Source organism: Cetorhinus maximus, chromosome 6 (assembly GCF_964194155.1).
Source record: "Cetorhinus maximus chromosome 6, sCetMax3.hap1.1, whole genome shotgun sequence".
NCBI lineage: Eukaryota > Metazoa > Chordata > Chondrichthyes > Lamniformes > Cetorhinidae > Cetorhinus > Cetorhinus maximus.
This window is the reverse complement of record NC_135884.1, coordinates 110,831,373-110,903,461: the sequence shown is the minus strand read 5'-3', so window position 1 is coordinate 110,903,461 and position 72,089 is coordinate 110,831,373.

The following is a 72,089-nucleotide window of genomic DNA, read 5'->3' as shown; positions in this document are numbered from 1 at the left end:
AAACATAATACTGACAGAGCTGTTTGGGGCATTTGTTCAGCAGATCTTCTCATTCCCCAGGTGTTCTGACTTAGATTTCAAATTGTGTATTAAAATATACACATAGTTTGCATAAGGGTGCATCCCTAATCTTTGAGCTCTTGCCCGCAGCAGGTCAAACTTCAGTGCCAAGCTGGCGTAAAGCCATGCATCTGCCTGTTTCTAGACACATGAATATCTATCCCTCTCTTTCTCTCTCTCAATCATCCTCCTGGTTTTAATCCATGTTACAAAGAAAGCAGATTCCCTGGGGAAATAGTGAGCAGGCTAATCTCACAAATAAACTTAACATCTTTGTTCTTGTGATCCAGCAGGAATGAAGACCCCAGCAGTGACTCTGCCCAATTGTTTGGCTCACTCAATGGTCCTAGATTTAAAGATGGGATGAGGTTGGTGATCTAGTGCAGCAAATAGGCAAAGAAGCAATCAGGTTAGTAAGATTTTTAAAACACACCCTGACCTTCCCAAAAATCAAATTGTTTAATTATTATTGCCCAATGTAAACAAATCATTCCTTTCACTCATTTTTATTGCCTTGTAAACCACTGAAGTTGCATTATTTCCTTGCATTCCAATTGGTCAGTTGCAATGTGTGTGCTTTTAATCATTTTCAACAGAACAGCATTAAGTCAGTCTTACAGGGCTAACCGATTACTTTTAGTCTTCGTGTACAGTTAACAGCAGATACCTTCACCGCAAGTTACAGACCATTTAGACAGGTTACGTACATATGAATGAACTGCTGATGGACCCTTGAAATCCATAAATCACGCAGCTGCAAGGTCACCGGTGCCATTATTTTTGAGTCTAAGTGGCAGTAGCATGAAAACTGACATTAATCCTGGAAAATGGTGATCAGCATTGATTTTAAAATGGGTGGGAGAAACTTCTTATTGTTTTTAGTGAGGAGCGCAAGAGTCCCAGGACAATATGAAGTGGCATAATTAATGGCGTAAGTCACTTACTCTACAATTTCCTCTTTCTGTTCAATACCATAGGTGTGTGATTATAATGGTCTCCAGAACATTTGATCCCCATTTATGTTGCTACACTATTTACTTTATCAGCACCTGAAATGAGTTGGGTCAATTTCTGTCTAGTTCCCAGTGGAGAGGTCACCATAATACAAAACTAGCACAAAGGTACAATGGGGGCAATTTTACCTGTCAGTCGGGAAACTGAGGAGATTCTGTACAATGTTGGTTTTAATCCCCACCTATCTTGCTTGCCACTGAATTCAACGAGTAATAGTGGACAGAATGTAAAACCAGTTTTCCACCTGATCCCATAGGTTTCCCACCTGGCAAGTTCACAGAACCATGGAAATTTAGAGCACAGGAGGAGGTCGTTCAGCTCACCTTGTCCACACCCACCTAAAAGGAGTTAACCAGCCTAATGTCACTTTCCAGCTTTTGGGCTATAACCTCATAAGTTAAAGCATTCAAGTGTATACCAAGTACCTTTTAAATGTGATGAAGTTGCTGCTTCTATCACCTTTCCGGCAGTGAACTCCAGACCACCAACACCCTCTGGGTGAAAACAACTCTTCTCGATTCCCCTCTAATCCTTCTCTCAATTACTTTAAATCTATGATCCCCGGTTGTTGACCTCCCTGCTAAGGGAATAGGTTCTTTCCAACTACTCTATTTTAGGCCACTCATAATTTTATATACCTCAATTAAACCTTCCGTTCCAAAAAAAAAACAATCATTGCCTGACTGATCTTTCCTTATAGCTAAAATTCTTTGTTCCTGGCAACATGCACGTAAATCTCATTTGTACCCTCTCATGTGCAACCACATCCTTCAGGGACCTGCGAATGCGCACTCCCAGGTTCCTCTGTTCCTCTAAATTTCTCAGTATCTTAACATTTATTGTGCATTTCTTTGCCTTTTTGCACCTCTCCAAATGCATTACCTCACCCTTCTCCAGATCACCATTTTTTCATGCCCTCTCTTTGCTTTCTTAGTTTTCTTTGCTAATTTCACTCTTGAATTTTCTATACACCTCTAGGCTTTCTGCTCTTGGTATCTGTCATCAGCTTCCCTTTTTTGCCTTGTCCTAAACGGTATGCTCCTCAACATCCAAGGAGCTCTAGGGGCTGATTTTCCTGGTCCAATACAGCCAGGCTTGGAGGTGGGGTTCTGGCCAACTAGGGAAGAGCCATGTTGGGATGATTCCCTGATGCATTCCCACTCTCTGAGTACTTTCCCAGGGTTGGGCTGGGATGTGGGTCGGCAGTCTGCTCCACAGAGGAGAGCAGCTAATTAACATTCTAAAGCCACAATTTGAGGCAATTTCATGGCCTTGCTGGTGGCAGAGTAGCCCCCTGCTGCATGTGGAGACCACCTCTCAATGGACGTGGCCAAAGCTCCAGACTCCAATGACGGATCTATGGACAGGAAAGGCTGCACCTACGACCCAAACAATTCTACCGGAGGGGTTTCCCCTCCACTTGGAGGAGTCTACTGGCGTTGGGCCTCATAAGGTTTCATTTCCATCCGCCCTCACGGTCACAACCTGCTCCAGCAGCGCCTACCTCTCCCAGTGGGGCATCCGAAGCTCCAGAGCTGTTGACGCACATATTGGGCCTGTATCCAGGAACCTGCCTACCATCCTTAATAGGACACTGAGCACAGAGGCAGCCAATTAGGAGGTTACTTCCTAAAAGGTTCCAGTGCAGATCTCATTACTGTCAAGTGTGGGCTCGGGAAGCCCTTTTGGTCCTGTTGTTGGGTCCTGAAGCTCTTGGGAAAGTCCAGAATAATTTTGGGAGTGCCAGCCTTTTTCTTGGTGGGAAAGTATTTGTTCTGAACCTTTATTACTTTCTCCTTAAATGCCCTCCACTGTTCCAACACAGATTAACCTTCAAGTAGCTACTTCCAGTCCACATTAGCCAAATCACATCTCACTTGGCAATTGGCCTTTTCCCAAATGAGAGCTTTTACTCATCAGCTAACTTTGTCCATAACTACTCTAAATCTAACCAAACAATGATCCGTTCCACCAAAGTGCTCTCCCACTGATAACCCTCCCACTTACCTAGCTTCATTCCCTAAAAATAAATCCAGAACTGTCCCTTCTCTTGTTGAATTTGTTACAGGCTGGCTAAAAAAAACTTTCTCCTGAATTAATGTTAAGAATTCAGCACCCTCTATACCTTTTATCCCAGTTAATATCGGAGTATCTGAAATCTCCAATTACTGCCCTTTTAGTACTTCTCAGAAATTTGCCTACATATTTGCTCTTCTACCTCCCTCTGACTGTTTGAGGGCCTACATTCCCAGGAGTGTGACTGTCCTGTTTTGTTCTCCACTTCATCCCATGTGACCTCATGAGATGATTCTGCTAGAATACCATCCCTCCTCGCAGATGAATCATTAACCAATACTGTGACCCCCGCACCCCCTTTCCTTTTCCCCCCCCCTCTATCAGCATGAATTGGAATTTGGGGCTGCCATTCCTGCCCTTCTTTAAGCCAAGTTTCAGTAATAGCTTTAACATGACACTTCCAAGCGTCTATCTGTGCCCTCAGCTCATCTGCCTTCTTAACTTGATCCTTGCATACCATTATGCACTGGCAAACTCCTTTTTATCAATTTTCTAGCCTTTGTTTCCTCTGCTTTCCACATTCACTTGCTAATTTTCTGCCTTCCATTTCCATCTTTGCTTCTCTCTCATCGAAACCTATGCTCAAGTTTCCATCCCGTAGCAAGCTAGTTTAAATCATCCCTAATAGCACAGTAACAAACCTCCCAGACATGACTCCCAGCCCTATTGAGGTGCCACACATGCAGTTTATAGAGGTCCCACCACCTCCAGGACCGGTCCCAAGGCACCAGGAATCTAAAGTCCTCCCACCTGTACCATCTCTCCAGCTAGGCATTCATCTGCACTTGACTAATTGATGATGCTGAGTGTCAGAATGGATACAGCTTCCATTCTACAGCACTAACATCTTCACTTTGACAAGCATAAAAATGAAAAATCTTCCAATTTATAAAGAAGTTCCGTGATGCCACCTAAAGAGACAAAAGGAAAAACCGTACATTTTATATGTTACGTTTTGATAGGGGATATGTCACTTTTCAAACATGATGGGTATTTCCACAAGGAGAAAAATGTAGAATGAAAGATGTATTTGGAAAAAAAATGGCAGGGATTTTCCGTGCCCACTGGCATTGGGCATGTTTGGTGGCATGAGCGGACAATATGGCCAAAAACTGGTTTCACGACATCGTGAAACCAGTTTGCAATTGTCTGCCCTGCCTGCCGATGGCGGGAAATGTGGCCCACCATCGGATGTTGGGAATCTCATTGTAATATATCAGCATATCATTATAAGGCCAGCCCGCTGGAATCATCCCCCGCCGCTGGATTGTTCACAACAGCACATAAAAGGCGTGCTTGGAGGCGGCATTTTGAGGTAACTCGGAGGTGAGTACATAGTAACACTGCATAGTCCTCACCCGGGTTGCCAGTTGGATGTAAAGTTTGAGGCACATTGGTGGGGGGGCTGCCCTGCGGTTGAGGTGACTTGTGGGGCGGGGGGGGGGGGCAGGTGGCAAGGGGGGCACTGCAGTTGAGGCGCGTTGTTGGGGGGGTGCGTTGCAAAGGCTGCCCTGTGGTTGAGGTGACCTGGGGGGCTGGGGCTGGGGGGCGGGTAGCAAGGGCTGTCCTGCGGTTGAAGGTAGTGCACAAGTAAGTGGGAGGTGGTGGGCAAGGGAAGTGGCCACGCATTAGGGAAACCTTGTATAAAGTGACCATTCCTCTACAGCTAAGACAGTCGAGACGCAGCCATATTGACATGATTAGAGTTGGGCCTCTAGCTTCTCTGCAAGCAACACAGATGCATCAAAGTGCCACCAAGTGCTCCAGAGCTTTCTACCCCTAAGGCACAGACTGCAAAGTAATGAATGTTTTAGTGGACTGCAGAACAGTTGGACGACTGGGCACGTTGTACAATCTCCTTGCTAAAGCTGGCCATGGAGCAGTTACTGGTGGAGGCGCTCACAGCCCCTAGCAATGTCATCATCCCGGTTTGGACCAGTCTCCCCCATGGTTCAAGCTAACAGTGCAGCCTTGTAGCATGGGTTAGGAGAATGTCTACGCCTGATCTGAGAGCACAGCATGTAGCCCAGTGGGCAAACCTGCCACCAACTGGTCGGGTGGAGTGGGGCGGAGGTAGGTGGGTTTCGGGCAGCCATGCAGCACACTAATCTCTGGCCATCCAAGTGGTAGTAAGCACTCTCGGGGATGCGTTGAAGGGTCTTCAGACTTAACGAAGGCAGGTTCTTAATACACTCATGCTAACCCACATATCTCTCTCTTTCATCCTGCAGGACGAGTACATCAGGATCATGGAGCCTGGTGAACTAGCTGTATGCCTCATGGCTTACATGACGACTGAGAAGAGAATGACCGAAGCGCCTGACTGCGCAGAGGGAGGAGCAGCACCCACTGGAAGAAGGGGCGGCTGGGGCTCCTGCACACACCGCCGAAGAGCAACAGCGAGCAGTCGCTGGTCGGCGCCTAGCTAGACTCAGGATCTATAGACGCCACCTTTCATTCCTGCAATTGACCGACAACCAGGGTAGCCAAAGACTGTGCACAACTAGGGAACTGGTCAGTCACATATGCCTTCTACTGCAGGATTTGACGCCACGGATCCATAGAGGGCATCCATTGCCAGTGGCCGTGAAAGTGACCGTGGCACTCAATTTCTATGTTAGTGGCTCCTTTCAGGGCTCCACAGGTGAGCTCTGTGGGATATCACAAGCCTCCACCCACAAACGCATCCATGAGCTCAAGGGCACCATCTTCGCGAGGGCACACAACTTTGTGCATTTCGCTCAGGACCAGGACAGCCAGGATGCAAGATTGATTGGATTTGCCCAGATCACAGGTTTCCCACAGGCGCAGGGTGCCATCGACTGCACTCATGTGGTGCTCAGATCTCCATCGCAACACACGGCTGACTATGTCAACTGCAAGGGATTCCATTCACTGAATGTGCAGCTGGTGTGCGACCTCCACAAATGCATTTCAGGGAGTATGCACGACGCCTACATCCTCAGTCAGTCACAGATCCCTGGAGTCTTCCAAGGTCCACAGAAGCTGCAGGGGTGGCTCTTAGGGGATATGGTCTACCCACAGAAGACACTTGTGCAGCAGCCTCAGACAGCAGCAGAATGAAGGTATAATGAGGCTCAGGCTACAACTTGCAACTTGGTGCAGCAGACCATCAGGATGCTCAAAATGAGGTTCCAGTGCCTGCAACTATCTGGTGGAGCCCTGCAATATAGTCCACAAAGGGTGTCATGCATCGTCATCATCTGCTGCGCCCTTTACAACCTGCTGCTGCAAGTGGTAGAGGAGCTGGCTGAGGAAATGGAGGACTCCTACGATGAGGAGGACGCCGATGGGGATAGGGCGAGGAGGTCCTCGAAGGCAACAATGATGGGGATGAGGTCCTCGCACTGGCACTGGCCAGTCGAGGCAGGTGCGTTCAGGAGGCCCTCATAGCTGCTAGATTTGAGGAGGATGGTGACGACATGCAATGACGAGACACCATAGATTCTCACAATGCATCTCTGAACATTTGACTCCAGTCTGGCTTATGGCAGTGCGCATACCCTCTGTGATAATGTTCCTGTCATGGAAGATGCAGTGGAGGCCCTAATTGTCACTCGATTGCAGGAGGATGATGACGACATGCAGTGAGGACACTCCATAGATCTTCACATAACCTCTGAGAATCTCTGACTCCTGTCTGGCCAATGGCAGCTTGCTTGCACTCTATTATCAGGGTCATATCACAGAGATGTAGCCATGAAACTTTAGAAGCACCCGATCCTTTGCCTGCCTTCAGCACTTGGGCCCCTTCAGGAGCACAGCATCACTGGTCACTGGCGCTACAGAGATGGAGGCCAGTCCCACCTTGAAGGTGCTGAGAGCACACAGAGAGAATGACGGAACTCTGTGACACCTACCCACTGCATTCTGGCAGCAATGACAAGCACCGTTGAGGTGCAGGCATCAGTAATGTGTCCAGGGAGTGTGTGGCTGGACTATCACTTTGGTCTGAAGGCTGCACAGAACACAGGGAAGAGGCCCTGGACTGAGACACCTGCCTTTATCCTGTGCAGAAAGGTTTCACGTCTGAGTGACAAGAACACTGCTCATCAGAACAAGGAGCAATAGGTAGGGAGTCATTCTTGGGGGTTTATTGACAACAATATGTACAGTATATGAACAGTATGTGCAAGTGATTGGCACCCGTGCTCAGGCTGTGCAACCAATCCTTCTTAACTTTCCTAACCCTGCCGTTATGTCTTGGTGCTCCCCGGCCATCCACAGCAGAGGTGGATGCAGCCTGCTGACTGTGACGCCCTACCTGTGATGACCTTGGTGGGTGTCCTCTGGAGAGCCAAGACCTGGAGAGTCCTGACCTGCTTTCAGGGTCCTGCTGTATGGCAGGGGCAGGGGCACCCTCCCCAGCCTGCGGAGCTGGAGCTGCTGAGGTCACAGGAAGAGGGGATTTGGATGTGCCAGGCACTCCTGGAGTCACTTGGATGGATGGCCTGCTGATCCTCCTCTCTATGGGTGCCCAAGGGCCCCTGGTTGACTTCTTGAGGACAAGGGTAGCTGGAGTGAGATCGAGGTGCCCCACACCCCTCTCGCATACACACTGCTGGAGTCCAACTATGGCATCAGTGATGGAGTTGAGCCATACACATGCACATATGAATTAGGAGCAGGAGTAGGCCACTCGGCCCCTCAAGCCTGCTCCTCTACTCATTAAAATCATGGCTGATCTGAATGTAACCTCATCCCTATATTCCTGCCTACCCCCGATAACCTTTCACCCCCTCGTTAATCAAGAATCTATCTAGACTCTGCTTCCACCGCCTTTTGAGGAAGAGTTCCAATGCTCCAAGAGAAAAAAATTCCTCCTCATCTCTGTCTTAAATGAGCGACCCCTTATTTTTAAACAGTGATCCCTGGTTCTAGATTCTCCCATAAGAGGAAACATCCTCTCCACATCTACCCTGTCAAGACCCCTCAGGATCTCAAAGGGTTTAATTAAGTTGCCTCTTACTCTTCTAAATTCCAGTGAATACAAGCCTAACCTGTCCAACCTTTCCTCATTAACAACCCGCCCATTCCTGGTATTAGTCTAGTAAACTTTTGGGGGTCCTGCTGTGAGGCAGTGGCACCCTCCTCAGCCTGTGGAGCTGGAGTTGCTGAGGTCACAGGAAGAGGGGATTCGGATGGGCCGGACACACCTGGAGTCACCTGGATGGATGGCCCCGGGGAGTACACCTGCTGATCCTCCTCTTTATGGGTGCCCAAGGGCCCCTGGTTGACTTCTTGAGGACAAAGGTAGCTGGAGTGAGATCGAGGTGCACCACACCCCCTTCACGTACACACTGTTGGAGGCCAACTACGGCGTCAGCGATGCAGTTCAGCCCACGCAGCAGTACAGGGCTGATGTCTTTAACCAAGGTCTCCATAGCAGCCACCATCCTATCAGTGTTAACCCTGGTGCGTTGACATGCCGGCACTATTACCTCAACCTGAAGGTGCACGGACCCCTCCATCGTGCCTTGCAATCTGCATGGCAGTGTCCTGTGAAACAAGACACATCAGTCACAGTATGGCTGTCTGATGGATGTTGCATTGCTGGATCCTCACTTGGTAGAGCATCGCCGACTTCACCATCAGCACAGGAATGGTCCAAATCCTCACCAGCCAGTTGGGCAGCTCTACTTTTGAAGTCCGTAAGGACCTTGAATTCAGGCATTCTTCCACCATCTGCGACCTCTCCCTCTTGTGTACCAGCTTGTCCTGCATGAATAGAGATGGGGATAGTGTAAGCAGGACACCTGTCAGGCCAGATAATAAGAATGTCTGGCATGTGTGGGTGGTGAGTGGTTCCATGGATGGGATGAGGACAATTAAGGTGTGCATGTGAGAGTGAATGGTCATGTTCCTTGAACCAGCAGTGAGTGAGGGCCCTGTGGATGTGTGATGGGTCTATGAGTGTGTGAGTTGAGAGTGACGAGAAGAGTGACCTACACTGGCGGAACGGAGGAGGTCATTTATCATCTTGCTGCATTGGCTGGTTATCCTCTTTTGAAGGGCGTTAGCACTGACCACCTCTGCCACCACCTCCCAAGCCAGATTAGTGAGGTTGCTGCCCATCCTGCGGCCAGAGCCGGGGTAGAGGACTGCATGGCGAACGTCCACTGCGTTCAAAAGGCGCTCGAGGGATGCGTCATTGAACTTGGGGGCTGTAGTCTTTTTGCCCTTCAGGGCCATGTCTTCTTTGCAGCAGTCGTGGGCTGGAGGCACTGAGATGTGCGCGCACGGCTGGACTTTAAATATGGCACCCGGTGTGCTGAAGTGGCGAGGTGATGGTGTGGCAGGTGAGTGAAAGCCCAGCTGCCATGGAAACGGTGTGTTTCCTGGGAAATCATAATTAATGCAGCGGGTTTGGGACGATACAGGGTGAAAAGCCACTATTGTGGCTGGCCAGTAAAAAGTCGTTTCACCCGTCCGCTACTGCACAGTGCAAATCTGGGACGATTCCCCCCAACCTTTACAATGCTCCTGATGTACCAATCTGGAGCATCAAGAACTGGCAGTAAGATTCCAATGCTGAGATCTTTCATTTGACACATTTGAACAAGTCAGAGCAATAAAAAATCATTAAGGGTGTGCAGAACAAATTTCAGCTCATGCAGCCAGCATTTCATTTGTTATTGACCGCACCTACAAAGTCATCGGCAGAATGTAATACACCTACAGTCCATTAATCATATGAATCTGCTCTGAGGTGAGCAATATTTTCCTATATCAATTGCACCAGTCAATGTGTAGTACACTGCTGAAAGTAGTTTCATATCTCTTGACACTGTCTGCAGCCAAACTACCAACCTGAATAAAAGAGTTACACTACTAAGGCAGAATTTTGTGTTATGTCAGGGTCCTCACAACCTTCAGTATAAATTTCAGGGGTGAACCTGTCTCTGCGCTGGTGGGTTGGCTTGTAGCCTTTAACTCTTGGCGGGGCATTAATTGGCTAAGGGCAAAACTTCTGCCTCTATCTTTGGAGGAAATTCCTTCTCCAAAAACTGCTGGTCAATCCAATGGCTGGCAGCTCTGTGATCCCAACAACGTCACCAGGAGTTTGTAGCCACTCTGTTGGGACTCTACCCAGAACAGTAAGTGGTGGGGTGTTTTGATGGGCCAGGCTAGCTGGCCCTGCTGAGGGCGTTGGGAGGAGGAAGGGTTCCTGTTATGGAAAGGCCAGGAGGGAGGGGGAACCTGGGTGGGGAAGACAACAGTTGGTGGGGGGGGCGGTCTTTCCGATGGGCCCAGGGGACCCAGCAGGGAGTTTCCCTCCCCCTCTCACCACTTGCCCCTCACCAGACCGAGCAGTGGAAACTGCCAGGCTTTCCGCATGCCACTGGCCTCTGTCTACACAGGAAACACAGCGGAGGGGGCGGGAAGATGCCCTTAAGTGACCATTAATTAGTCACTTAAGGGCCTTAATTAGCCATTAGGCAGATGGGCTGCCTATCACCTCCCCCACCACTGGTAAAATTGCAGCGAGGATTGGGGGGAAGGTGCCAGAAATGGCACCCATGGATTGACACCCGATTGACTGTCATCCTCCTGCCTTCCAACCCAGCCCTGGTGCCCCTAGCTGTGTATTCTTGTGAAGGTGAAACCACTTCCACAGATGTAAATTTGGTCATATAACTTTTTATAGAGCTGGTTAAAACATCATCCACATTCCTGGATTCAATGTCAGAACTGCTGTCGTGAAAATAATATAGCTTGACATGGACTGTGAGGAACTCTATTTAGCTCAAAAAAAAACATTTTCTGATAGTTATGCTCAAAACTTTTTGACAGGCAAAGAATTGTTAGAGTAGTGAATTGTTATATTAGAATTAGATTAACTGCAGTACTTAGCACAAGGCAACTGAATTGTCTGTGTTACCTACAATTTATATTGTAAGCTGGTGGGAGACGTGTGCATCATCAGCAAGAGACATCTATGGGCCTTTGGTGCAAGATTGGTGGAGAGAGGCTAATTTTTATTGCTGAGGGCAAGGCATTTCATTGACCCTCAGTGATACATGGCAAAGATATAGAGACAGTCTTTACATCTGACTATATAACTTTATCTTCGACCATATTATTGCTGTATAACATGCTAACCCTGCATCGAGGATCTTAATTATGATAAACCTTTAGACAAAGGGCATCTGATAATTGCATTATCTTGGCCAACAAAAGATTTATAAGCTGGTATTCAAAGAGTAATTTGTGGCATCCATGGCTTTTGGTGGTGGTGATGCTTCCAATGGAGCCACTTTAACATCCATTCAGTTCTTCAACAAAGCAATATCTGTCAACTGATTGTAGATCATGAGCACATTTGCACTGCTGTATCTTAGGCTTATGAACAAAATCTGTGCTGGATAGTAATAGCTGTACATTTTTGCCCTAACATAATGCTATGAATATTGTACTCAGGTCCAACTGTCAGTTGCAAATTTTCATAATAGGAAATATATGTCAGTAATTGTAAATTTGTATCAATCATTAAACTGTACCACTATTACAGGTTACTTAAATAAAAATCAAAGCTTAAATTTATATAATGCATAAGACTGTCATAATTAGCCATATTCCATCAATATAGCCCAAAATAGTTAATATTTTTATTATTTATTACTTGTAAATCATAACTTCATATTACGCAATTCTGCTTTGCATAAACAAATAAAATGGATGCTTATTTTCACAGAATCCTGTTTTTTTTGTGTGGGCTGGCTGTACCCTCTCTGCTGCCATGCAGGAGCTGGCTGTACCCTCTCTGCTGCCAATGCAAATTAACTGCAGTTAGCCCAGTACCCATGTCCAATTTGGTGGATTCAGCTAATTTAAATAATTTAGTGTGCTTCTTGAGAAGACTGAGCCTTAAGGGCTGTGAGTATTCTGCTGGACAGGCCACTGGAGAATTGGCTGATCTTCTAAGTTAAAGCTAAGTGGTAATTTTTTGGGTAGGGAGGAGAAAACAAATTATTTTAGTCTTTGGAAAGGTTGAAACATAATTGAAGATAATTCTGTTCTTGCCAACCACTGGTAATCGCATTCTTACATTGCAAGCTAGCTGTAGGTGATAAAGCCCCATCATGGAGTAAACTGAGAAAATTGTCTAGTATGATTGACAAGTTTCTGTGCTAAGGGATACAGGAAAGTCTGACGACTCCTGATCTTGCTGTCATGCTCTCTCTTTCACCCTTCATGAAATTCAGACACTTTAAAAGTGAACTTCTCTCACATGATTAGCAAAATTCACTGTCATTTTTCCTCCAAAATTAATGTCTTCATTATAATTTCAAAAAATATAGAAAGCGTGTCCATAATAACACTGCACTGAAATCCTACTGTGAACACTGCCAACAAAATAACCCTTCCCAAGGCTACATAAGCTCCCTGGAGCCATGGAGCTTCCTTTCTGCCCAATCAGAATGGGTAAAGAGAAAGAGAAAACTCAGCACAAATTGTGTGCGGTCTTTATTTAAATATTTTTCTATTAAATTTTGGATCTTAATGAAGTTCATGTATGAAATTGGGCCAAGCACGCCAACTCACTAAAACAAGATTGAGGAATTGCAGCCCTGAAAAATAGAAATAAACTAGCACAAGTTCTCCACTTCAAATTTACCACTCCCACTATACAGACAAAATCTGGGGTTATAAAATCTGGGATTACAAAGGAATAGTGGTTGGCCAATCAGACCCTCGAGCCTGTTCCACCATTCAATTAATTATGGCTGGCCTGTACTGCATAATTAATTTTCATTTAAAATTCCAGGTTGTGGATGAGTGATTTATGATTGGATTAGGATAGAAGTCAAAATAAACATAAAAGCAAAATACTGTGGATGCTGGAAATCTGAAACAAAAACAGAAAATGCTGGAAAAACTCAGCAAGTCTAGCAGCATCTGTGGAGAGAGAAACAGAGTTAACATTTCAAGTCCGTATGATCCTTCTTCAGGGGTGAGAAGTGGAAATGTGATTAAATTTATACTGTTTAAGGCCCGGTTTGGGGGGGGGGGGGGGGGGGGTGGTGTGGAGCAGGTGCAGCTGGATAGATAAAGATAAACTTTTTTTAAATTAAAAATATGTGGGCCTTTTTCTCAATCATATGGAGAAATTTGGCTTTCCACAAATTATAAGATTAGCTTTTCAAGGTCACGGAAGATGTTTAGCAGTTACACTTCATTCCACAAGGTGTAACCTTTTCAACAGTTTTTACAGCAAAACTAACAGCATAAGAGTGGTACTTGTCAATTCATAAATTTTCCATTGTTTGTTCTCTGGTGGACTTCAACAGTGCATCCTCTGGAGAATCACAGACACCAACGTCTATATTTCCATTCATTCTGTTATTCTGTGCATATGCAGGCTCCCAAACTTAGTTTTAATGGAGTAATGATGGTGAACACTGACAGTTTGGCTGCCATTACCACTGTAACATTTAGGCCAAAGAGTTTTGTGACTTTAAAAATCACTAGTGGGATATGGGCGTTAACTCTGTTTCTCTCAACAGATGCTGTCATTACCTGCTGAGTATTTCTATCATTTTCTGTTTTTATTTCAGATTTCCAGCATCCACAGTATTCTGCTTTTCAGTCAACATTCATTTCCCACTCTTTAGCTTCCCTAGAGAAGATGGTGATGATGGCCTTCTTCTTGAACTGTTGTAGTCCGTTAGTGAGGGTGCACCAACAACACTGTTAGGTAAGGAGTTCCAGGATTTTGACCCAGCAATGTTGAAGAAATGGTGATATATGTTCAAAGTGTGATGGTATGTGTCCTCGAGGGGAAGTTGGAGCTGATGGCGTTCCCATGTACCTGCTGCCTTGGTGTATCCTGTAGACAGTACACTCTACAGCCATGGTAAGCCTGTGGTGGAGTTAGTGAATGTTTAAGCCTTTGGATGGGGTGCCAAACAAGCAGACTGCTTTGTCTTGGATGATGTTGAACCTCATGAGTGTTGCAGCTACACAATTCCAGGCTAGTGGAGAGACTTTCCATCACACTCTTGTCTTGTGCCTCGAGGTAGTTAGTTAAGTGGCTATTTGAAACGGCTCTCTAATTGCAATTACTATTCAATATTCAAAGAATAATTTGAAATGTTAGCAATCTAAAACAGAAAAATGCTGAAAAGGATTGTTCATGAATATTTCGTACAACTTAAAATGCAACAGAAGGAGATTACAGAGTCAATTTTTGAGGCTGTTTCTAATGGGGCTTCACTGTTTTAGGATTAGGGTGTGGTGGTACAACTTGCTTTAATTCAATGTTCCTGTAGTAATGCACTTGATGTTTTGGATCATTAATGTATGTGTTCTAGTATACAACATCATTATTAATAATAGAAATCAATGGTAATAAAAGAAAGTGTTGCAAAAGCTATACAATAAATCAGCTGTGGTATTAATAAAAACATATTTAAAATTATAACATCACATCACAACAGTAAAGTATACCCTTCATGGAGAGTCAGCAAGCTTTACAATACAGCTTACTGCTTTGTAATGACTCCTCAAAGTGCAGAAAAACTACAGACTGTTTTTATATTTGTCTAACTCACATTGTTAACATTGGGCAGCTCGAGCATGAAATAACGCACATTGACGTCGGCTGAGCATCCAGAGGTCAACGTGCACTCTCATGATATTTTACTCGGAGAGCGCACAAGGGAGGTGCGCCCGCCATTAATTAAGAATCCAGTTAAGGCCCTTGACATACCAACTGTCTCTGAGCTTACGAAGCCCGTGCAATTTTTCGGCCGTTGCACAGGCACAGAAGACGGCACTATCCCGCTGCCAAGGTTTACAGGCGGTGATGCAGCTACCTCAATATGTCCAAGGTGCAATGCTAAAGGGGGCTCCATCTCTCAAAGGAGACAGTGATCTCCATTTATCAGATGATTGGGCCTGAGATCAGCTTCGACCGTGTGGTTAGACACCCTATGCCAGTGGCTCTGAAGGTTACAGTGGCCCTCAACTTCTATGCCTCCAGCTCTTTCCAGGGGTCAGTGGGGGATCTGTGTAGAGTCTCCCAATCAGCTGTCCACAGTTGCGTCAAACTGGTGACAGAAGCTCTGTTCAGGTGGGTATTGACTTGCATTCATTTCTGCACGGACGATGCCAGTCAGGTTGAGTGAGCCAGAGGCTTTGCAGTGATTGCTGCGTTCCCCCGTGTCCAGGGTGCCATCAATTGCGCACATGTGGCCATCAAGCCGCCAGCAGGTGAGCAGGGTCCCTTCATCAACAGGAAGGGATTAACTCCATGAACGTGCAGATAGTGTGTGACCATAGGATGCAGATTCTTCAAGTCTGTGCAAGGTACCCTGGCAGCTGCCATGACGCTTACATCCTGAGGCACTCCCAGGTGCCGAGGCTGTTCAGTGCTCCAGCCCAACAAAAGGGCTATCCCCTCAAAAGGTGGCTCATGACACCTCTCCACCACTCAAGAACAGAGGCGGAGCAGCGGTACAACAGGAGCCATGCCTCCACAAGGGCAATGATCGACAGGACCATTGGTCTTCTGAAGATGCGCTTCCGACGCTTGCACCGTTCAGTAAGCGCGCTGCAACACCCCCCAAAGTGGATGTCACTGATAGTGGCGGCATGCTGTGCTCTCCACAATCTGGCACTGGCAAGGGGGGACCCAGTGGAGGAAGAGGATGTTGACGCAGCTGCACAGGCAATAGATGATGAGTCCAGTAGTGAGTCCGAGGATGAGCACAGTGAGGAGAATGCTGAGGGCATGGACGCTGACCTGGGTAACCTCCAGGGAGGCAGGGACACCCAGGATGCTTTAATCCAATGCACCTTCAGCTTGCCTACCAAGTAAGAACCACCACCACATGCCAGGGCTGCAGGCTCCATACTTGATCCCAGAGAGGACCATTTCCCAGACCAACAACATACACTCTATGCCTGTGCAATAAAGTTTCAGGAGACACACGTCCATCATAACATCATGGCCTGCCCTACACCTACAGAACAAATGAAGCATACTGAGGCCAATAGCAGCAAATAAAATCTCATTTAATTTTCCATGTGACACATTGCTGAACTAAACATTAACCGGTGTTGTTTATCACACCATTAAAAAATTAAAGCAAAATGGGGGAACAAAACATCACTCGTGATAAGCCTGTCTTGTGCTTAAGGTGCTTTACATTTGTGTTTGCGAGTGCTACGTCTAGGTGCTCCCCTTGCTGGCACCAGCATTGGAGACAGCCTACTGACTCTGCTGTCTTGCTGGCTTTGATGACCTTAGTGGTCGTCCTCTGGCCCGTGGAGCCTGTGATGGCCCCGCCTGGGAGGAAGCAGCCAGTGTCACGGCTAGCGTCACAGCCTCATCAGATGCCACGGTCACTGGCAGAGGAGTGGAGGAGCTGCTGCCATCATCCAGAGAGCCCTGAGAGGAGCCCAAAGAGACGACAGGCAGTTCGTGCGCCAGTGTGAGGTCGCTATGGACCTCCCTGTTTAACATTGATGGACGGGCACCTAGCTGGGATGCTGGGTGCCCAATTCATCTCCCACACTGGCGACTGACCAGCTGAGGTCATTGCTGGTGTGTGGGCTTGCAGGTCTGAGTGCATCCCCAGGGACCCTAGATTCTGCCCCTGGAGCAGCCTCTCCATGAAAGTCACCACTCTCTCCATGGAGGAGGTATTGCGCTCAGCCATGAGAGTCAACACAGTGGTCATATGATGCATGGACCCCTCCCAAACAGAGACTATGGCATGCATTCCCTCATGTAACTCTGCCAGATCCTCCCACACACTTCACTGGACATCCAGCATCTGCTGCCTAATGGATGACTCCAGAGGCCCATCATCAACCATCGACTGAGCGTTGTCCTGGTCTCCAGCAGTCCTCCGACTGCTGGCGCTCTAGGCACTCTCTGCCTCCACCTGCACCTCAAGTGAGTGTGAAGTGCCCTCACCAATGTGCATCGATATAGGTGGCGAGCTTATCAGGTGCTGGTATCTGTGCTGGTGCCTGCTTGACAGAGCGAATGTGATGCAAGTGCGTGGGGAGCATGGTGGTCCTCCGGGGTTAGGGGTGGCCCTTCAGGATCCTCGGTGCAAACGGCTGCTGGTGAACTTAAAAGGGGGTAGCAGAACATGTCATTAGTTTAAGTCATGACACTGTCACTCTGCATGCCAGGCCCCCCGGTGAGACAATGGAGATCTGCATCATGGTGCCCTCGTGTTTCGATTATCAGTGGGGACTCCAGGTTCAAGGCTCACATCAATATACTAGAATGGTTGCAATATCTGACATTCTCACCTCTGTGCACTGCACTCTTATCTTCATCTAACACCCCAACCTCATTGTGGCTGGTTAATCGAGGTGCATGCCGCCTCTCGAGGTCCAGGGCCTCCTGCTCATAGCAGGTGAGGATGAGGAGGTGTGGGGGTCCTCCACCAGTCCGCAACCTCTCAGTACTGTTATGGGATGTATCTTCCTGAAAGGACAGAGAAGCATTGATTAGTCCACTCTGTACCTGCAGCGCCATTGCAGACTGGCCAACTCCAGCTGAGGAACACTTCGCAGGGCACATCCAAGTCGTGGCCCTCGAGCCGCAGGGCACTCAGTCCAAGCAGCCAGGGCTCACCCCCTTGGCCAACTCTGGTGTCATTGACAGTTGCCACTCACATTCTAACACCCCTAAGGTCCATGGGGAGATGGTCAGCCCTTAACCGCTCTCCACACTGACCCATGCCAACACAGTACTCACCTTTCCCGATCGCAGCAAATCACTGAAACACTTCCGGCACTGCACCCATGTGCGCATCACCACGTTGTGAGTGCTCACCCTGGATGCCACCTCCTCCCAGGCCTTCTTGGTGAGGTGTGGTGGCTTTCTCCTCCCATCTCTGGGGACAACGGTGTCCATTCTGGCAGCCGCTTCCTCCAGGAGGGCTGCGAGGCACTCGTCGGAGAAACACGGGGCCAACTGCCCCGCCGACCTGCCCTCCCGCCTGCCATATCCAACCACACTGGAATCCATAGTGAGAGTACAGGAGATGTCCTTCCATGGTAGCCTTCCAGGGGCTGCCTGGACTGCTTTTGAATCGGCCGCCGGGTTGCCATTGGACCCGGCAGACATCATGCCTCAACCCCCGTCCAGCCCTTCTTGGAGCTTCCCCAGCTGCCTTTCACGCTGGGCTGGCCTCAATTTGCCCACCAGCATGAAATTGCCTTCTGGATCCGATCGTGGGTGGCTGTCAGCTTCCCAACCACCCTCACCCGCCCCTGCCGAGCTCACCCGCCAAGGGCAAATTTGTGCCCATTGTTTCTGTTTTACCAGACATGAGCTCTGAATTTTGTGAAGAGTTAGAGGAGCATCACATCTTCCCAAATTAAGTGATTTCTGTTTATTCAAGGCAACAGCAACATATAAAAATTATATACCACAGCATGTTCAAATAGTCATAAAGAGAGAGGAAGTACTCGAAGGGTTGAAATCCTTGAAAGTTGATAAGTCACCAGGGCCAGGTGGATTGTTTCTGAGACTGCTGAAGTAAGTCAGGGAGGAGAAAGCAGATGCTCTGAGGATGATTTTCCAATCTTCACTAGATACAGAGGAGATGCCAGAGGACTGGAGAAATGCAAACGTAGTTCCATTGTTTAAAAAGGGATCAAAGGAAATGCCAAACAATTATAGGCCAGTTAGTCTTCCATCGGTGGTGAGCAAATTAGTAGAATCAATCCTGAGAGAGAGGATTAACTGTCACGTGGAAAGGCATGGACTAGTCAGGGATGGTCAGCATGGATTTGTTAAAGGAAGGTTTTCCCTCACAAATTTGATTGAATTCTTTGAGGAAGTGACAAGAAGGGTTGATGAAGGTAGTGCAGTGGATGTTGTGTACATGGATTTTAGCAAGGCATTTGACAAGGTCCCACATGGCAGATTGGTCAGGAAAGTAAAAGCCCATGGGATTCAGTGTAATGTGGCAAACTGGATAAAAGGTTGGCTTTGTAACAGGATACAAAGGGTAATGGTCGATGGATGCCCTTGCGAATGGAAAGTTGTCTCAGGTGGTGTTCCACAGGGCTCGGTGTTGGGACCCTTGCTGTTTGTGTTATATATTAACGATTTGGACTTGAACGTGGGGGGCACGATTGGGAAATTTGCAGATGACACAAAGATTGGCCGAGTAGTGGATAGTGTAGAGGATAGCCATAATCTCCAAAATGATATAGATGGGTTGGTGGAGTGGGCAGTAAAGTGGCAGATGGATTTTAACATAGAGAAGTGTGAGGTCATACATTTAGGAAGGTCAAACAGTTACAGGGATTACAAAATAAATGGGAATATACTAAGAGGGGTAGATGAAGTGAGAGATCTTGGCGTACAAGTACACACGTCCCAGCAGTTCAAGTAGACAAGGTTGTAAAGAAGGCATATGGAATGCTCTCCTTCATTGGCAGAGGTATAGAATATAAAAGTAAGGATATAATGTTGGAATGTATAAAACACTGGTGAGGCCACAACTGGAGTATTGTGTGTAGATCTAGTCACCACATTACAGGAAGGACGTAATAGCTCTGGAGAGAGTGCAGAGGAGGTTTACAAGAATATTGCCAGGGTTAGAAAAGTATAGCTACGAGGAGAGATTGGATAGGTTGGGGTTATTTTCCTTAGAACAAAGAAGGCTGAGAGGTGACTTGATTGAGGTGTACAAAATTATGAGGGGAATAGATAGAGTGGACAGGATAAAATTGTTTCCCTTGATGGAGAATTCTAGAACCAGGGGGCATAGATTCAAGATAAGTGGCAGAAGGTGTAGGGGGGACATGAGGAAGAACGTTTTTACGCAGAGGGTAGTGGGTGCCTGGAATTCGCTGCCCAAGTTGGTGGTAGAGGCAGAAACTTTAAACTCTTTTAAAAAGTACCTGGATCTGCACCTAAAGTGCTGTAAACTGTAGGGGTATGGGCCGGGTACAGGAAGGTGGGATTAGAAAGGGCACCTAGGTGTCCTTGGGCTGGCATGGATAAGATGGGCTGAATGGCCTCTTTCTGTGCTGTAACTTTTCTATGGTTCTACGGTTCTAAATCTCCACTGAATCCACTACAGCTATCAGACTTGAGCATTATATTGGCCTCAGTATTTACAGACAGGCAGGTAGGGTGCAAGGACAAATTTGGCAGCTGAGAAAGCAGCAAATGTGGGGAAGGTGAAGGTCTTGCTAAATTTAATGGAAGGACCTAATTTGATTTTTTTTCTCTGTTTCCAGCTGAGTTGGCCAGATTAAGCTGCTGGCCAGCTGTCAGGTTGAAGGGTTGCTGTAAAAGTTCACAGCTGGGGACTGGAAAGGTCAGGAGATGAGGGGTTATGGGGTGGCAGGGCAGAGTTCATGCTGGGCTGAGATCATGGTGGCTGTGGGGTTGCAGAGTTCACTGAGGAGATCATGGGCTGGCATCAGATTGTGAGGGATTTGAATAGTAAATCGTGGGGGAATGAGGGACGGATCACTGGCAAGTAAGGGTTAGCTCGCCAGGGCAACTGAGCTTTAGATCGCTGGTTGGAGTGAGGGTTATATCACTGAGCCGAGTAAGGGTTAGATCGCAAAGGCGTTGGGGGAATGAGAGTTAGATCGCCGAGGCATGAAGGTTAGATCACGGGGAGGAGTGAGAGTTAGATTGCCAGGCAAGGTGAGGATTAGACTGCTGAGGGGAGGGATTTACTGTTAGATTGCTCAGTGAATGAGGGTTAGATTGCCAAGGCATTGGGGGAGTGAGTCTTAGGTCATCGGCGTAAGTGTGGGTTAGATCACTTGTAAAGTGAGGGTTAGATTGCTGGGGGGAATGAGGGTTAGATTGCCAGGGAGGTGAGGGTTAGATCACTGGGGGAAGGGGGGGGGGGGGGGGGGAAGGGAGAGTGAGGGTTGGATCACTTGGGGGAGTGAGGGTTAGATTGCTGGGGGGAATGAGGGTTAGATCGCTGGGAGAGAGTGACGGTTAGATCACCAGGAGTGAGGATTAGATTCCTGGGCAGAGCGAGGATTAGATTGCTGGGGGGAGGGATTGAAGGTTAGGTCGCCAGATGACTGAAGGTTAGATTGCCAAGGGGTTGAGGGAGTGAGTCTTAGATCACTGGGAGAAGTGAGGGTTAAATTGCTGGGAGGAATGAAGGTTAAATTGCCAGGGTGAGTGAGGGTTGGATTGCTGGGGGAAAGCGAGGGTTACATCGCCAGGCGGGGGTGGGGTAGTGAGGGTTAGATCGCTTAGAGAAGTGAGGTTTAGATTGCTGGGGGAAATGAGGGTTAAATCACCGGGGGTGTAAAGAAAAATATTATTTTTTTCAATATTATTGTGGGATATTATGAAGCAGGCTTGTGGGGGCTTTGTGTATGTTGTGTGCTTGTGTAACTAATTTAATTAAACTGAAGCCAATCAGACTGCATGGTTTAAATCATCAAAAGGTTAGGTATAAAAGCAAGCATTTTGAAGTAGTGATGAAGCTAAGATGGGATACAAGTAGATATAGCATGAATAGGAATTTGCGTTTGGAGATAAATGAGGAGTTGAACTTTTGGCTGTTGAATTTCAAAGAGAAAAAATGAAGTTTTACAACTGCAAAGATCATAAATGAATAAAGCAAAGTTATTAAGTTTAGTTTTCCCGAAAGTAGTGGCCTTAAAGACAACATGAAAGATTTTTATATTTTGGGAAAGGTAACTTCCAAAAAAAGTTAAGAACAATGGCTTTAAGATGAAAGAGTAAAAACATATTTAAGGAAAGATTGAAAGCTATAAAGGGTGTGGCCATGTGAGATCTTGAAGTGTGTGCTATGCGAGCACAGACCTGTGAGGTAAGCAGCCTCCAGCCACCCCAGATAAGTGTTTGATAGTTCCAGGAAGTAAGGTTTTGTTACAAGCCTTGGATTTTCATTGTCGAGGGAGAGAGAAGCCTGTGGAATACCTCCCCCATAGCAACAGTGGGTGCCTTGCGGTAATATTGCTGGATTTTTTTTAATAGATTAAGAATCTATAGGGAATATTGCTTGGAAAAGTGTGCTAATTGGGAATCTAGATAAGTAGAAATCTTCTGGGAAATGTTATAAGACTAAATTTAACTGTGTAACTGTAATCTTTGTGTGTTTAAGTTTTCTTTTCTTTTGTTAATAAATATTTTAATTTAAATGAAGTTAAGGGATAGATCAATAGAGGTTCAGTGACAGACAGTTAAAGGGGTATTTCAGGATACACAGAATAGATACATTCCAATGAGAAAGAAAAATTCCAAGGGGAGGGCCCTTCTGTGGTTAACTAAAAAAGTTAAAGGCAGTATCAAACTTAAAGGAAAAGCATATAATTTTGCAAAGGCGGATGGCAGGTCAGAAGATTGGAAAGAATATAAAGAACAGCAAAGGATAATGAAAAGATTAATAAGGAGGGAAAAATTAGAGTATGAGAGAAAGCTAGCTAATAATATAAAGATGGATAGTAAGATTTTCTATAAATATTTAAATAAGAAAAGAGTTAACAAAGTGAGCATTGGTCCTATAGTAAGTACGTCTGAGGAAATGGTAATGGAAAGTAGGAAGATGGCAGCTGAATTAAACAGATATTTTGCTTCGGTCTTCACGATAGAGAGCACAAGTAACATCCCGGAAATAGTTGTAAATCAGGAAATAGGAGGAAGGAACTCGGGAAAATTACAATCACCAGGGAAGTGGTAATAAGCAAACTTTTAGGGCTGCAGGCTGACAAATCCTCAGGTCTGAATGGACTTCACTCTAAGGTTTTGAAAGGAGTGGCTAGTGAGATAGTTGATGCATTGGTTTTAATTTTCCAAAATTCCCTAGATTCGGGGAAGGTTCCATTAGATTGGAAAATAGCAAATGGAACTCCTTTATTCAAAAAGGGAGGGAGACAGAAAGCAGGAACCTATAGGCCAGTAAGCCTAACATCTGTCATAGGATAAATGTTAGAAGCTATTATTAAAGAAGTTATAGCAGGGCACTTAGAAAAATTCAAGGCAATCAGGCATAGTCAATATGGTTATGTAAAAGGGAAATCATGTTTAACTAATTTATTGGAGTTCTTTGAAGGAGTCATGTATGTGGTGGATAAAGGGGAACCAATGGATGTACTGTACTTAGATTTCCAGAAGGCATTTGATAAAGTGCCACACCAAAGGTTATTGTAGGAGATTGAAGCTCATGGTGTAGGGGGTAACATATTGGTATGGATAGAAGATTGGCTAGATAACAGGAAGCAGAGAGTTGGCATAAATAGGTTTTTTTCTGGTTGGCAGGATATGACGAGTGGTGTGCCATAGGGATCAGTGCTGGGGCCTCAACTTTTCACAATTTATAAAAATGATTTGGATGAAGGGACCAAAGGAATGGTTGCTAAATTTGCTGACGACACAAAGATAGGTAGGAAAGTAAATTATGAAAAGGACATATGGAGGCTACAAAGTGGCATAGATAGGTTAAGTGAGTGGGCAAAGATTTGGCAAATGGAATACAATGTGGACAAATGTGAAATTGATCATTTTAGCAGGAAGAATAAAAAAGCTTATCACCTAAATGGTGAGAGATTGCAGAGCTCGGATTCAGATGGATCTGGGTGTCCTAGTGCATGAGTCACAAAAGATAAGTGTGTAGGTACAGCCGGTAATTAGGAACGCTAACAGAATGTTATCATTTATTGTGAGGGGAATTGATTACAAAAGTAGGGAGGTTGAGCTTCAGTTGTGCAGGGCATTGGTGAGACCACATCTGGAGTATTGTGTATTGTACTGGTCTTCTTATTTAAAGAAAGATGTAAGTGCATAAGAAGCAGTTCAGAGAAGAATTACTAGTCTAATGCCGGGAATGGGTGGGTTGCCTTATGAGGAAAGGCTGGACAGGTTTGGCTTGTATCCACTGGAATTTAGAAGAGTAAGAGGTGATTTAATTGAAACCTTTAAGATCCTGAGGGGTCTTAACAGGGGGGATGTGGACAGGATGTTTTCTCTTGTGGGAGAATCTAGAACTAGGGGTCACTGTTTAAAAATAAGGGGTCGCTCATTTAAGACAGAGATAAGGAGATTTTTTTTCTCTCAAAGGGTTGTGAGTCTTTGGAACTCTCTTCCTCAAAAGAGGGCGAAAGCAGAGTCATTGAATAATTTTAAGGCAGAGCTAGATAGATTCTTGATTAACAAGGGGGTAAAAGGTTATTGAGGGGTTGAGGCTACATTCAGATCAGCCACGATCTTATTGAATGGCGGAGCAGGCTCAAGGGGCCAAGTGGCCTACTCCTGCTCCTAATTCGTGTGTTCGTACATGTTTACTTAATTCGGAGTTTGAGTTGTGTTCTGCTTCTGGCACTTGTTTTTCTCTAATTCGCTCAGGTGTATAGTAGGTTTGCTTTGAGGAATGTGGAAGAGGCTCCTCCTGTTCCTCCTGACCCTAACATCCAGTGTATTGGTGAAGTATGACCGTGGCTGGTCATCCTCTCTTCAGACAACGACAGCCTCTCTTTCAAGATCCCTGATCCACACCCTATCCCCTTTGTGTAGCTGTGGCAGGTTCCTAGTGCGATACCTTCTATTGTGGGCAGAAGCCTGTCTCTGCCTGTAGGACTGTTCTCGTTCCTGAAAGTTTCAGTAGTCCTTGACTGACAACCTGGGGATTCATTTCTTTGGCAGCATTGGGAGTTGAGTGCAGAGTTTACTGCTCTTTAGAAGCTCTGATGGGGCTATTCCACATTGCAGTGGAGTGAATCTATAATTTAAAAGCACCGTTGTTCAAGGCAATCAGGCATAGTCAATATGGTTACGTAAAAGGAAAATCATGTTTAACTAATTTATTGGAGTTCTTCGAAGGAGTCATGTATCTGGTGGATAAAGGGGAACCAATGGATGTACTGTACTTAGATTTCCAGAAGGCATTTGATAAAGTGCCACACCAAAGATTATTGTAGAAGTCGTTGTTCTTTCTCAGAAGAGCTTTAATGGTGTGGACACCTCTTTCCACCTCACCATTTGATTGTGGGTACTCTGGGGAGCTGGTAGTGTTAAAAGCCGTAACTGATGGCAAATTGCACCAAGTACTCTTTTGTGAATTGCGGGCCATTATTGGGCACTGCCTTGTCAGGGATTCCATGGCTTGCAAACATTTCTTTCAAGGATCTCACAAGCGCCTCAGTCATCATCGTGCATAATTGCTTTATCTCGGTCCATCAGGAGAAGCAGACAATCACGATGCCGAAAAACTTGCCACTAAAGATGAATAAATTGATTCCCAACCATTCCCATGGCCTGGTAGGGAACTGTGTGGGGATGAGGGCCTCTCTCTGGTTCACCTTGTGCAGCACACACATCTTCCAGTTTGCGATTGTTTCTTCAATGGCTGTTGATATACCCTGCTACCATACTGTAGATTGGGCACGCACTCTGCACTTTGGAATGCCCAGGTGGCCTTGGTGAATTTTTTGGAGAATCTCCAGTCGAAGGGAGACTGGAGTGACCAACCACTCATTGTAACTCTTTTGAGTCAAAACAATTAAACTAAATTAAAAAAATCAGGGACAAAGTAAAAACAGCCCCTTAAAGGGAAACTGCAAAAACAAAAGACAAAATGCAAAGGTAACTTACCAACATCGAATCAAAATGTGATTAAAGGGGACCATAAAGCACCCCAGTCCCCGCAGTGCCTACCAAGCAAGGAAGGCCTCGATGGTGCTAGTGAACACTGAGTGCTCCCTCTCCAGGGACACATGGCTGCGTACATAGCTGCAGCAGAGGGGCAGACAGTCAGGTCGGATGACCCCCTCGATCGCCTGCTGCCTGGACCTGTTAATGGCCGGCTCAGCCAGGCCCAGGAGCAGGTTCACGAGGAGGTCCTCCTCCCTCCCGGCCCCCCTCCGCTCCGGGTGCCAGTAGATCAGGAGTGTGGAACTGAAGTGCCAAGAAAACAACAGTACCGCTCATTGTACACTAGCAGATCACCTATCATGGTAAAATGTTTCTGCTTTACAAACCAAATTTCCATGATGCTGCCACCTGGTCTCTGCTGTGGCCACCCTTGTTAACAGTAACAGTAGATGCAGACACACTCCTCATCTTACATTTGCTCCTGGCGGATTTGTTGAAGTTTCCCTGAGTTAACCAGCAGTTGCCTCCTCACCAATTGGGAGTATGACTCGAGCTCCTCAACCAGGTTGACATCATGTGTCGCAGGAAAGTCGACCGTGGCCCTGGATAGAGTGTCTGCAGTCGTTTGATATTTACCTTGAACATACACCATCTCGTATGCAAATCTCATGAGATGCAAACGGAATCTCTGAAATCTGGGGGACCTCGTTGTAAGTTCCTTCTCATCTAACAGTGAGACCAGTGGTTTATGATCTGTTTCAATGGTGACTTTCAGGCTGATAATGTAGTAGGAGAACTTCTCACAAGCCCACATGACTGAGAGAGCTTCTTTTTCGATAACAGCTTACCATATCTCTGTGTCTGACAGTCCTCTAGATGAGTAATATACTGGTCCGTGACAACCATCCAGTTGCTCCTGAAATAAAACTGCCCCTAGGCCTGTGGACAAGGCATCCGCTGCTATAGCAGTGGGCAGGGATGGATCATAATGAGCCAGGATATTGGGTGAGAGTAGTGAGGCTTTGATGTGCCCAAACACTTGCTCCTAGTGTACATCCCAGCACCATGCCTGGCCTTTTTTGAGAAGGTGTTGCAGGAGTTCTGTGACCTGTAGGTAGAAATTTCACCAACTGGTTCACCATGCCCAAGAATGTCTGGAGATCTGGATTAGATGATGGGATTGGGAATTCGTTGATAGCTCTCATTTTTTGTGGGTCCGCTGTGATACCTTTGCTGCTGACAATGTGTCTTAAGAACTGAATAGGGGTCTTGGAGAACTCACATTTCTCATTTAGTGTCAACCCTGCTTCCTATAAGCATCCACGACAATAGTGCGAATGAGATATGGAAGGGTTATAAGGCCTCCAGACCACCTGAGACTTTGAATTCCAGGACTTGAAGTGCGGAGATGGGATAGTGATTATGTAATAATGACACTGTAAATGTATGATGTAAGACATAAGGTAAACTATAATCACTTAAAATACATTGAATAAAGGCTTGGGGGAGGTATAGAATATGGATCTGGCAAATATAGGGTTAATGTGAGACTGAATACAGTACTGCCCACGCAGTGGTGTAAGAGAGCACGACCCAGAGTCAGTCTAGTATTGGACAGAGCCATGTGTAGCAGCAAGTATGGAGACAGCTCCTAGATTGTACCCATGTACATTTGTAAATAGTTCGAAGAGTCAATAAAGACTTAAAGTTAACCTACGTATGACTACGAAGACTTCTTTCACACCTACTGAACTGTAATCAACACCCTACAATAACAAGGAAACATGGCTGGTGACCTCCGGAGGTCCCCAGCATCAAGATGCCAGCCTTCAGCCAATTCAATTCACTCCACGTGATATCAAGACAAGACTCAAGGCACTGATTACTGCAAAGGCTATGGGCCCCGACAATATTCCGGCAACAGTAATGAAGACTTGTGCTCCAGAATTTGCTGCGCCCCTAGCCAAGTTGTTCAAGTACAGCTACAAAACTGGCATCTACCTGGAGATGAGTTACTCGCCACAGGATTCTTAGCCTCTGACTTGCTCTTATAGCCACAATACTTACATGGCTAGTTAAGGCCCACAGTAAAACAGGATGTCAATGTCATTGAACAACTGGAAGCATATTGCCTGGTATGGTGGTGGAAGCCGGATGTGGTGGTGAAGTGCGCAAAGTACTCATTTGAAAATTGTGGGACATGATCTCGTCCAGAATGCTGTGAACATCTTTCAGTGCCATAATAACTGCCTCTGTGGTAGTCGTATATAGTTGCTTCACCTCAACCCATCTGGAGAAGTAGTCCAGCACTTTAAGGAATAATTTTCTATTGAAGACAAACAGGTCAACGTCCGAAATCTCCCATGGCCTGGTAGAGAATTGTGTGGGAATGAGGGGTTCTCTTTGGACCTGCCTGTGCAACAGACACACCTGGCAATTTACAATGGTGTCTTCAATTACTTTGGAAATGCCTGGCCACCAGACAGCGGATTAGGCCTGTGTATTTTTTGAAGGATCTCTGGCCGCAGGGAGACTGGGATAACCAGCCGCTCGTTGTAGACCAGGTCATCTATAATCATGAAGTATTTTTGTTGTTCAAAGCAGGTTTTCATTCTCCCTCCGTTTGGTCCCTGCTGAGGCCATCCTTGTTGGCAGTATCTACAGATGTGGGCATGCTCCTTATCGCACATTTGTTCCTGACAGATCTGTTGAAGTTTACTTGTGGTAGCTGGTAGGTATCTCCTTGTCAATTGGGAATTGTCAATCCAGTTGTTCAATAACATTGACATCCTGTTTTGTTGTGAGACCTACTGTGACCCTTGAAAGTGTGTCTGCTGTTGTCTGGTTTTTACCTTGAACACATACCACCTTGTAGGCAAACCTCATGAGGCACAGGCAAAACCTCTGGATTCTCAGCTAGGTCCTTCTCGTCCAACAAGGAGACTAGTGGCTTTGGTCCATTTCAATTGTAAACTTGAGGCCAATGATATAGTCTGAAAACTTCTTCCATGCCCATGTGGCTGTGAAGACTTCATTTTCTATGATGGCATACCTTGTCTGTGTCTTGACAGCCCCCTGGACGCATGGTAGACAGGTCGGCAACTTCTATCCAGTTGTTCCTGGAACAGGGCTGGTCGCAGGCCTGTGGACAAAGCATTTGCTGCTATGGTAGTGGGCAGGTCTGGGTCATAGTGGGCCAGAATGTCTGTGAAAAGCAGTATCACCTTGATGCGAGTGAATGTTTGCTCTTGACAAGAGTCCCAAGCACCATGCTTGGTCTTTCTTAAATAGATGCCTCAAGGGTTCTGTGATCTGTGCCCAATTTGGTGAAAATTTTGCCAATTGGTTCACCATCCCCAAGAATCGCTGGAGGTCTAGAATCGAGGATGGGATCAGGAACTCGCTCATAGCTTTTTTTTATGGGTCTGCCGTGATGCCTTTATTGCTGATGATATGAACCAGAAGTTGAATTGATGTTTTGGAAAACTCAAATTTGTCATTCAGCATCAGCCCTGAGCTCTAAAGCTGTTTCGAGTCTCCTGTCACGTTCATTCACCGCTGCACCATGAACGTTTTCCATGTGGCAAACCAAGGCCCTGAAGAATGCCCAACATTGTAGATCGATATCATTTTGATGCCAGAAATATTCCAAACGGCAATTAGATAAGGCAGAATTTGCTCAAAGGGCTAATAAATGTTGTCAGCAACCTGGACTCTTCATCAAGAGGGAGTTGCCAAAAGCCATTGTTTCCGTCCAGTTTTGAAAATACCGAGCTCATCCAGAATTTAGTTAGCTTTTTGCCCACTGAGGACACGGAATGTACTTCTCTGGCTATGGCCTTATTGAGCTGTGTCAGGTCGACCTAGATACCGATGGACCCGTTCAGTTTTGGAACCAGGACGATCCCAGAACACCATGCAGCTGGCGGTGTGACTGCGGAGATGACTCCCATATTGGCTATTTCGTCCAGCTGCTGCCACACCAGTTTCATGAGTGGGTGAGAGATCTTACATGGTGTGAATAGTTTCAGTTTAGCATCCTCTCTGCATGATCCTGTATGTGTTTTTCAGTTGCCCCAGTCCTGTGAAGTTTTGGGAACTCACGTTTGTACTTGGAGCCAGGCCTTGCTGGCTGACCTCGTCAATCTGCTGTAACAGGTTAGGTTCAACGCAGGTTTTGCGGCCTAGTAATGAGCAACCTTTGTTGTGGATCACAAAGAGCATCTCACGGATTGTTTTATTCTTGCATCTCAGTGTCGCCTGCAGGGTGCCTTTCACAGGGAGCTCTAAGCCTCCTGCCCCGTATAGAGGTGTCGTGGGCAGCATCAGCTGCTGGGTCATCAGCCATGGGGCAGAATTTCACATCCCGTGAGCAGGCGGGTGCCTGACCCGATCGGGAGTAAACTAGTGCACGAAGATGTCAGGCGAGCGTCCCGACGTCATCGTGCACTGGCGCAATATTTCACTCGGTGGGCGCAAGGCCAGCAGGTAGTTCAAGGCGGAAGGAGCCACAGAAGACACCACAATCCTGCTGCCTGGGTTTACTGGCAGCTATGCAGCTACCTCAATATGTCTGAGGTGCAATACTGAAGGAGGTTCCACCTCTCAAGGGCGAATGTGACCTCCATTTGCCAGATGATTGGTCCTGAGATCAGCTTCGACTGTGTGGGTGGACACCCCATGCCAGTGGCTCTGAAGGTCACAGCAGCCCTCAACTTCTATGCCTCTGGCTCTTTCCAGGGCTCAGTGGGGGATCTGTGGAGAGTGTCCCAATCAGCTGTCCACAGCTGTGTCAAACTGGTGACAGAAGCTCTGTTCAGGCGGGTACTGGCCTTTATTCTTTACCGTACGAACAAGGCCAGCCAGTCTGAGTGAGCCAGAGGCTTTGCAGTGATTGCTGGGTTCCCCCACATCCAAGGTGCCATCGACTGCATATATGTGGCATCAAGGTACCAGCAGTGAGATGGACGCCTTCGTCAACAGGAAGGGATTCCACTCCATGAACTTGCAGATAACGTGTGACCACAGGATGCAGATTCTGCAAGTCTGTGTAAGGTACCTAGGCAGCTCCCAAAGGTCAATTTCAACCGCATGCCAGGGCTGCCTCCTCCATCCTGGATGTCTGAAAGAACACTCAGTGCCTGTGCAATAAAGTTCAGAGCCACTGATGGTCAGCATTACATAAAGGCGTACCCCGCACCAATAAAATAAAATAAAAAGGTGAAGCATACTCAAGCCATGACAAAAGCAAAATTTATCGTATTTTGACAAATTCCAAACTATTTACTTAAACTTCTCTGGTCTTCATTCCCAGACCAATGTAGATAAATTAAACATAAATGAACATAAAGTAAACATAAAATCACCTGTGACCTGTCCCTCTTGTGTTCATGGTGACTTCAACTTACGCTTGCGAGTGCTACGTCTAGGTGCTCCCTGCTCACTGGCACCATCATTGGAGACAGCCTCCTGAACCTGCTGTCTTGTTGGCCTTGATGACCTTGGCAGTCATCCTCTGACCAGTAGAGCCTGTGCTGGCCCCACCTGGGGAGGAGCACCCAGTGCCACGGCTGGCACCTGTCCAGTCGCCGCAGCCTCATCAGATGCCACGGTCACTGGCAGAGGGGCGGAGGAGCTGCTGCCATCATCCAGAGCTCCCTGAGAGAAGCCCACAGAGATGGCAAGCAGATCACTCTGGACCTCACTGCACACCAATGATGGACGGGCACCTAGCTGAGATACTGGGTGCCTCATCCATCTCCCACACTGACAGTGACCACCTGAGGTCAGTGCCTGTGTGAGGGCTTGCAGGTCCAAGCGCAACCCCAGGAACCCCAAATCCCGTCTCTGGAGCTGCCTCTCCATGAGAGTCGCCACTCTCTCAATGGAGGAGGCAGTGCACTCGACCATGACAGTCAACGCAGTGCTCGCGCTCTGCATGGGCTCCTCCATAACAGAGACCATGGCACGCAAACCCTCTTGGATCTCCACCAGATCCTCCTGCATATCTCGCTGAACATCCAGCATCAGCCTTCGACTGAGCATAGTCCTGGTCCCCAGAAGTACTCCTACTGCTGGCACCCTAGGCACTCTGCCTCCGCCCACAACTCAAGCGATTGTGAACTACCCTCACCAATGTGCACCGAGATACTAGCCACCACTCTAATGGCTACTGGGGTGCTGGTATCTGCGCTGTTGCTTGCTTTAGAGAGCAGGTGTGACACAGGTGCAAATGACGCCCGTGGTCGTCCAGTGTCAGGGGTGGCCCTTCGGGATCTGGAGAGCGAACGCCTGCTGGCGGACCTAAAAAGGAAGAACAAGACATGTCATTACACTGTCACTGTGCATGCCAGGCACCCTGGTGAGACAATGGAGATCTGCATCATGGTGCCCTTGTCTTTTAATGATCAATGGGGACTCCAGGGACGAGGCTCACATCAATGAAGAGACTACACTAGAATGGTTGCACAAGCCACAAGTCTGAATGTCTCACCCCTGTGCACTGCACTCTTACCTTCAACTGGCACCACCGCCTCTCCACGCCCCCAGTTGCACGTGAGGCGTGCTAGCTCTCAGGCTCCAGAGCGTCTTGCTCATATCTCGAGAGGATTAGAAGGCCAGCCTGTCCATGACCTTTCTATTTTGTTGTGGGCCGTCTTCTCCTGAAACAACAGAGGAGAATTGATTAGTACACTCTGTACCTGAAGCGCCATTGCATCCTGGCCAGCCCCAGCTGAGGAGCACCTGACAGGGCACTTTGTGGCGCATGAGCCGCAATGTACTCAGCCCAAGCTGCCAGGGCTCACCCCCTTGGCCAGCTCCGGCGTGATTGATAGTTGGCGCTCAGACTTTAACACCCCTGAGGTCCACAGGGGGACGGCCAGACCTTAACACATCTGCACACTGATCCACGCCAACACGGTACTCACCTTTCCTGAGCGCAGCAGGTCATTGAAGCGCTTACGGCACTGCACCCAGACGCACCGCACCACATCATGTCTGCTCATCATTGCTGCCATCTCCTCCCATGCACTCCTGGTGAGGTGCGGTGGCCTCCTCCTCCTACCCCTGGGGACAAGGGTATCCCTCCTCACTGCCGCCACCTCCAAGAGGATGGCGAGGCACACATCAGAAAAGCGGGAGGAGGGCCGAGTGCGCGCCCGACTTGCCTGCCATATCCAGCCACACTCGGGTCCATCACAAAGGTTCAGGGGCCGTCCTGCATGGCAGCCTTCCAGGGGCTGCCTGAGCTGCTTTTAAACCGGCTGCTTGGTCACCATTGAGGCCCGGCAGCCAACAGGCCCCCACCTCAGCTTGGCCCTTCCTAGCCAGTGTAGAGCCACGTTTCACGCTGGGCGAGCCTTAATTGGCCCACCAGCGTGAAATTGCGGTCGGAGCCTGATCATGGGCAGTGGTCCGTTTCTCGGCCATTCCCGGACCCGTCCGCTGCACCTGCCCGACAAAGGGAAAATCCTGCCCATGGTTCTTTGTCCAACAGGACAGTTACGCTGGCTCCTGTGGCTAATTTAAAATTTGTTAAATGGCCAATGACCAAAATGTCTGCATTCCAAAATGAGAAACCAAGATTTTGACCTCACCCTAGAAGGGTCGCTGTGTGTCTTCTGGGCTTGCAGTCTCGACCTGGTGGGTGATCGCTGGGACCTCTGTGTGTTTCAGAAGTTTTGTCTTGTACAGTTTGCCATCATGTCGAATCCTGTTGCAATGAAAGCATTGGGCTGAAATCGCAGTACATTGATCTCGCTTGTGGTGCACTTTGCTGCTCATGGAGTTCTGAATGCCTAACTATTTGGATTTCCTTCTCCAGGGTTAAATCTTCCTTTACTTGCATGATGTCAGAGAATGTATCATCCACTACTCCTCCCACTATTCTGTCTACGATGAGCTCGGAGTTTAAGTCTCCGTATTCACAACATTCTGCCGTCCTGTACAAATCATTGATGAATGAATCAGGCTCTCCTGGCTGCTGGACTTGCTTGTTAAATTTACTTCTTTCGAGTATTTTATTGCTTCTTTGATTAAAATAAACGTCAAATGATTTTAGTACTTCTTCAAAAGTTAGCAGATGATTCATTGATCCCTGTCTTGCAATAATGGTGTCCAGAATTGGCCTACTGAGTAAGGCAGTGTGTTAACCTACTCTGCTTCTGACCTTTTGTTGAAACCTGAGCGATGCTGTATCTTAGGAATCTTTTCCTCCGAAGTCCCCATTTATGTGATTGACCTGGGCCTTGGATTGGTCTGAATGTTTTGGAAGTATGGATTAAGTGTTTAAAAGTGTAGCTTTTGCTTTAAGAGTCTCCCGAATTTCGAGATGACATTGCCGTTCACTTGGAGGCAAAGGGATTTCCTGCGCTTGCTGGCTTTGGTGGGCCCTGCAACAATGGCGATCACACTCAGCTTGAAATAAAAAAAATTCAACAATGGCTGCCTGGATCGACTGCCTGCAGAGTTCTCTTACTCAGCATTTTACTTTAAAGTCACAAATTTGTTGAATTCTGGTTTTTGCATTCTCTTAACTGTGTTTAGAAGTCGCGATTCTCCCAGATTATTTAATTAATTTTTTTTCCTGTTTTGGAGCAAACTCAGACTCACATGTTCAAGTGCCGACTCAGGGATTGAGTTTTGATGACGAGTTTTTTTCAAACTGCACTTCTGACTGAATTATTTAAGGATTTCTCAGGACTTGCCGTAGCCTAGAGTTTTAAAAGATTTAGTGCACCCCTGCTAGGTGTCTGGGATTAGAAGCTGGACTTCCAAAGGAAATTCAATAGAGTCTTCTGTTGCAGTGAAGAATTTTAAATTTCTGCCTCCAGCATCCAAGACTATCTTTGGTGCTTTTTCCTGGTGAATTTTTCTGAATTTTTTCTCTGTCTTCCAGCATTTTAGTTTTTCTGTGCATTTTCTGTGAGGTCTTAGGTTTTTCCACAAGCTGCCACCATGTTGTAGGGTGTTGGTTACAGTTCGGTAGGTCTGAAGAAGTTTTCGCAGCCATACATATGTTAACTGTAAGTCTTTATTGACTCTTGGAACTATTTACAAATACACAGTAAAGGGTATAAGCTAGGACCTGTCTCCATGCTTGCTGATACTCACGGCTCTGTCCAACACTAGGCTGACCCTGGGTGCGGGTCATGTGCTCTATTACATAGCTGTGTGGGCAGTACTGTACTCAGTCCCATATTTACCTTCTCTGTGCCATACTACACTTGTCCGAGAGGGCTGTAACACTGGCTCCCGTGTCCGGTTTGAAGTTGGTGAGGTGACTATTTACTGAGATGTCCACACTCCAAAAAGAGAATCCAGGATCCTTGACCTTACCTTTAATCTCATGGATTGCCTTGGGATCCTACACCTGTCTTGGTGTCTTAACTTTGCATAGTTTTCCGAAGTGTCCCAGGTCGTTGCACCTGGAACAGGGCACTAAGATTGCTGAAGATTAGTCTTGCTTGTGATTCCACAGTGCTGACATGGTCACCCACCCTCTTGTTTGGCCTTTCTTGGCCTGGAGTCTCTCTGCCCCTTTGTTGCTTTACAAGCTGGATAGTTGGGGTTGATCTGTACCATGGTTTGCTTTTGCCACATAAAATGGATCGGTGCTGTTGGCGGATTTCAGACTGTCTGGCTAGTTGGATGGCTTTTTCTAGAGTCAGGTCTTCCTTGCACTGTCATATGTCTGAAAGGACATAGTCAGAGACTCCAACAACAATTCTGTCCTTATGAGTTCTGACTTAAGGTCACTGTAGGCACAGCCAATCTGTGTAATTTGTTTATAAATAGAATCAACTGGTTGTCCAGGCTGTTGGGCATGTTTGTTGAATTTTGCTCTCTAAAACTTTGTTGCTTCTTAGATTAAAATATGTATCAAATAATTTTAGAACTTCATCAAATTTATTCCTTGCCTCACAATATCATCGGCTACTGGACCTACTAAATAAAGCAGTGTATTCACTTGTTCAGCTTTTGTCTTTTTATCTAATCCTGAGCCAAGGCATCTTAAAAACCTTTGCTGCCAAAGTCCCCAATTTTGTGTTAAGTCCGGCCCTTGGATCAGTCCAAATTGGTCTGGTAATGTTGATTTGTTTTCCAGGTTTTAAAGATGGCACCACAGTAACATTTGTTCAAAGAGACTTCCTGTGTTTGTCACATTTTGACAGACTCCCATGGCGAAGGCATTTAGTTTTTTGCAGCGATTTGTTAAATCAACTATTCAGGGCCTTCCCTGCAATATTGGAGGATTTGCGAGCATTTTAAAATCAATTTCCAACTTTGACTGAGATTTTTAAACCCTCGGGTTCTTTTTTTTTTGCTCTTATAATGAGCTTGGCCGCCAGGTGGTATGGTGCTGATTCTGAATCTGGCTGATCAAGATGCTTTTGGAAATGGACTGCTCTGATCTTTTTACAGCACTGAAGCTTTTTAAACTAGTCCTGGCTTCCTTAGAACTGACTTTTTTACTCACCCCTGCTAGGTCCTTTGACTCTGCACTCTGTGGGCATTCATAATGGACCTCCATGAGATCTTGTGGAGCCCTCAGCTGCACAGTGGAGTATTTTTTTCTTTTGTCTTTCTGCTTTTAGTTCTGCAATGGAGATTCTTTCAGGCGATCTCCCTCTGTGTCTTCACTTCAGGTGCTTTTAGTCAGGTCAGAGTGCTGCTCCTTTAATTTTCAATCTTTTGAATTTCTGCTCCAACTTCTGAGGTTCTAGGTTTTTCCATTCACTGCCACCATGTGTATGTTCAGTAGGTCTCACAAAGAGGCTCTGAGTCTTGTATGGTTGAACGTTAAGTAATTTTTGGTAACTCATAACTATGTACATACATACAGGATATAGCCCAAGCTATGAGCTAACTCCATGCCTGGTTCTACACAGGTCTCTGTCCAGTCCATAACTGACCCTAGTCCTAGGTCACTTGTCTCTTTACATCACACTGTGGGCGGTACTGTTTCTCAGTCCCACATTAACCCTTGCTATGACATCACAAGGGTGGCCGTGTATGTCCAAGTGGGCAATGGAAAGATGAGAATTCCTGGAGGAGATGGTAAAAAGATGTTGAATTCTGTAGATGAAGGGAGTGGATTACCCTCCTCCCTGTCCAACAGCATGCCACCCAGCTGCATCAGAAAGCATCAGGACAGCAGAGGCTTCTGCTGCATAACACATCAGTCAGAACACTGAGTTCACTGGGATTTATTTCACTTGTAAATGTGCACTTTGTAATTTATTGTTAACACTGTGAATTTTGAGCCATGATCCCAGACCTGAGTCTTTAATGGCAAAAGTGGAAAAGTGGGATAAAGTGGTGAAGGGAAGCCATGGGGACACTGAAACTGCTGGGCAGATGGTGGCAAGAATGGAACTATTCAAGGCTGTGCCTTCAATAGAAGCATTCTCACAGGCACTTTAAAGTGAGTTCAGGGCATGCAGTTCTGCTGGATGCGAAGCCCTCAGGTGAAATATGCCTGGATCAGGTGTGCCCTGGCATTGATGCCATCCTGATGAGAGCTTCAACTCCTGAGCCAGCCCCCACCACCTCCGTGCTCAGCATTGGCACATCTCTGCTCCTCCTCTTCCACCTCCGCCTCCGTCTCCTCCTCTTCCTGTGATGAACTGTGTCACTCTATCACCTCACTCTCTCCAAGGTCAACACCTCCCTGGAGGGCCACGTTATAGAGAGTGCAGACCATCACATGAGCAAGACCCTTAAAGGAGTGGACCGCTGGGTGCCAGATGGCCTTGGCTGTAGCGCCTCCATGCCTCCGTCTTGGGCTCATATAAAGGTGGTAAGTAGCCATCACCTCAAGGGATATTCTTTGTCCCCTGGAATTGATCCACACAGTTTGGACGGTGGAATGGAGAGCTGTGGCATCCTCGACTGCCAGAAGGAGTGTTGGCAGCTGCCAGGAAAGTGAGTGCACACATGCAGGAAGCTCTGGTTATGGTCACAGACCAGCTAAACATTGAGGGAGTGAAAGCCCTTCCTGTTGATGAATCACGCAGGCCTTTCACTTGACATCTTGATGGCCACATGGGTGCAAGTAATTATGTCCTGTACCTGAGGGAATCCAGTGATGGAGGTGAATCCCACTCCCCTCTGTGCCTATGAAGCTCTATCTGTTTGGACTTGCATAAACTGTACAGCTCTCACAAATAGAGAGTCAGTGACCTGTGAAAAGCAATAGTGGGTTGCCACTTGCATGATGCCACCAGACCCTGCTGCTGATCTTTGGAATTATCCAGGGGAGAAGAAATTCAAGGCCACTGTGACTTTAGCACTTACTGGCAGGGCATGGCTAGCAGTACTGAGGTGTGAGGTTTTCCTCAATGAGGGCACAAATCTCAGTGACCATCTGCCTAGATACGAACAGTCTTTCTAACATGTCCAGGTAGCTGCTTCTTCGGCAATACATTCAATGATGAGAGTAGGGCCTCCGTTGCCTCTCTGCCCCTTGTTCCTCTCCTCTGCCCTCCTTGTGCCCAGGGCTCTGCATCTGCTCCTGAGGAGGTTGTTCCCCATTTCTACTCAACTCTATCTCAGTGTACCTTAATCCCATGCCCCGTTGTTGCCTTGCTTGCAGTCGGCTGCACTCACAATGCTTAATGGACCTCCTCTGATGGCCCCGCGATCACTGAAGGCTCATGGTTCCCTCCACTTTCAGACCAATTGCTCAGTTAACTTTGCTCACTCAATGGCACCTCTTTTTTTATTCCTTCATAGGATATGGGGTGTCATTGGCTAGGCTAACCTCTGTGCCAATGCCTGAGTACCCCTCTCAGCTATATACCTTTATATGGGCCCAAATAATTTAATGGCACAATTATGACTGGTTCCCCATTGTGTTGCTGCCTCCTTTTACTTGCACTGTTTCTGATCCACCATGTGACCTGTGTGTTCCCACTGAAATTGCAAACTGGCCCTTGATGAGCTGATGATAAGCTGTTGACAAGATCAATTGACCATTATTTGAATCAGAAAGGTTACCAGATCCCACCTTCGCCACTCCTGAGCAAAATTGCTGGTGGTCAGAATGGCAAAGGCAAACCGGACAAGGGCCGGCTGTTATGTCTCGTGCTTGCTAGCAGTCTGAAATAATCACACGTTTCAGCATGATACTGGAACTTTCATTGAGTGTATTTCTTGCAACCATCCATGCAGGTGGTAGAATGATTGTTAGTTCAGTATACTGATTGTAGTGCAGTAGTGATTGATGTGGCATTCTGTATGTATACATTTGCATAACAATATAGTTCCTAACGCTTCTGAAATAACGTAACAATATAACACTAACGGCGCTAATTTTCGTGCCAGTCGGCCTCTGTAATCGCCCCTATATGGAGGTGAAAATCCTCCGGTGCAGTCTCATTCCTTTTTTTAAATTCATTCACGGGATGTGGGCTTTGCTGGTTGGGCCAGCATTTATTGCCCATCCCCAGTTGCCTTTGCGAAGGTGGCAGTGAGCTGCCTTCTTGAACCGCCGCAGTCCATGTGGTGTAGGTACACCCACAGTGCTGTTAGGAAGGGAGCTCCAGGATTTTGACCAAGTGACAGTGAAGGAATGGCGATATATTTCCAAGTCAGGATGGTGAGTGACTTGGAGGGGAACTTGCAGGTGGCGATGTTACCATCGATCTGCTTGTTCTTCTAGATAGTACTAGTCATGAGTTTGGGAGGTGCTGTCTAAGGAGCCTTGGGAATTCCTGAAGTGCATCTTGTAGATGGTACACACTGCTGCTACTGTGCATCAGTGGTAGAGGGAGTGAATGTTTGTGGATAGGGTGCAATCAAGCGGGCTGCTTTGTCCTAGTTGGTGTCAAGCTTCTTGAATGTTGTGGGAGCTGCACTCATCCAGGCAAGTGGAGAGTATTCAATCACATTCCTGACTTGTGCCTTATAGACGGTGAACAGGCTTTGGGGAGTCAGGAGGTGAGTTACTCATCGCAGGATTCCTACCCTCTGATCTGCTCTTGTAGCCACAGTATTTATATGGCTAGTTTAGTTCAGTTTCTGGTTAATGGTAACTGCCAGGATGTTGATAGTGAGGTATTCAGTGATGGCAATGCTATTGAATGTCATGGGGTGATGGTTAGTTTCTCTCTTATTGGAGATGGTCATTGCCTGGCACTTGTGTGGCGCGAATGTTACTTGCCACTTGTTAATTTGTGTTGGAGATTTTTAAAACACAATTCAATTTTTTTTCCTTTTGTTATCTGGCTCTTAACTCTCTCTTTTAATCCCATCTGTCTTTTCCAATTTTTATTCCATTTCCATACAAGATTTAAATCTTATTTATACTTCCTGGTTTATACTTTTTGTGCCTCAGTGAGGATTCTTCAATCTAATTGGATTGTTTCTTGTCCAGTTCATGGATGCCACAGATCCCCTGTGGTTGGCACCGCACAGGATTAGACAAGTCTCTGCTCTAAAACTTGTAAAAACTTTGTGGGCAGCTGCCAATGAGGTGAATGATGTGTGTCAATTCTTTGCTACTGACTGTAAAATCTGGGCCATTACACAATTGGCCAGAACTTCCGTGGAGTGGCAGCCACATCACTTCTTTTCACTTACCTTAGTCTGGAGATGCACATTTCTCGCCTGGACTCCGACCTGGGCCTGGTGAGAAATGTGCCATGCAGCAGCTCCGGACTCCTTCGGGTGCAGGTTCCCCTTTTTATAGCATGAGCCTCCTGAAGCTTTCTTTGCTGAGAGCCCAAACTTCCATTAGTCTGTTGAAACATGTGCACACAAGGGAAAACATTGCTTGATTGGTAGCTTTCATTCTTATATCTACTTTGTCAATGGTACAATGTTTATTTACACAAGATAAAGAGGTGGCAAGTGCTTGTAGTTTCTGCTCCTGATACCTTAAAGGTCTGGTCGATTGACATCTTTACAGGGTTGTAGTAACATCAGCTTATTAAAGCATGTGATGAAAGGCTTTTTTTAAGCTTTTCCACACATGTCTTTGTTACTATAGGGTTCTGTACAGAGTGTATATTGGGTGAATGGGCATGGAAGTGCTATGAGTTGACATGGGGGGAATGAGGGGCCATTTGGGGGTGGGGGAGGAGCATGATTTGGCACAGAGAGTATGAGGGCCTATTGGGGGCGGATAAGGGGCATGAGTGGACACTGGGGAGCATGGGCAAGACTTTTAAAGTTATCTTTCAAAAGGTTCCTTCATCCCAGACCATGGCTCATGATCAGTCTGAGGGGCTGTGAACCATGAGTCTCCGAGAAGCTGACCTGACTCCGTGAAAATTGCAGGAGGCTTGGAGATACCTATCCCCATAATGGAGCCAACCAGGTCAAGAGTTCAGAGTGTGGGCTCGCTGCTCACACCCTTCTACCACGCAAGCAAAAATTGCTGGGAATGGAGACAGGAATCCTGGGATCATGTCCTTTGCACCATTTTTAAAGGTCTGCAGAGTCTCCCAATTCCTCAAAATCCAGCCCTTTGTCTTTTTCTCTCCACTAGAGCTGAAAAAACATCCAAATTCCCTTCCTGTCAATACGTTAGCTGATATTATAAACATTATCCTCTTTTCAGTATGTCTCCTCCCTTTCAAAGCTGCGTCATCATCCCTTATCTTAAAAAAAAATCACCCTTATGGCCTTACAAACAGCCACCCCATCTCCAAGCTCTCTTTCCTCTCCACAGTCTTTGAATGCATTGTCGCCTCTAAATTCATGCTTATCTTTTCCACAACTTCATGTTTGAAACTCTCCAAATAGTCCTAAAAAAAGTCACAAGTTTTGTTTTCTGTTACTGTGATGTACAATCCCTCCTCGACCTTCCCAGTCTCTTTGCAACCGTTGACAGAATTGACCACATCATCCTCCCCCTACACCTGCCAACTGCTGTCCAGCTGAGTGGCATTGGTTTTGCCTCGTTCTACTCTTATCCATCCAGTTGTATTCAGAGAGTTTCCAACAATGGTTTCTCTGCCAGAAAATGCGCAACAAGGGCCCATTTCTATCCCCTGTTGTCTGACCTTGAGTTTCTTGGCCTTCAACAAAAATAGATATCACAGCTTCAGTCCTTGTCAATTAACAACAGAGCACCTTTCCTTGATTTATCTGAAATTTTCAGGCAGATGTGTATGGATGCCAAGCCATGAGGGAAATGCCAGTGACTACCAATTACAGTAAAAAAAGTTTTGAAAGAGGATACAAATTTCAAAGTTAATATTTTTAAGTTTAACAAACATTAATTAGAAACCTAAAACTTATAGAATTTTCAATATTTTTGCACTCCAGACTGAAAATGGTAGTGTTAGGGTAGAAATGTGTCTTGGGGGGGTAGCATAGAACAGGCTGTATTACATGGACCATCCGTTATACACCCCACCCAATATTCAGCTCTCTTGACTTCAATGCAAAATAGAAAAACAATTATCATAAAACAATTGCCATAAAAGTTTTTCAAAACTGTGATTGATACAATAGACTATGTTAAAATGTCAGAAATGGTAGTGGAAAATTAATCAACTAATGAGAGGAGAAGGTTTCATGACAAAAGGGCTGAATTCCAGAGGTGAGGTGAAAGTGATTGCCCTTGACATCAAAGCAACATTTGACCAACTTTAGTGTCACAACCACATAAAAGGTATTTCCTTAAAGTGGTCCATGGCCTAAGAATTTGTGTGTATGTATAGAGCCCCTTTTTAATTTACGAATGGTTCAATTTAAAAATTACCCTGCAGACAAGCTTTAGTCTTAAGCAAGACAAAGGTTAGTTATTACATAAACTACTGCTGAAAGTTCCTTATGTAAAAGTGATAAAGTTATTAACTAAAATACAAGCACAAAGATTAAAAGATACTTAAAGATGAGGTTTCAAATCAGTCTCTGTGAGATATCATTGGGGGCCCATTACTTGAATTCCTTCTTTCTGAAGTGAAGGGGTTGAAACTTGAGGTTCAGTTTAGCAGCATCAATGGCTTCTGTAGTTGAAGAGTTGGAGTTTGCCTTGGCAGGTGGATTCAACAAGCAGAACAGATCCTGGGAGTGTATGAAGGCTCCTGTTTTCACTTTTACGGTCTTGCAGATGGTGGCAGTTGGTAGGCTGATGTAGTACAGCAGTTGTTTCCAGAAACTTTCCTCAGTCTCTCTCTGTTGAGAAGTGGCTTCTGTTTCAAGGTGTCTCTCTCATGATGTTCAAGATAGTCTGCACACCAAAATGGCTGTTGACAGCCAGACTTATACAGTTCTAAAACTTAAAATGGCTGCTATCCCAATTGTCAAATCATGCTTCCATATTAGGTTTCTTTCTCCACAGATGCTGCCAGGCCTGCCGAGTTTTTCCAGCATTTTCTGTTCTTATTTCAGATTTCCAACATCCACAATATTTTTCTTTTATTCCATATTAGGTATTGGGTTAGCCTTAGGGGGGAGGTGGGGGGAACACATAGTCCCATCCATTGTCTTCTTAGCCAAGCTAATTAACCTTTTAAAGGTCTCAGCCATTAACTTCGATGGTTCCAATTCTTTCAGGTTTCAGGAGATAAGGAAGAGCTACTCATGCCTTCAGGGAAGCCCACATTGAGTGTGGAAGTGCAATTTGAATTTCAAATGTCTTCACATGTCTGGATATGTCTACCTGCAATTCACTTGGAGCTTGCAGAGGAAAAGGTCAGATGACTTTTAGCAGTCATCTTGAAGGCTTCTTGCATCCATTTTAGAAGGAAGATTAGCTTTTTTTTTACAAAATCTATAATATCACAACTACACGTTTATGACAGCACCATCAAGGACATCTACCAAAAGTGAAGTCAACGGGAATCAGGGTAAAAACTCTCCACTGGCTGTAGTCATATCCAGCACAGGAAGATGGTTTTGGTTGTTAGGCCAATCATCTCAGTTTCAGGACTTTGCTGCAGGAGTTTCTGAGGGTGGACTCCTGGGTCCCAACCATCTTCAGCTGCTTCATTGAACTTGCCTCCATCATAAAGTCAGGAGTAAAGATGTTCATTGATGAATGCAGAGTTTGCAACTCTTCAGCTGCTGAATCAATCCACACATCAGCAAGACCTGGACATGGGGCTTGGGCTGATAAGTAGCAGGGAACCTTCGAACCACAAAAGTGCCAAGCAATGACCATTCAACAGGAGAGAGTCTAATCACTTTCCCTTGACATTCAATGGCATTACAATCATTGAATCTCCCACCATCAACAACTTGGGGGAACCAATCAAAAAAATACTATAGCTACAGGAGCAGTTCACAGACTGGATATTTTATGGCGAGTAACTCACCCGCTCCCTAAAGCCTCTTCACCATCTCCAAAGCATAAGTTGGGAGTGTAATGGAATACTTTCCACTTGCCTGGATAAGTGAAGCTCCAACATCATTTAAGAAGCTCAACACCATCCAGGACAAGGAAGCCCGCTTGACTGGCACCCAAACCACCAGATTAAACATTCGCTCCCTTCACCAATGGCATATTGTGGCTGCAGTGTGTACCACCTATATGTTGCACTGCAGCAACACGCCAAGGCTTTTACAACAGCACCTTCTAAACCTGCAACCTCTACTACCTAGAGAAACAAAGGGCAGCATGGAAACACCGCCACCTGCCTCCAAATAACACACAATCCTGACTTGGAACTCTATGCTCCTTCACTGTCACTGGTCAAAATCCTGGGACTCCCTACCTAACAGCACTGTTAATCTACCTACACCACATGGACTACAGTAGTTCAAGTTCACCACCACCTTCTGAAGGACAATTATAAATGAGCAATAAATGCTGGCTTTGCCAGCAGTGCACACATCCTATGAACAATTTTTTAAAAATGTTAAAATGTAAATAGCATGATTTGTCTGCTGTCAAAACATATAGATGATTTACTTGTTCACTGTCATTAATATATATGCATGTAGAAAAAAATACAAACTTAAAAATTCCAATAAATTCACAAGACTCATGATAACTATATGCCAACTGTCTGAGTACTCTCAGAATTTAATAAACTTAGATGCTTTTTCAACAACATGCTCTACTGGATGAGATTTAATTAGTGAGCGGAGGCACAAAAGTGACCATTTAGAAATATCATCTGCTAGAATAGTTAGTAATTATCTGATCCCTGGGTCAAATAATGTTGCAGTTATATTTAGCAATGCTGATATTTGGAATTTCAGTCTATTCTTTCCAAGTATTAACCTATTCTGAGTTTTTGAATGAACTCCATGTTACACTAATCACCGGCTTCTGTGAAGTGCATTTTTTCTGATGTTATAAGGCCCCTGGACGATTAGACATAGTAACATTTCAGCGAGCCTGGAAATTCTAGCAAATAATTACCTAAAAACTGACCATAAATTTCCTCACACATGATTTATACTGCAGATATTAATAATAAAGTTAAAGGTTAACAATAGGTCACAATGAGTTTCCATCACTCAAGTTATTTATTCAGTGAAATTAGAAATTGATCACATTAATATGTTAAAAAGAACACAATTGATTACAATTAGTCCTTTATTGGCAGCGATGGTGGTGGGCAGTGCTAGGTTATTAGTTATGCTTGACCTAGCAGAAGTCATGGGTGTTAAAGCCATTTCACAACTTGGAATCACCTCGCTGACCTTCCCCTGATCATCAACTATGTGCTTAAAAACAGACAAAATGCTAATTAGAACAGTTTTTTGACATATACAACAATAATGTATTTTGGGTAGCAGAAGCAAAAAGAAAAGAATGCTTGATTCACTCAGATGTAGGCCACGTGCTCAGTATTCGTCCCAGGATATACATTTCTTCTTTCAAATTTAAAATATGGTATTTGCAATATCAACATCTCAGCTGAGTTGCTTAATTCTGTAAAAATAATTCAAGCTTGTTTAAATGGTCTTACTGTATTTAGTGATCATTTTGCTGAATAGCATTGGGAAGATAAATGGCAGAATACACATAATATTCTTTTCTGCATATTTCACTTATTTCCAATATGCAAGTGCTTCCTCGGCTGTATGCAGTAGCATTAGAAGATCACGAAATTCCCACTTTAGTCGCTGCTTCACTTTACAGCTTACTGAATTCTGAAAACACCTTCTTAATTCTTGTGTGCCTTACTAGATGTATTCATCCATGTTGCACTCTTTCATAAGCTGCACAGGACCTATGCAATCGTTACACACCTTGCAAATAAATTCATTTTAGTGAAGTACTATTCTTTGACGGAAGTTCACAACCTCAGCATCTTATTAGACTCAAAGGCTAGTTTTCGACCCTATATTCTCTCCATCACAAAGACCACCTACATTGCCTGTCTATACCCTTACTTCAGCTGATTTACCGATGAAATTCTCATCCATGCCTTTGTCGCCTCTAAACTTGATTACTTCAGTGTTCTCTTGCTCTGCCATCCATCTGCCACTTTCTGTAAACTTCAGCTCATCCAACATTCTGCTGCCTGTATTCTATCCCACACCAAGTTCCGCTGGCTGATCCTGCACTCACTAACCTACATTAACCTAGGTCCCCCAATGCCTTTAGTTTAGAATGTTTATTCCCATATTTAAATCCTTCATAGCCTTGTCTCTACCCTTCTCTGTAACCAACCACAGCACTGTTACTTTAGAGATCCCTTGAAAATACTGACATGCTTCCCAGATCTTTTGTCTTAACTTCTGAAAGACAACATCAAGTATCTTAATGAGAAAGTCATATTACTATAGAAAATGCTCAGCTACCAAAATAAACAATCAGGCAAGTCAAAAAAATAGGAAAAACATGCATAATATACAGAATTCTCAATACACAGGGATCACAGTGTCTTATATGTCCAGCTACAGATGAATAGAAAACTAATAATCTTACAAATCCCCTGGGATACCTTTATGGCCCCCATCTGATTCATGGATCCCAGTTTGAAAATCTATTCTTTTGCAGGTAACGGGAGTATATTACAGATGCATTATGAAACCACAAATACAAACCTATTAAATATATTCCTCCAGACAATACAACAAAACAAAGACACTGAGCAATAAGCAGTTAACAGAACAGAAAGTATTGCATGACCTAAAAGTATATATTTTTCTAATTTGTGTCTTTCATTGCAGGCTCTAATCATCCTTTGTTTCCTATTTTTATCAACCATCTCCATATTTTCCTGTGTAGGAAAAGACTTTCATTTATATAGTGCCTTTCACAACCTCAGGCTATTCCAAAGTGTTTTATAGCCAATGAAGTGCTTTTGAAGTGCAGTCATTGTTGTAATGTTGGAAACTGATTCCATATCTGAATCAGGTATGGAACTTTACCAAAGGCTTTCAGAAAATCCAAGTGTACACTATGATATTATCAGCACTTCTCCAGCTACCAGATCAGTAATGTCTTCAAAAAAAATACCAGTAGGTTTGTTAAAAGGAACCATCCCTCCCTTTCCTGAATTCATACCGTGCCCTTAACAAACTACACTTTTCTTAACTGTTGATTTTTTTTAAACACACTACAAAACCAATATTTGTAGAAATTTAAAGATTAGCTCCAGAAGTATGGATTCATAAAAATAGAATAAAACAGTAGACCTGATGTGATACAATATTTACACCAAACATAACACTACAAGTTATGGTGTTGGGTACATTCAGTGCTTATGTGTTGTATCACACTGGGATCCATGTGGTTTCCTTTATGAAGTATCTGTGCACAAAGATGAATGGTTGAAGTCAAATATTGAACTATAAAGCTGCTGGTCGATGTAATCAATAATAACGAACACTTACAATATGAGTAGCAGCACCAAAAATAGGTACCATATAAACCTCCCCCTGTTTATCTGTTATTCTTCTATTGTTGAACATTGCCTGTGTTTTGTGAACTACATCAATATATTTTTAAAAAATCTGTCCACAGTCTGAGCAGAAGCAATGTAAGGAAAGGCAGGAAATCAGAAGTTGAGTACCCTTCTGCTTATTAAAGAGAGCAACAGCTAAGACCTGGGAGGAGATCATCTTGATCTCAGCTAGATAATTTTATATAACATGCAAGGACTCAAAAAGGGGCTGGAGTGAAATAAACATGAAAAGAGTAAGAAAGCAGTGCCTAGGGGCTGTGTGGAAAAAAATGGGAATTGGGGTTGTACAGAAGACCTGAAATAGAATAATTTTGAACAGGCATTTCAGCTTACTTCACACGTCCTCTACTCCTTAGGAAAAGAAAGTAATGGATGTTGAAGGCTTTGATAGAAATGCAATCCTGAACTTGGTTCATGCCTATTTCCTATTCTCTTAAAAATGAACACACATACACTCAGCTATTCGAGACTCAAAGAATGAATGTCCAAAGAATCACAGTAGAAACCAACAGTTGTTTCATCAGTGGTCAGTCATCCCTTTTGTTCTTGGTTTTCTTTCAATTCCTTGCATCAATATAATTCTAAATGAGTGGGATGGCCATTCTTTAAAATGATTAGTAGAGAAATGCTCAGTGAAGTAAATACATCTCTGTTAAGAGAGCAAAAGTTGAGAAATCTTAAACTATCTTCATACTTGCCCATTACACTTACTTTCTTTGTTGCATGATTTTTGCCAGATATTTTTGCAAATACATTTTGCCTCAGTTTCATATTGTGTCCTGTAATGGCTTAATACCCACAAATACATTTTGCATGTAATCCTATACGACAGATGATTTTTAGGCCTTCCTGTTTTCAAATGTTATTGCAAAAATGCATCTGACTTTGCTATTGCTCTAATTCATAGAAGGCAAATTAATAAAATATTGTGGCAAATAGGTAATCATTATTGATTACCTTTCACATAGATGCTAATGTTCACATATCAGATTTTTTATAATTACCTTTGCTTTAAAGATGAAATATTCATACATTACAATCTTTAAAACAATTAAAGTTCCTGATTTTTACCATAATCCTTTGAATTATGAAAGAGACACTTAACAAAAATATTTGAACTTTTATTTGGCATTCTGTTTATAAATTTAAAAAACTTAGCAGTAATTAGGAATCTAGAGGTAATAGCAAAAAAATTCCTCATTTATCCCCACCAAAAATACTTCATTATTGATTTGTATGGAGTAAACCAATGCATTTTATTCATTATTACCTAATGTAATTAATTGAATATGTACACATAAATACAAATCTATGCATTGGGGACAGCATCACAATACATAGAATCATACAGCATCGAAGCAGGCTATTTGGTCCATCATGCTTATGCTGTTTTTTTGAAAGAGCTACCCAATTAGGCCAATCCTCCTGCTTTTGCCTCATAACCCATGTCAAAATTTAAAAATAAAGCTTGAGCAGAGCAGTTAGAAAGTAGTTTTCCCGGAACCTATTCCATTCATTGACAAAAGGCACATCCAGTAAAGGCTTTAAAAATTCCACTGATTAAAATTCTGGTAAAACATGAATCCTGATAATAGCAGCATTCATGTTTTCTGTGTTTATCTATTAGAGCATGAAAGCTAAAGAAGATTAGCACAGCTGTGTTTGTGATCTGTTTGGTTCCAACACAGACCTGGCAAATTCTATTCTTCTGTCACTGAATATTTCCTTTGTTACTGCAACAAAAGCACGATGATCAGTGCTTAAAAAATTCAAAGAAGATGCTGACTTACAATTAGAAAACTTAAATCAGCAGTTCCAAAGTAATATTTGTGATGTTTTAACTTGGGGTATAAACATATCGTTAGAAAAGCATTTCAAATCGAGGGTATATTAGGTTTTGTTTATGCTTTAGACAGATTTATTATTTTGCTCAGTAAGGTTTTCAATTATTTTGAATCATTTCTAAAGAGTAATTATTTGCTCATTGTTTAAATGTAAAGATTGACATCTCAGTTTAATTGGCTAAAATGCTACAATACAGCGATGTGAACTTTCCCTCCTCTTTTCACATAAAATAAATTCCAAATAACAATAGATCTGGATTGTTGTGTACAGTATTTTAGCTCTTGTGTGGGCCATACTGCAAAAGCTATTGTAACATTCAACTATCCCTTTGAAAGCTTTTATTTATTGACTATTTAACATTTTTTATTAATAGCTTTATTAAGTTGTATCAGTTTCACATAAATATTCCAGTCACAAAGGCAACCTAGTTCTGAAATTTTCTTAGGCATGCTCAAAGAATGTGATGACTACACCAACCACAGCATCATCTCTTTCAACAGCTCTTTAAAAGAGGAATGAAATTATAAGAGAATCCTTTTTATTCATGTAATTCTCACACACTACAGAGCAAAATAAAGCTGGCACCAGAATCTTCTTACCCATATGATGATCCTCATCTTGAGAATCAATTTCTGACTTGTCTGGTGACATTACTGGTGACATCACAGAAAAATGCTCTGAGTGGCACCATGGGAAACAGCACTGACTGGTTCATCTGACCAGCCTGAGAGCTGTCCGATACTGGGAAACTAAGCCAGCACCTGGAGGATGCAGAGTTTACAAAAAAAAACAAAGAAAATTCTTTTGTGAGGCTATGGGCAAGATTTTCCCCATGGGTTTCAGGACCCCAACATCAGAGCCAAATGGAGGTTAGAAGACTGCACTTTGTGGGGAACAGTCACCTGGCTGTGATTTTCCCTGAACTGGCTGAAAGGTGGCCTGAGGATCGGTTCTCGAAGCTGGAGAGCCAATAGGAGGCCCTCCAGCACTTAGGAAGTAGCAGGCTGCCTTTTCGAGCAAGTGAGGAAGAGGGCAGTCTAAGCTGGAGGCATCTTCTCTCTAACTTTTTTAAATGTTAAATAAAAAATGCCTGTAACAGCCGTGCTGCTATTATGGAGGAGGAACCCCTCCTCAGGGTGGCCTGCAGCTGCAACCAGGCAGGCAGAGAAGGCCTCAAAAGCTGGCCTGGAGTGCTGATCCCCACAATCTGCTGCTGCGAGGTCACCTCCAGGCAGCTAACCTGTTCCGCAACACTTCTAGGTGCTAGGGTTGCCAACCCTCCAGAATTGGCCTGGAGTCTCCAGGTATTGAAAATCAATCTCCAGGACACTGCAGGGTGCAGCCCTGGATAAAAATAATCAGGACATTAAAAAAGATCGTTTTTTTGTCATTTTCTTTGAACATTTCTCTTTACCAAATGTAAAAATATTGAAAATGGGGAACAAAAAGACAGTTTAGCTGACAATCAAACATCATCGAAGTGGGTAACGAATCTTTTTGCTTTTCAATTGACGCAGGAAGACAGGGTATCACAAGGATGGATGTATTGGCTGACTAATGGCTGCAGTGTGGGGGCAAGTCATGATAAAATCTCCAGAAATACATTTAATCACAGTCGGCAGTAAAGTGGCAGTTGGATTTAACATAGAGAAGTGTGAGGTCATACATTTAGGAAGGTCAAACAGTTACAGGGATTACAAAATAAATGGGAATATACTAAGAGGGGTAGATGAAGTGAGAGAGCTTGGCGTATAAGTACACAGGTCCCAGCAGTTCAGGTAGACAAGGTTGTAAAGAAGGCATATGGAATGCTCTCCTTCCTTGGCAAAGGTATAGAATATAAAAGTAAGGATATAATGGAATTGTATAAAACACTGGTGAGGCCACAACTAGAGTATTGTGTACAGTTCTGGTCACCACATTACAGGAAGGACGTAATAGCTCTGGAGAGAGTGCAGAGGAGGTTTACAAGAATGTTGCCAGGGTTAGAAAAGTGTAGTTACGAGGAGAGATTGGATAGGTTGGGGTTATTTTCCCTGGAACAAAGAAGGCTGGGAGGTAACTTGATTGAGATGTACAAAATTATGAGGGGAATAGATAGAGTGGACAGGGTAAAATTGTTTCCCTTGATGGAGAATTCTAGAACCAGGGGACATAGATTCAAGATAAGTGGCAGAAGGTGTAGGGGGGTGCATGAGGAAGAACTTTTTTACGCAGAGGGTAGTGGGTGTCTGGAATTTGCTGCCCAAGTTGGTGGTAGTGGCAGAAACTTTAAACTCTTTTAAAAAGTACCTTGACCTGCACCTAAAGTGCTGTAAGCTGCAGGGCTATGGGCCAGGTGCAGGAAGATGGGATTAGAAAGGGCACCTGGGTGTCCTTGGGCTGGCATAGACAAGATGGGCCGAAAGGCCTCCTTCTGTGCTGTAACTTTTCTATGGTTCTATGGCAACTCTACCGGGTGCCTGGAGGCCAACTGGAAACTCTGACAATTCACCTTAATTGGCCTTTCAACAGCCTTAGTTAGCTATCCACCTCTAACAGGCAGGTAGCCCTGCTGCCTTCAAACCCACCTCTGAGAAAATGGTCCAGGGATAGAATGGTGCCGGGGAACCAGCATACCTGGCAGTAGCGGGAAATTCCATGCCAGCCCGTCTCTGTGCTCACCTTTACCAGGGCCTAAAAATTCAGCTTTATTACTGGCGATCTGTTCCTATAGCATGTTGAAGTAGGAATAGAGAAAAATAACAGTTAAGGGTCCTAAACTCATTTTTTAGCTTGCAAACAGCTGAACAATTTCAGTTTCCTGGAATCCCCATCAATGACCAACACAGTAGTTCAGCAACAAAGTATAATGAAAATCCTGCTTTTTAAAAAAAAAACTATAGCCTCACATGTTCAGCATAAGCTTAAGGTCTTTACGGTTTTACTTTCACTTTCAATGTTTGTTTGTAGTATACTTGTGCCAACACACTAATGACATTCACAGTCTTTGCATCCGCTTGGGCCTTGAACCAGCTTTGAAATTGTTGAAAACTTTGCAAAAATTGAGTGCTCTGTGCAGCTCCTGTGCATTCAAACACAAATTCAGCTCAGATCAGTATGGCTGCAATCTAAAACATTCTAAAACTCTAAAATTAGACAGAGGAAATACTATTTTTCTTTAGTTTTATAATCAATTATTCTCAGAAAAATATCAGTGTTAAATTAAAGAAATGCTATTAATCAAGTCATAAATCAACAAATTTAGTTTCCTATCTATATTTGCACTAAAGTCTTGGGATGAAACAGAGTCCTAATTTACAGTCTACTTGAAGGTCAGATTGGAATTACAACTAAATCTTAGAAATAATATACATTAATTATGGCTGGTCTGTGTTTCAACTCCATTAACCTGCCATTGCTCCATATGTCTTGATACCCTTAGCCAATAAAAATCTATTTTAGTCTTGAAAGTCCCAATTGCCCAAGCATCTACAACCATTTGAGGAGGGAGCTTCAGGTTTCTACTACAATTTGTGTGAAAAAGTGGTTTCTGATTTGGTTCACAAATGCCTGGCTCTAGTTTTAAAGTTATGTCCCTTTGTCCTTGATTCCCACACCAGGAGAAACAGTTTCTCTTATCTACTCTATCAAATCCTTCTAACATTTTAAACACCTCAATCAGATCACCCCTTAATCTTCTATAATCAAGGAAATATAAACCAAGTTTAATTTAACCCTCTAAGCTCCAGTATCATTCAGTTGTATCTGAGATACACTCCTTGCGAGGCTAATATATCCTTCCTGAAATGCAGTGCCCAAATCTAAACAGAATATTCCAGATGGGATCTGACCATGGCTCTATATAACTGAAGAATAACTTTGTATTCCAGTTGCCCTGATACAAAGACCAACATGCCATTAGACTTTATTGTTCGCATTTTGTACTTGCTTTTAATGATTTGGGCACTTGGACTCTGAAGCTTCTCTGGTCCTCTACAATTCCTATTTTTCTCACCATTTTTTCTTTCCTCATGTTGGCTAATGCAGTTTCCTTAGCTCACTGTTAATAATTTACATATCTACTGCTGAATGTTTTAATTGTACTCAATCTCCTTTCCATCATAAACCTAATCTTATATTCCATCATATTATAGTCATTACCGCCTGAGTATTCAGAATTTAACCTGTTCGTGGGATGACTTAATATTTGTAACAGTGCCCCTGCTCACAGGGGTTTGTTGACCAATTGATCCATGTAACAATTCAATATTGTGTCAGGGTTCATGTTTTCACTCTGACTGCATCCTTTGTAGATTTCCCATTCTATCTCTATTTAACTACAGAGTTCATGATCCTATGATTCTAGCTTTTCAGTTCTTGCTCAGGTTGACAGGTATGCCTAGGATCAGTTTTATCCTGGACTGAAACAAACTGGATTTGAAGTTGAATCATGTATGCAGAAAAACAGTTTTGGCCAACACTCAAGCCTACTATATAAAAGAATAGTTCTGTGCCCAACTATAGATTGATTGGATGTTTCCACTAAAGCAGTTTTATTCACAGCCATCACTACCCTGGGCTGCCTCTCCAAAAATGTGACTGCATAGTCACAATGTCTGTCTCAGGCCTAGAAGTGATAGCATAGCCTGTCTTAGCTGCTAGAATGTAAATTATCAACATGTAAATCCCATTTAATGACTGTCCTTTTATTTTAGGTCCATGAAGAGAACTCACCATTTCAGCTTCCATTGATGCCAACCTCAAAAACTAACAAAAGCTTCCCACAGATTCACAGAAGCTGACATTTCCCCTCAATTACTACCTAAAAATGAAAGAATGGATGTGATTCTAAACCTATAGTATATGGTTACATGGGTTCTATAACTTAAGCTGTAGGTACACCCCACATTCTTTCAGTTGTATTGGAGGGGGCAAAAAACAAATATCTGAACATGTGAAGCAGAAAAACAAATATGAAGGCACAGAGTTGGTGTTATGTTTCATGTGGAAATCTGGAGCCATAACTAATTTTTAGATTCATAATTTGACAGTGCACATTGTAGGTGTGAAATTGTGCTCTTGCAAGAATTCTCACTCATAGGTTACAGCAACAAGAACTCCTTCCATTAGTATCAATACTCTCAGGAGTGGCATACAGAGAGGGGATTTCACCTTGCGTTGTTTTTGACACCAAACACTGACATGTAGACTGGGGAAACAAAACACTGTGCGAGCTGGTCATCCATCAAGTCCATAACCAACTATTTATTTTTGAATTGGGTATCAGTTCATTTCTCACTTAAATTTTACTTATGTCTGCATTCATGCAGCTTGGTGGCAGCCTATTTCACAAGTTAACAACTCAAAGTGTGAAGTGCTTGTTTCATAAGTCACATTCAGTGAGATTTCCTTGCTTTATTATTATAGTACATTTTTTCTCCAAGTCTACATAATAATTCTCAATATGCTGTTCACTTCAGGATTTTCAAAATTTAGATTTTACATCTTACAAACCCCCACCTTAGCTTTCTTTTCCAGTGAAAACAGGTTTCAGTTCACTTATTAACTCTTCACATATCACTGATAACTCAGAACTATCCTTGTTGCCTTTGAATATTATGCTTGGTGTCTACATTTTTGAACCTACATTGTTTAAAGTAACATTGCTATATAAATAAGATCCAAAGAATGAAAAATCAGTTGCACTGTTCAACACATTGTTCCACTACATGATTTTCAATTGCAAACAATGTGGTATTTGCTGGCCTGCAGAACAGTACACTATCAGAGTGCATTGCAACTCTCATCACTTTTCCCCTTATTCGCCATTAAGTAATGTGATGCAATCATACTAATTCCACATTATTATATGCTCACTGATTCAGCGAATACGGTTTTTATGTTTGTGAACATAAATTTACTGTACTCAATTAATTTAAAAGCAATTATGTTTCATTCATTTGGAAAAGGCTGCCATAAACAATTAAGAGCTCCTTGCTGAGATTTACTAGCAGAGGAATCTGATAACAAACGATATGTCTAGTCACAAATCTCATTTTCAGTCATGCAAACAACATTGTTTTCAACTGCAACTCCTCAAACTTTCAGCCCAGAATGACCTTTGCATTTTCGCAATGTGGGTCTTTTCTATGACATCTGAAAGTATTGACTTTTAAATCAAGTGCAAGGGAAGAACTGGATGAAACCATTTCTTGGAATAAGAATTATAGAATGGTTACAGCACAGAAGGCCATTCAGCCCATTGTGCCCATGTTGGGTTCTCTGAAAGAGCAATTCAGCTAGTTTCACTCTTCTGCTCTTTCCCTGATGGCCCTGCAAATGTCTTCTCTTCATATAATTACCCAATTCTCTTTTGAAAGCCAAGATTGAACCTGCCTCCACCACAGTCTCAGGCAGTGCACCCCAGACACTAACCACTCGTTGTGTACAAATGTTTTTCCTCATGCCACCACTGGTACTTTTACCAATCATCTTAAATCAGCCTCCTCTGGTTTTCACCTCTTCCACCAATGGAAGCAGTTTCTCCAAATCTGTATAGATCCCAAATGATTATGAATACCTATCACATCTCCTCCCAACCTTCTTATCTCCATAGAGAACTGTAAGGTTTTGATAATACGACCAATTTTTAGGGTTCTATATTGGTCTGAAGTAACATCGATGGATTTCATTTTAACCACTTTTTAAACAGTTTAGTTTGAATTTCTGCTCCTGGGACACTTTACAGTTAAGGTTGGGAGCAAGATGGCAGCTTTTTGCGAGGAATTTGTGTTAATGGATTTTATGTCTTTAAAGGTAACCTAAAGTTTCGGTTCCGGCAGGTGTATGTTGTCTTAATTACACCATGGGCAATTAAGAGTCTTTTTGTCAGCTTTGAATAAATGGCTAAAAGTTAGCTTGAACTTAGGTTAACACATTATATTTGAACAAAACCATTTATTGATTTAATTGATTAACCATATCTGTAGGGCAGAACATCTGTATTAGAGGAAAACCTTTCTTTTTTGACATTATAGCAGGAAGTGTTAACATTTGTTCATAATGGCTTTAGTACTCATAGAACTTGGGTAAAATATGTTGAAGAGAATATAACTTAGTTTGTAATTGTTCTGTATCTATAAGGATGTGTCATTTGTTCACAATGGGGACCCAGGGAATAAGAGATGAACATTTGTCTTCAGTCTACATGACTCTAGTCAGAGAGCTGACACCAGATGACCTCCACCCTTAACCAATGGAAGAGGTGAATTTGGATTATTTCCAATTAAGGGATTCTGGAATAATGAGAAGTAGGGATAAAAGTTGGAAAGCCTTTGTTGGCACAGTTTCACCATGGTTTTTGAGGTTTGCCTCTTCTGAGATACAGTTCAATGTATCATCACTCCAGAGGCAGAAGAAAGACATTGTCTGTGCTGGCAATGCTCAAGGAATCCTAGGACCTTGAGGGATGAGGAACTTCCGTGTTGTCTTCAGTTTTTTATTAAGTACGTGTAAACTCAACTTGATTCATAAGTACTAATTATTCATACCTTGTTAGGTCAGGCACAACTGAGGACCCTACTGATAGAAATTAACATTTCAGAAAATAGTTAGTTTAACTAGAAGGGTTTTATACCTGAAACCCCTAAAACTTACAGAACAATGCCAGTTTCTCCAATCTATCTATGTAACTGAAGTCCTCATCCCTGAAACCATTCTTGTAAATCTTCTCTGCACCCTTTCTAAAGACTTCATATCCTTCCTAAAGTGTGGTGCCCAGAATGAACACAATACTCCAGTTGAGATTGAACCAGTGCTTTAAAGAGGTTCATCATACCTTCCTTGATTAAATCAAGAATTCTTCATGAAGAAGGATTAATATAAGCGGAGTGCAAAAGCAAGATTAAAAATGCTCAGATGTTTAGCCCAGTCCTTGAATCAAAGGTTCTTATATTCCTGAAAATTTATAGTGATCAAACACGTGTGTCTTGCTGGACATTATCCTTTGATGTCATGCAAATTTAATGCTAATTGCTCAATTACTTACACATACTGAATAAATGCAAACCAAGAATGTTGAAGGACCTTATAAATGCTGCAGTACAATTCACATTTAATACTACATTAGTAAACATATAACTCAGTTGCAGTTTCTTCTTTAGGACATAACAATTGTTACAATATCCATATAGACTAATAACATTTAAAAATAAATTCAAATTTCCAGTTAATGGCTGAAAGAATGACACATCAAGGTTTCAAATTTTATAATGTTTACTGTGATAAATAACTAAAAACGATATTAACTAAACACTACCTTTGTAGGACAATTATACTTTAAAACACAGAACAGAATATCACCCACCCATCTTATTCTTAGCCCAACTGAAAAAACACACTTCACAGGTTGGTATACACTGTCTTTCACAGACATTCAATTTTCCCAGAACCAATCCAAAGTGATTCTTAGTTCCTAAGGTTATTCTTGTCCGTTTCCCTTCTCAGCCTGATAATTTGCAATCTTGGAACTATCTTTCACAGTGTGATTTTCTTTTCCGGAAGACTGTCCCTCTACCCAAGCTCAACAACTCATCCAGCCTCATTTTAACCCCTCACAAATTTGGCCTTTTCAACCGAGCATGAGCTTCCACCCTCATTCCTGCCTGGTAAACGGTGGAGACTTTTTAGGCATCTAACTGTGCCCTGTCTTCCAGATCCAAGCAGGTGAAAACACTGATATTCTAGGAGAGCCTGTAACCTGATCTTTACAATGGATTCCTCTGCACCCTTCGCCATGGTAATGTGAATCACATAGATTTATTAGCTATCCTTGAAAGCCCTCTGTTTCATCTTGAAACTTAATGGACAGTTTAAAGTGCAACGGTTTACAACCCAACATTCTCAACACTTTTCTGGGACTTTCAAGACTCAAGTCTCCACTGTTAACACACAGGCTGCTGCTATTGTCTCTAAGTATAAATATCTTGTACCTTCTTCCAGTAAAACAATCTAAGCCTTCCTTTGATCTCTAACAATCAAACCATCTAGACTTACTGTCAGGCAGACTTCAGAACAGATCATGTGACTCCCTTCATTTTACCTTAAAATTAAAGAGAGTCTTAAAACATAATAATCTTATAAACCTCATAATTGTAACACCTCCCTGTTAAAGAACGAGAAATCATCACCATTGTGATGAGTTTTCATAGACACTATCCAAAACATAACAAATTATAACATTCTATACACTTTAACAACCAACATACAATTAACTTACTACATTTTATGTCCCCCCACCCCACCTCTGTCACAGTTTCCAAGTACAGTTTATCTCTGCAACATCATGATTTTAACCCATATCAATCAAATACATGTAACAGAAAGATATAAAATCCTTTTTATAGCAATTCTTAAAGCTCCTCCCTCTCACATGACATGAAGTGATTTCATTGCTAGTTGATCCTTTCTCATGACAATGAAAGTTCACATTGTTTCCATGTCCTTGGATAAAAGATGGCACAATCAATTCAGTCCGGGAAACTTTCTCAAGGCCAATATCGCTGACTTCTGGTGGCTCCTCTGGTTTTTGAATCACAGAATCTCTGTCATAATGCTTTTTATCCTCTGGATACAGTTTTTCCTTTTGTTTTCATTTAGAACCAGTCCGTGAACCACTTGGTCCACATTTTCACATTTATTCTCCATTTGATTTGCTTTCATGGTTGCAGATTTTCTCATGTCTAGATCCACAAAAAAAAATGTCTCAGTTGGGCAATCTTCTCAGTCACCTTTCTCCTGCTTAAACACAGGATTATGATTCTCCTGCACTGCTTTAAGAATCTCGTTGAGATTATGTTTATGCCCAATAAAAATTCTTGATATTCTTTTTAATCAGCTTTTGCAGTCTGTTACATTCTGTTTCACGTCTTCCCATTCAGTACGACTTTGTCCAATTCTTTCTGAGCAAGAGCCACGGCTTCTTCATTTTGAAGCTCCAAAACCTTAATCTGGCGTCGTAATTCCACAGTAACAGCATCAGTTAGAGCCAAATCATTTTGGTTTGAAGCACTGTTTCTCTTTGTTTGTCCATTAGGCTGGAGCATTGCTGCTGATTCTGTTTTGACACCTGTGGCTTAGGATCTGTAGGCAAGTTCATTTGAGACAGATCCAATTAGTTCGTAGCTGCTTTTAACCCTTTATCGTCAATCTGAGATCTCAAGTGTTCTTTACTCTCAGAAATCTGAGCTTTTGACTCTTTGGACACATCTTTTGCCAAAACAGTTCTCTCTACAGCAGTATTGCAAATAGCTCCAGATTTTTCTGGCATATTGTCAGTCTCAATGGGCTTTCCACAATCCCTGGAGATGGTAGCAATTTATCTCCCGCTAGGTCATTTCCTTGTACAAAACCTGCATCATTAATAGGCAATTTTGACACCAACAATAACAGACTTATTGACTAAAGCAGGTTAAATTCACTCTACACAATGAAACAGGTAAACAATTTCCATCAATGCCTTGTATCAATACACTTTTATTCGGTGAATTCACTGGAAACAAATTCACATCTTTTGCTAACTACAAGCTTTGAGCCAGCCTTGCATTTCAAAAGATAACAATCTTTTTGGCCCCTTTATCAGGCAAGAATGGAGTTACTTCATCCTTAAATATAAAACTCTCGTAATCTTTCGTGCACCAACTTACACCCACTGTAAATCAATTAGATGGTATTGGTTTGTCGCAACCTTCACTCACCAGTACAGCATCTTCTGGAGAAACACTGGACATGTCCGTGAAAGCTACTGCCTTAGACTTCAACTTCCAACAGTCAGCTTTTATATGTCCTGTTTTATAGCAAAAGTGACATGTTGGTCTCCTTGAATCATGTTTATCTCCCCCATTGTCTCTTTCATTATTCTGAGAAGCACCTATCTTTTCATTTCTGCTATTTCCCTCATTGTTATTAGTTTCCTGTTCACTATCAATTTGTTTGTCTCTCTATCTTCTGTGTGGATTTACAAACAAAGGGGCATCCTTGGGATTGGGAAGCTTCAGAAGGCCACAGTGGGTTCTGCAAGTAGGTGCCAGGGCAGAAAAGAAGGTACCCTGCAGCAAAAATATACATAGGATGAGCTACCTCAAGATGTCAGAGCACCCATGTCGCCAAAGACTGAAACCGTTAGAGATGTTTGTGCCATGCCCCTAAATATGCATGCCTCAGGTTCATTCCAGGCATGCACTGGAGACTTTTGTGGCATCTCTCAATCAGCTGCACATCATTGCAAGGTGGTAACTGATGCTCTCTTCAAGAGAGCCAACCAATTCATACAGTATTGAACTGATCCAGACAGTCAGTATGAGAGAGCCAGAGGATTCAACATCATCGCTTTATTCTCCCAGGTGCAAGGTATGATAAAATACACACATGTGGCCATCAAGGCTCCCACAGGCCAACTACTGGCCTTCATTAACAGGAAGGGAGCCTACATACTCAGGCACTCTCAGGTGCCCGAGCTTTTCACTGCTCCTACCTGCCTTCAAGGTTGGATTCTTTGTGACAATGACTACCCATTAAAGAGATAGCTACTGACATCAATGGGGAACCCAAGAATGGAACCAGAGGAGAGATAAAGCACCAGCAACCCCATGGTCCGAACCAACATACAGCAGACTATAGCTCTCCTGAAGATAACATTCAGGTGCCTGGGTCATTCCAGTGGGGCATTTCAATGTGCTCCAGCAAGGGTCTCCTGGAACTTGGTGGTCTGCTGTGCTTTGCACAACCTGACGCTACAGAGGGGTAGGCCCTCTCCAATGAAGGTATAGTAAGGCATCCTCAGATGAGGAGGACAATGAGAAAATTGGCGGCCAGCTGCAGCATTTGGACACTTGAGGAGCCATGTGGAAGGTACAATAACATAGGTGCAAGGGAGGCTCAGTAGTTGGCTCTCCAGAAAATTAGTCAATCTCTTGATGGAAGAGACCCCCTATGCAGACAAGAGGGAAATAGTAGCACTCATGGCCTACATGGACTCCTCCACTTAGGAGTCAGGTTGTGCAAAACTTCTGGAAACTCCTCCATCAGCCTGGGACTCAGCATGGACCTGACCTCCCATACTCCTCTCAGTGGCCACGGCTATCACAGTCAGCTGCTCAGGCACTTGTGTGGTACTAGAATCTAAGCATGAAACCATTCCAACCAATGTGAGAGTACCTGCCTTGGTGGAGGGTGTGGGGTATGATGTGATGCTGCACTCACTGAGGTCCCCTACTCCTCCTTAAAGAGGTAGTGACAGTCCCCTAAGATGGGGGCTCTCTGTTTTTGTGGATGACCTGCATGTAAGAACGGAAAGATCAAAGGGTTTTACCTTTTCAAACATGATCCTCCAGAATCGGCTGATGTTCAGGTCGATGTGTGCGCAGTAGAAGACACAGGAATGCCACCCCTTGTGTTCACATAAGGCTCCCTCGTGCCCCTTCATGAGATCACTTAACCTATCGTGACTGCACTCCTGCGTCACCATGCATGATGGAACAGTTGCCATGCTGCCCTGCCAGGTCAAGAGTCTCCTCCTCAATGGGCATCGAGATGATTAGAAATGGGACCTCACTGCCAGTCCGGGCCCTTTCTTTTGCTGTGGGCCCTCTTCTCTGTAGGAACGTGGAAGGGAAATGTCAGTTGCTCCAGAACAACAGGAAGAAGAATGTTAGTTGCCCCACATGAACAGGCACAATGTGTGCGTGGCTGGTACCTTAGCTGCTGACTTTGAGGCCATTGGCATGAATGTGTCATTGGGCCACTCTGGAGTGACCTTGCAAGGGTTGCTATCACCAGACTCAAGCCCTTTGACAGAGCTGCATCTATTCCTTCCTGAGGCATTGCTGCAGGATCCACCCATTGCCACCAACATGTTAGGCTCTCCCTCCCCAGCAGTCGCACCCTCACATTTATCCACTGCTGACCCTGAAGGGAACTGAGGTGTGGTACTTAACTTTGTGGAGAGGTGGTCATTCACGCACTTACAGCACTGCAGCCAGGTTCTATGGATGATCCCACGGCTGCCAACGTCCTCTGTGGCTTCTGTCTGGGCTTGCTTGGTTAGGTGGCGAGGTCTCCTTCTTCTGTCACTGGGGAAGAGGACCGTACATCTGGAAGAACATGCAGGAAATCACCACTGAACCATGCAGCTATCCAGGATCTTCCTTCTGCCATGCTGACAAGCACCTCTTTCCTCAAGCCTTCAAAATTCCTACCTCACTAACCTTTAGGCCCTATCGTGATAGCAGGGCTGCATTGCTGGTTGGAGGTCTCAAAGGGGCAGGTCTGAGGCAGTTGTAGACTTGGTCAGAAGCTGATGAATAAGGAGGTCTGAAACAGTGTTCCAGTGCTGGCGGCCCTTTAAAGATGGTGTCAGCTAACAAGGTGACCGCTGCCTCAATCCCTGCCTCTGGCTGATGAATGATTGGCTACCCCACCTGTCAAATGTTAAATGGCCAGCCAGTGCGAGCATCAGCGAGAATGGGGATTGGAGCGCCAGTGCCACCCACTTCCAGTCCCGCCTTTCACTCCCCATTGGTTCACAGAAAATTCCAGCCATTGTTGCAGAGACTGTCACCTGGCTGTTGTGGTACTGGACTGGCACTCCAGAGATTCTAAGTTCAGAATCCCAAAATGGCAAGATGAATGAACAGAAGAATTGCCATGAAAGCTTCCAAAGTGAAGTGAAATCAAAGGCTGGTTCATTGATATCCTTCAGGGAAGGGAACTTGCAACCATTACTCAGTCTGCTCTACATGCATCTTCAGTCCCATAGAATGTGGTTGACTCTTAGGGGCTAATTTTGGGGAAAAGGGTGAAAGGAGATGCTAAGCGGCTGCAGTGCTAATAAGATGTACCTGTTTGAAAGTCTGGATTTAGCTCCCAGTTTTGGGGTTAATTGTTGATTATCCTGATTTAAATCTGCCTGAAAGTGCTAAAATAAACACCTGCATGTTTAGTACTCAAGCACTTATTAGAAGCAATTTTTGTGCAGTGGTGTCTGTAGTCTCACGGAAGGTGTGAAGTGCACTGGCTGATTGAGCATTTCTGATGTGTGCCATTGTCAAAGACCATGGGAGTGGACTCACAGATTCTCAAAACCAGCACTGAAGATCCTGGTGGAGGAAGTAGAGTGGAAGAGGGATGTTCCTGTGTCCATGGTGGAGAAGGAGGCCCCAGAGGGAACCAATGGAGAGGATATGGGAGATCACTGAATAGGTCACAGGCAGGAATACTACTCCCAGGACATGATTTGATACGAGCTGGCAAGCTAAGATCCCATCTCAGAGACATATTTCTCAATAACTGCACCACCACCAGCATCACAAACTCAACACACTGTATCCCCCATCTAACCATACATTCACTTTCACACACCCTATTGCATCTTTCATATAATCACACCTCAGACACATCTCACAGCTCTTCAAGCACATAGGCATCACACAAATACACCTGGTATACATTCATTCATACTCATCACTCTTTCTGTTCCAGGATAAGATAACACATCACAGGCGCCAACAGGATCTGATCGGGGAGAGGGGAAACCCGACTCCATGACATCATTCCCCTTCAGGAGGCAGTACTGGCGGGAATGGGGGGGGAAGACACCTTGGCCACAGACAAAGCAAGAAACATATTGCGTAAAGGTATGTGGCTACTGCAGCTTCCTTACAGATTCACGATTATTGCTGATCTCTAAATCCCCCAAACCTATCCTCACTCACAAGGTCCACATTGTCTCATCACACACATCCTCCGATAGTGGCCACACACACACTGCACCCTAACTCCTCTAGCTTTATCATAGCAGGCTACCAGACCAACATTCTCCTTGCACACCACCACATCCCTTCTCCGCCACACTGGAGGAACTGGAAGAGGAGGAAGAGCCACCACCCCACCTCCCCTGTGCACTCCCTCTGCTGGAGAAATTGAAAGAGGAGGGAGAGCTGCCTCACCATCTATGTCTCTCACTCCACTCCCCACCACGCAGAAGAGAAATGTAAAGATAAGGAGAGCAAGAACCAAAATACAGTAGGATCAATCGCTACCATGGTCACAAGCAGCAACTCAGGGACTGGCACTATGCACAACTTTAGAGGCTAGGGGAGAATATGGATCCTCGTAGTGCCATGCACTAGCACCGTTAAGCACAGTAGGCACTCCAGGTGGAAAAGACACCACAGGTGCCACCATGACAGGTACAAGGTTTCATGCTAGTTTTTGCTGCAGAAGAGTCAGATGAGAACCTTGCAGGTGCAATCTTCAGTAAAAGGCTGATGGACTTGACTAATCTAATGCTTGTTGCGATGGGCAGCCTGCCTGGAAGTTTATAGGCCATGTCTAGAGGGATGGAGGGGTCTGACTCTAGCTTGTCCTGTGGCTTTGTGCAGAGCCTGGAACCCAACCTCTCCAGAGAGACTAATTCCATCCAGCTACCTATGGAACCCAACATCATACAGCGATTGATGAGTGAGGTTACAGCTTCCACTGCAGTCATAGTCTCTCGTGGATGTTTCAGGAAGGCATTTGAGCTACCTTGTTCAGATTCTCAGCAACCATTCACCTCACATGCTCCTGGAACTCAGGTTCACTTTGTAGAAGCATCACAGCAGGGCAGAACACTTATACAATGGCCATTAAGGGTGAGCACCATGGTGAATAGTGTAATATTTAAGTGTTGTTGCTTGTGTCATGGTTTCATTATTTTTGCCCCAAAGAGTAATTATGATAATTGGGTAGTGCAAGAATTTGTGATTTTTTTATTGTGTTCATCATGCGTTGATGTTGAAAGGATTGAGGGCAGATTGTCAACTTTTAGAGAGATCCTCAGTCCTGAAAGGTAAAGCATTTAACAACAGTGTTCCAGAGGCTGATGACGGAGGATGTCCCTCAAAAGCTGCCTTCAATTAGCTGGCAGTGAGCATCTCTCTTAGGTGCAGGCCATTTAGCTGGAACGCTCTGGTATTCTTCCCAGTCACCTTTGTCTTCCTCCTCCTCCTCCTAGGCTGGACCCTCTGGCACAAGCACTGGCAGTAAAGGCTGATCTCTCATGATTGCCAGATTATGGAGCATGTAGCAAATCGTCATAAATTTCTCTCTGTCTCGCTCTCCTGCAGTAACTAGTGTTGCTCTGCCTGCCCTCAGATCCCCATGAGCAATCAATCACTTTCCCCTGGTGACTCCTAAAAGGTTTCCCAAAAGTTCAGTAGCACAGCACAGACTTCTTTTAGGTGAAGTCTTAGAGAATTTCCAGAATAAACTATTACTAAAGTCTTGGTAAAGTTTTCACACTGTAAGTCACCCAATGTGTACCAAATGTCTTCTTCAAGCGCAGTGTAGTCAGTTGATCTCAATCAACAAATGAACAGTGAAAGCTGAACATGGCTTTAAGCAGTGCTCACAATTCTCAACATAGGAAGGAAGCCAAATTCTTTGTTCCTGCTTAGCTGGTTGCTGTTAGGTCAGAAATTACAGTACCAGCCAACTCTTTAATGTGTGTTAGAAACCAATGTAATTGATAATCAGAGGCTTAATCATCCTCATGGCGGCTGTTCCTAGCACACACTTCAACTCTTTTACCAAGATGGCATCTTGTGCTAAAGGCAGGTTAACCAGGCATTATAGCTCAAGATCCCATTTTGGCCAGCTCAGAGAGTCCTTAATGCCTAAATGATTGGTGCTATAGCAGGGAAAATCTCATCCTCAATACCTTCAGAGCTGGTAGGGATCATTAGTAAGTGCTGCCTTCCTATTGTCGACAATATCCTCAAGGACAAATATTTTTTTTTAAATTGCATGAAAAAGTATTCTAGTTATCTAATACATTAACCTCTACTTACAATTTCAGACCTTCGCTAATGAAATTTTATTTAGCCATAAACGAAGGTGATAATAATATTGTTGTTGATACATGAATGCAAAAGACCTAAACCCTATGTTAAACTGCAGACAAAGCCTATGCCAGAACAGCTGGCTGCCAGCATAAATTTAGTCTTCTACATGCTGGACTTACAAGAGTCAATTTTGTAAGGTCAGATCATTTGAACAATTTGGATAAACACCCAGCACAGCTATTGCCTTATATAGGGAGCTAGGCTAATAGGCACATAGGAAATCTGGTTACAAGCTCACTTTTAAAATCTGCCCCTTTAAAGGTTGTACTTGGGGGAAAATATTGACTCAGCTGTTATAAAGATTTAAAACGTATTCTAAATATTTATCAATCTTTGCCAATGCTGCAGAGATGGTGGTTTGTGGGGTGTGGGGGAGGGGTAGGGAATGTGAGTAGATAAAGAAATATCAGACAAACATGTTAGGTTCAGTGGTGAAAGGAAACCAATGCAACATGCAAAAGTGTCTGCTGGTAAGCTGTGGAGTGACAAGCACTTTACCTGCCTGCTTGATGGTTGTCAAAATTAATATGCTTGCATCATGAAACAGATATTTGGATCATTTCCCTGTATGCCACTTCAGGATACCTGCCCAGAGTAATGCACTTCATTTTGTCCTTCAGGGGATGGTGACTAAGTTCACCAATCGGTACAGTATGTGGATGCCATCTACAATCCTCTGCATTATTGAGAACACTGCCATTTGAGAAAAGTACGATACCATGTCAAGCTGATGCTGACCTTCCACAGGCCAAGTGATGTACATATGCCCTCTGCTAAGAGGAGCATCCGTGCACAATCAACTGACTTAATTAAGATGTCAACAACAGTGGTTTAGAATCATCACCTAGGGCAAAAAAATGAAAAAAAAGCAACCTTGATGCCCAATGGGAAAATACCCTGTCATATAACTCATCTGTTGACCAATTGTCAGGAGATGGTATTGCTTGGTTGCAGTCTGTTTTGTGAAGTGGAGGTACCAAGAACCTGTTATGGACTAGTAAGGGTGATTTATACACATACATGAGATACAGCTGCACAGCCCTGTCTTGCCCTCTGGTAATTACTGTTCCTTATTCAAATCTAGAAGCAACGCTGGAACCAACAAGAGGGATTGCCATCCTGCCCACTTGCATTCAGAAATCACCTTTCATGACTCAAGAACTTTTAGTATGTAGTCACTGTTGTAATGTAGAAAACTGGGCAGCCAAGTTGAAGACAGCATGGCCCCACAAACAGCAACAACCAGATAATCTGATAAAAGCAAAAAACCGCGGATGCTGGAAATCCAAAACAAAAACAAAAATACCTGGAAAACTCAGCAGGTCTGACAGCATCTGCTGAGAGGAACACAGTTAATGTTTCGGGTCCATATGACTCTTCAACAGAACTAAGGAAAAATAGAAAAGAGGTAAACCAGATAATCTGATTTAGTGATGTTGGTTGAGGGATAAATATTGGTCAAGAAATGGGAAAAACTCCACTGTTCTTCTTTAAAATGTGTCATGGAAATTTTTACATCCACCTGCACGGGACCTCCATGGTCTGATCCGAAAGACAGTATGTCCGGGTGTGCAACATTCCCTTAATACTGCACTGGAGTGTCATCCTTGACTTTTTTACTGAATTTTCTGGAGCTCAACTTGAACCCACAATCTCAACTCAGCTGCCAGAGTACAACAAACTAAGCCAAACTTGTGGGACAGAAATAGCAGCTGGAAGTGAGTTGGCAATGCAGAAAAATAAAGCCTGAACAGCAACGAAACATAAATGCACCAATGAAAATACCAATGAAGCAATATCAGCCAAAAAGATTTCAACTTTCCTAATAAGAATTGGAAAGCAATACTCATCTTCATGAAAAACTTTTGCACAACAAAAATTTTTTTACCCAGAGGGTGGTGACCGTCTGAAATGCGCTGCCTGGGAGGGTGGTGGAGGTGGGTTGCCTCACATCCTTTAAAAAGTACCTGGATGAGCACTTGGCATATCATAACATTCAAGGCTATGGGCCAAGTGCTGGTAAATGGGATTAGGTAGGTAAGTCAGGTGTTTCTCACGTGTCGGTGCAGACTCGATGGGCCTAAGGGCCTCTTCTGCACTGTGTGATTCTGTGATTCAAGAATACCAGCGGACAAGTAATCCAAAAAAAAGTACATCCATTTTATTGAATGAACAGTGTCACTGGCGAAGAAGATTAAAAGTGAGAACTGCTTTAGTATTCTTGTAGCGTGCTACTAGTGGGTCAAGCTTCCAGAACACTGCCAAGTAATGGATGCTGTAATATTTAGCTGGTCGACAGCTGGTCCTTGTGATCTGAAAACAGCAGGAAACATTATTGGTATTATTACAGTAAGACACAAAGCAGATGGGTAGGATATAGTTAGAGATGAAAGAAGCATCATCAGAAACAGGAGAACAGCAAAACTGCTGTCTGTTAGAATATGATTTCAGCTTGTGGAAAAAATGGGTTCTTAGCCTGAAAATGCAATGCAAACTTTTCAATGGAAAAGAGAGGCTGGCAGGATGAAATACCGCTTAAGGGCCTATTGTTGGCCTTATATAAGTTGCAAAATTATTGTTTGATGGTGAGTAATACTTGGACCAGAAATGAAATAGGGCTGGTCTAGGAGGGAAACACAGCCAGGTCAAGAACTATAGTCCTAAGAATCATGTGCTTTTTGGGAAGCTGCGGTGGTGTAGTGGTGTTATCACTGGACCAGTAATCCAGAGGCCCAGGCTAATGCTCTGGGGGCACAGGTTTAAATCCCACCATAGCAGCTGGTGGAATTTGAATTCAGTTCAAAGGCTGAATTAAAAGCTAGTCTCAGTCATGGCGACCATGAAACTATTGTCGATTGTTGTAAAAACCCAACTGATTCACTATTGCCCTTTAGGGAAGGAAATCTGCTGTCTTTACTTGTGACTCCAGACTCACAGCACTGTGGTTGACTCTTAAATGTCCACTGAAATGACCTTGCAAATCACTCAGTTTACAAAGTCTAAAAGGAATGAAACTGGACGCACCACCAACCATCAGCATCGACCTGGACATCAAAAACGACAATGTCAACCCTGCAAAGTCCTCAACACTAACACCAATTAGAAAAGGCACTAACCGTTGTGCAAGGGCACAGATTATGATTGGGACTTCAATGTCCAACACCAAGAGTGGCTCAGTACCACCACCACAGACCGAGTTGGCTGGACATAGCTGCTAGACTGGGTCTGTGGCAGACGGTGAGGGAACCAACAAGGGGGAAAAACCTACTTGACCTCGTCCTCACCAATCTATCTAATGCAGTATTGGTAGGCGTGACCACTGCACAGTCCTAGCAGAGACAAAGCCTCATCTTCACATTCAGGATATTCTCCATCATGTTGTGTGGCACCACAAACATGCTAAATGGGATAAATTCCAAACAGGTCTAGCAACTCAAGCTGGGCATTCATGAGACAATGTGGGATGTAACCACATGGTCCAACATATCCCCCCATTACCATCAAGCTGGGGGAGCAACCCTGGTTCAATGGGGAGTGCAGGAGATCATGCCAAGAGTAGCACCAGACACACCCAAACATGAGGTGTCAACCTGGTGAAACTACAACACAGGACTACTTGCATGTCACACAGCAGAAACAGCATGCGATAGACAGAGTTAAGCGATCCCACAACCAGCAGATCAGATCTAAGCTCTGTAGTACTGCCACATCCAGCCATGAATGGTAGTGGACAATTAAAATAGGTGAGAGCAGCCCTAAATTATCCCCATCAGCAATAGAATAGTAATATAACACTGACATTCATTTATTCAGAAAGCATTAGTGAATATGCTTTTGGAAGGCCATAACTGTTAAGTGGACAAGATTCAGTTCAAACAGGGCATGAGAAAAAAAACAAAAATGCAACTCAGTACAAAAATGCTTAAATAATTATAAGTTAAGTGCTTTGTAAAAGTATAGTTTCTGAAATCTTCGCACATCATCAAAAGCCAACACCAACTGTAAGTATCCTAAGCAAATCACTGAACACAATTGCAGTTTCCTTCTGGGATGTAATGCATAAATGCACAATAAATTTTAAAAGTAACACTGTCAAATGTTGACTAATAACATAACTTTAGTTACATATTGTGTTAAAAGGTTGGAATTCTCAAACTTGCACGTCATGTAGATTAATAGTAATGTTAAAGTATTCCCGTAGATAAGTAGATGAAGTTAAAAATGGGCAAGGAATCTGGTAAGCAGGAAGACTGAGAAACTTAAAATGGCAAGAAACAGTACTTTTTTTAATAAAAAGTTATGAGAGGGCAAGAGAAATGCTGAATGTAAGATTGTTGAGAATGCAGCAACCGAGGTGTAAACATGAGTTCACTTAAAAAAATACTAGGTAGAAGCTGAAAATAAGATTATTAAATAGTTATAATGCATCTATCATCAGTTTGAAAAAGGAGATTGTCATAAAAGTCAGATAGCAGATTTCTAGGAACAGCAGGTTGAGAAGCTAAACAGTAAGTAAATTATGATGGATATGATGATATAAAGATTAGATACGCATAAAGGCCCAGGATTTCCTGAAATGCTGCAATAGTCTCCCACACCATAATTCAGGTGGTGCTCACTTCTCACACAATACTTAAATCCTGAAAAATTAATTCGACTATGGCACTGCAAGTCCAATCACAAATCAAGGACCCTGTTTGCAGTGCAGCCAATGGCTTACCTCAAAAGCCTATCACACTTTAAGAGGCTGAGAACAGATATTATAACTTAGTGAGGTTCAGTATGTGAGGTAGGATGAAGTGGGGAAATGAATGGGCAAGTGTCTGTTCTGAAATGATCTTAAAACAACTAAAAATGTTATTTGTAGTTAAAAAAATTATTGTGAAAATAATTTCTCCTCATTCCCTTGTCACAAAGTCAGGAAGAGGCAAAGGAAAGGATCACAGACTTATGGGATGAGGACCTGCAGGCCACCCTCTATGAGGTAAAGCATAGGTATGACTGGCTATTGAGGATACCAAGTGGAGGGCTTCCTGCAAGCCTGGTGACATAGAAAGAGGTGGCTAAGGCCACATTTAGAGCAGCAGCGCAGGAAGAAGCACAATGACATGACCAGGGCAGGTAAGAAAATTGGTGTCCGGGTGTTCAGGCGTCAGCATTTTCTTCAAAATAAGAGAATTCAGTGCATTCTCTGGCTGTGATGCGTCATGCACTGTGCCTCCTTCCCCTGTTGCATCTCGAGGTCACCCCTGATAATCAAGAACAGGGGAATGCTCAGAGGAAACACCTTTGCATTTTTTAAAACCTGAAGAGGGGTGTGTGGTTATGAAAGCATTGTCTTCAACCACACAGGGCAAAACTGGCAAGAATGACAAAATTGGGAGAATCACAGAGGGTATGAAGGTCAGATGAGGGCAATAAATCACCTAATCTATACCGGGTTACCGACACAATTATTTTTCCATCCAAACAGATGCAGTAAGAAAAGTGAAATTTGAGTCTGTTATTGAATGTAATATGGATGGAGCTATGATAATGAACATTTCTCATTTTAGGTAAGGTTATTGTTATAGAAGTCCCAAGAAATGATGGTGCAGTGTAAATAATGTCATAACTCACACTATTATTTCCTAGAATATCTGCACTAGAATAATGACATACACCATTGATGTGCCATTACTATGCCAGAGATTCCAGGAAATTTTGGGCAAAGCTATTCGCATTCAGACTTCTTGCACCAAT